At 35.8% G+C, this 62,026-nt stretch overlaps 1 protein-coding gene across 1 annotated transcript; it reads right to left on the reverse strand.

The window, feature by feature from the left end:
* Positions 1–4,110: 4,110 nt before the first annotated feature.
* PSMD14 (proteasome 26S subunit, non-ATPase 14) lies at positions 4,111–50,885 on the reverse strand. Its single transcript, XM_027636992.1, has 13 exons — positions 50,764–50,885; positions 47,569–47,619; positions 45,894–45,980; positions 42,976–43,027; positions 28,148–28,219; positions 27,693–27,812; positions 26,520–26,590; positions 25,406–25,556; positions 13,460–13,567; positions 10,250–10,324; positions 7,769–7,894; positions 6,708–6,770; positions 4,111–4,531 (listed from the first exon to the last, which is right to left on the reverse strand). Exons 4-13 carry the CDS (start codon positions 43,021–43,023, stop codon positions 4,433–4,435), a joined length of 933 nt encoding a protein of 310 aa, XP_027492793.1. The 5' UTR covers positions 43,024–43,027; positions 45,894–45,980; positions 47,569–47,619; positions 50,764–50,885; the 3' UTR covers positions 4,111–4,432.
* Positions 50,886–62,026: the final 11,141 nt, after the last annotated feature.

Raw genomic sequence — 62,026 nt, forward strand, 5'->3', positions numbered from 1 at the left:
TTTTTTTTTTTTTTTTTTTTTTTTTTTTTTTTTTTTTTCCCTTCCTCCCTTCCCAGGGAGAAGAGATTGGCCAATTGACACTATGCAGCAATCAGGAAAGACTCACTTTTGATCTTGCTGCTTGTGGAGAGGATGAAACGGCTTCTGCCATTGGTTAACCGCTGACAGTAATTTAATTAGATAGACATTAATTAGGATAATCACCTGGCTCCTGGTCGCGATGATCATGGCAAATTGAAGGAGATGATTTTATTGTGAGATAGAAGGAAGGGAAAGGGGGAAGGGAAGAGTGTGTTTGCTGTGAGAGCTCATTATTATGTGACCTTTCCAGCTTTTTTTTTTTTTTTTTGACTACGGCTGGAAAATAAATCTAAACCCTACGATTCCCCAAATATTGCGCGCGTGTCCTCTACCTTTGTGCGTCAGGATGGAGAGCGGGTCCTGGGGGCTTCGGGGACCAGTTACGAGGGGAGCGCCGGCCCTGGCAGCCGCTGCCCTCAGCTCACTCCCGCGGTTTGTCCCCAGCGGGGCGCAGCCTCTCTCCCCCACCTCTTCTGAGCGACCCCCGGCACAACGCCCCCACCCTTCCCACCCGTGCCTGCTTTGCGGGGGAAAATACACCCTCCATCCCCGCTGACAGCGGCCGCGTATCATCTCTTTTAACTTCTGAAATAATCATAAGCCCCGCAGCCGAAGTGCCCTAATGTATTTGCTGCGATGTTTACGGGTTCTTTAGTAAATAAATATTTTATCTGGGAGCCGTAATGCCGGAGATTATCAGCAAAACAGCGTGGAAGGCGTCCACCTCCCATCCTGCTCCGGATTTCTTTCCACCCGCTGCCTGCTTTCCCCTCCGTGCTCGGTCCCGCGGACAGCCCTCGATTTTTGGTAGCACCCTTGCCATGAGCCGCGGCCCCGGCCCGGCTCGGTCGGCAGCTTCGGGCGTAGCGGAGAAGCCCAAACCACGGGGGTGCTGCGGAAGGAGCCGCCGGCACCCTCTGCCCAGGGGTGTCTCGGCAGAGCCGCGGTCGTGGCCGAGCCCAGGGGAGAGCGGCGGCCGCGGCCCCGGTGACACCCGGGCGGGGGGGGCGAGGCCCGCGCCCCTTCGGGGGGCTGCGGAGACCCCCAGTTAGCGGAGGGACCGGCCCGCGGGTCCCGCGGTGTTCCTGGTAGAGCGTCGGGCTACTGAAAGCGGGACCATCCAAGGCGTGAAGATGCGCCTGAGTTCAGGGGACCCGCTCGCCACCCCTCCTTTGCCAAGCACCAGTCTCAATTTCCCTTCCTAGAGAAGCTTGAGAGTTTTTAAAAGCACAAGTTTTGGTTTTTCTTGTTTTGTTGATATTTTTTTGGGGGGGGGGTGGTTGGATTTTGGGTTTTATTTTTACCCAGGGAGGAGCTCTCCTCTCCTCTTCCATTTTTCTCAGTATTGTCCCCTTAGCGGTTTGGACTTCAGGTATTTTACAGACCACATCTCTTCCCAAGTGACATCAGCAGCCGTTTTCAAATTCAACTGATAACTAATGCGGTCTGAACTGTCACATAATAAGACCAAACAATCGCACAATTGCCTGAAGCCAGGCTGAAACTTTTGCAAACTCAAATCCAGAGAAGACTAGAACCAGGATGACTTGTCAGAATGCTCTCATCTCGTGGTCATTTACTTTTATTTGCTTAACTGTGAGCTACTTCAGTTATTTAGTGTTTCATAAATGCCAACATACACACTCTCTCTGCAAGGAAATGATTCTAATAAGATAAATTATGAAGCAAAAAGCAAGCAGTTCACTGTTCTAGTCACAGTCAGGTAGTACAGTGCATGCAACTTTCCATACACTACCTTCTCCTTTCAGTGCTAAGAAAATAGTTTTATTATTATCAGTTCTAACTAATGTTTCTGACACTTGCTTCACCATCGTGCTCACCCTTTCCTTTCCCTGCTTGAACCAACGGAAAGGTAATGGACTTATACAGGCAGGAGATGGATCAAAACGCAGATAAACCCTCGGAAATGCTGCCCTGAATTACAGAGCTACACCCATATAGATGCAGAGCTGCAATGAATTCAGTGGTATGCTGCCAATCACATGGAAGTGCTAATATATGCCAAAAATCTTCAGAGCACAACTCCTAAACTGGTATAATAGGGGGATATGCAATGGCAGGTGGTGTTACAGAATCGTCATAGAATGTAGAGAGGTTTGCTAATACAATATGCCCGTCCTTCGCGTTGACAGGTGACAAGGGGTCAAGCTGCTAATGAAGGTCTGCTCCATTGCGGCTGGAGGCTCAGAAGGAGGCTGCTTGAAAACCTCTTTCTTCCTCCAAGATGGTATATGGGCTGCTGCTTTTCAGGTTACCGCATAAACACACTCTTCCAAATCCTTTGTGTAGCTCTAAAGCACTGGACAAATATAAGGAAAGATGCCCCAAAAAACTACCTTTTTATTATTCATGAAACATCTTGGTAAATGGAAAATTGTGCCTCCAAGTCAAACTGAGGAGTGAACAGAAAGCAGGGTACCACAGCACAAGCTTATACTACAGATCTGCATCTCCAACAGACTCCCTTCAGCTACCCTCTGCAAGATGTACATTTGTCAAAATTAATTTAGAATATGCAAGACTCACTGGTTTGTCTCCCTGCTTACACCAGCCTCTCACGCATGTATACACTGCAGCACTGCGCTAGCTCCTCTTCTGCTCTGCAGTGCCATGTTACCCACGACCTGCCAAACTCTGTCTCCCTCGTGGTGTTACACGTGCGCGTGGGAGTAGAGAGCGGCAAGGATGCAGAGCCCCACTGGCAGACGAGCCCCAGGGCAGGTCCCCCAATCAGCTCCTGCCCCATCTCACCCTGGGGTGCCCATATCCCACAACAGCAAGGCCCAAATACAGCCTTCTTCAAGGACACGCAGGTTTTCAGTGTAAATCGCCAGAAAGTACTTCAATTTAACTACACTCAGGCAAATGTGGTTTGGTATGTCTCCATTTTCCCAGCCTGATATTCCACTGCCTACTGTGGGGGCAGAGGGAAGGCCATAAGGAGGGCAGCTGCAAAAATCTGCATGTTTCCCTCTGAAGTAAGTGCATGCTAAATATACTTTGAGAGAGAGTTATTCTAAAATAGTAAATTAAAAGGCCTAAATAAGAAATTCCAAACAAAAGAAAAATCTTTGAATGGTAAGGAGTAAGTAAATAGAAAAATAATGGGCATAAACCAGAAAATAAGACAATTTTATGGGTTATTCCTTTAGTATGCAAACAAGAAGTCAAATTTTTAAAAAATCATCTTCAACAAGAAATGTATCTAGTTTTAAAATATTTGCTTGCCACTATTATTGTCATTTATTTAAAAAAAAACAAACAACAGTAAACGGAAAAATGAAACTTCTGTCCAGACACAAAATCAAATCAGTCTAAGTACCATCCAATAGTTGAATTCCCACCCCCCCAACAAAAAATTCCAACCAGCCCCCTGCCCAAAACCTAGAGCCTCACCCTAAACCCAGTTATTTGGCTTTGCCTGCTTCAAACCAAGCAGCCAACCCACCTGCCTTCCTGTGTTTCCCTCTCCAGTCAGTGGAAATGGTTTTAAATGTCATATTCTAGTTGGGACTCTTTCCATATATTTATATATACGGACATCTCGTGTATGTTCTCTTTCACGGGAGTTCATGTAACCTAAAACAGCCTCTATCACTTTAATGTTTATTCTCAGAATACTGCTATTTATGACACCACTTGTGAGAGTTGTGTGATTCAGTTATCAGCAACTGAATTAATTTTTTTAAGGTCAGTTGTCTTCTGTAGATATTAGGGTTTGAATAATATTCAAAGGGAGCTGACGGGAATTTTCAGCATTTTGGGTTTTGTACATCCTCAGAATTAAGCACTACTACAATTTTTGTGGTTTATTTTCTTTTTTTTTTAAATCTCCATGAGAGTATCTGGTAATCAATGGGAGCCAAATTCCATTAGAGAATTTTTGCTGTCCTAGTAATTAATATCTCAGTAGTTTTACAGTGGGTAGAAACAAGTCTTTAATCATACTTTTTCTACTCTCTTATTTCCTCCTGTTCTTTTTCAAAAAAGATTGCCCAGAACTTAAAACAGGTTTGTAAATGTATTTTTATTAAGTTGCAACAATCAAAATATATATGTATTACTGATTTTCCCCCCAAATATTAAATGAAAATGTAATACATTTCTGCCCACGTGGTGTTCTTGAATACTTTGTAATCTGTGAGGACCCTGACATAAAGAAATTGAAGCAAATGCACAATTAGAGACTGAAAGGTGTTATAGTGATGTGCTTACATTGCAAAAGTCAGATGTCTCTGTTTAATCAAATAGAGCCTCAACAGTCTCTGTTTTGTGAGTATTAGAAACAATAAACAAATATACACAGAAAGCATCACAAACGGTAAATTGGTTATTTAAATACAACTGTATCCAACATAGCAGCTAAACACTGGACAATGTTTGAGGTCATCAGCACGTCCACATGCTCTTCTAAATGACGTTTGGGGTCCTGAAATACAAAGGATGCCATGAGAGGAATGACTGAAACACATCTCTGAAGAATTTCATGTATTTCAGGACTACTTAAGATGTCCATGAGTTAGTGAACACAGGCCAGTAATGCTCCTACATTTTCCATTCTAACAAGACCTACCAAATGACTGAATTTCCATGAAGAAGATTTTATTTGTCCATACTAACAGTTAAGTTGAGGATAGGTTTAGGAAGTAAATTTCTATCCAGCATCTGAAGAGTAACCATGACAGCTGTGAGTTTTAAGGACAACACACAATATGTGAAATTTACTATACATCTCACTAAGGCCAATATTTTAATCTTAGTTCTGGTACATTGCAATTTGTTTTCAGATCTTTGCACAAATGTGTGTTCTAATCCTGTAAAGCCTCAAGCATCATCTAACACAGTCTTTGAATAGTTGTGTTGACTGCAAGAAAATTAGCATATCTATACCCACAAAACATGTACAATGCTCTGTTCAAATGTTCTGAGAAACTGAATGTTAAGTCTGAGCAGTTTTCTGAAAATACACATCCCCACACACCATTACTCAATTGATGTGGGCATTTGTGGGCATCTGCATAGAACAATGAGATTATTCTGGTTGAAAATCATATTCATGCACTTCTTCAATTTCACAATTGATATTGAGTAATTAATCTCCAAATATTGCAAAAATATCAGGCACATTTAAAAAAATCTCTAAAATTCATTATAGTATTATTGTAGCATTCTTTTGTGTAAAGAAATCAAAATATGGAAGACAATCATGCATGGGAATTAGAAGTATTTTAAAAAAGAATTACTGTCAAAATGTAATGAACCCATCTAAGTTTACATAGAAGCATGCTAGGAAATCTGTGTGAGCTTTCCTTCTCAAGTAACTCATTTTCAAAGATCACACCAATATTCTTTCTGTTCCTAATAAATCAAGCACCTAATAACATTATAGTCCTATTGTGAGAGGCTCTTTGTTTACAAGGTTTTTTTATCTAAGTTCCATCAAAAACCCACTTGAAAATTACTTCACTAAACAATTTTTTAATTTAAAGAAAACTTCAAAATTTTAACAGGAAAAAATTTCTTTGCTTTTTGAAGAACTGTATCAAGACAGATTTTTTTTTTCATGTATGCGTAACAGCTAGTGAAGCTCAAGTTCTGTTTGAGATGACTTCATAACCCTTAAAATACAACCCTTCTTACATATTTTATATGTATATATTTATGTATGTGTAGGTGTGCATAAACTCCATTGTTCTGAATGCTACAGAAATACACGAGTGACTGAACAATAGTGCAGATGTGTTATGACATTGCTGCTAGAAGCTGACACATAAGAGCAATCCAGAATCCTTTAAATTCTTCTACTGCTACTAGCAATACAATAAATACTGGTTCTTTAAGGACACACTAGATATTTTAAAAGCTATTTCTTGTTTCCATTGTCCTTCTTAAATTTGAACACAAGCTCTTACAAATTTGCTTTGCTCCCCTCTTGGTCACAAAAGCATATTTCCTCAATCTTTATGTCGAAATAAAATACAGAAATAGTTTTCTGTTGAGTCTTTATCTATAAAGACATTATATCCTGACATTGCAAAGGGATGGAATGAATCGAGTGGGTGTTTTCAGTTTCAGCTATGGCCCTGAAGTGTTTTCCTCAAGCACCAACACAAAGGAACACAGCTTACTTGCCTGTGTGTGGATCGGAGCACAGCACTGACAGTGTGTTTGTGAACTGAGGACTGGGGTGAGCTGGCTCTTTAGCCACGATAATGTATAAATAACACTCCCACCTTTGTTTCCATGATTACTACTTTTTAAAAGCCTCCACAGTTTGGGCTTCCCTGACACAGACTTGGATGTCTTTATGCCTCTTAGAAGAAGTTAAAACAAAAGAAGAAGAAAAAAGAAAAACCAAATCTCAACACTGCTCCTCAGCATGTAATACAAACACGTGTAGAATGTGGCTTGCAGATATTCTGTCGGTTACCTATAGTCAAAAGCCCAGTTCCTTACTCAACCTTCAACAAAAATAAATTTATTACTTAAAGTGTTGAGAATATCATGCACGTAGAATTAAAATCACCTACGCACATGTAAAAAAATTAGTATTTAGAATGAACGAAGCATATCATTCCACCTCACTCTAATTCATCACACCTCACCTGCTTGCCAACATTTTTTATTGCCAGCTGTTCAGGTGTCATCTTATCTTCTTCCTCAACAGCCTGTGAAAGAAACACAGAAAAGGTCAGTGTTTCAGATTTCATTTACTTTCTCCCCAAGCCACAGATTCTCAAAATACAATTCTCTTTCTCAAAAAAAAAAAAAAAAAAAAAAAAATCAAACAGCAACACATTTCAGAAAGTCAAAAGGAAAAGTACTTCAGCTTTTCAGCAGACGTGGTTTTAATTACCAAGTGTTAGTGCAAAAGATCAAGGCAAATATTCATGAATGGTTTTATTGTCAGATATTCACAAAACTGTTACTGAGCAAAAATCTGAAATGAGTAGTATCAAAAGTTAAAGATAGTTGAACATAGTTAAACCAGTAAAGCAGAACCAAAAGTGAACGTAATAATGAATTTTGGTTTTAAGGACTTCTAAGAAGTTAAAAAACCCAGCACTCATCAAGACTGACTGACACGCTTACTGCTCCTAGAGTTCTCGTTGAGATCAAGTATTTCTAGGAAATATTTCTAAGTCTAAGTGCCAGTATTAAAACAGTAAAAGTAGCTGTGATTCCTCTTCCTTACAACACCAATAACAAATTTCTTATCTAACAAGAAAATTGAATTGGGCTCTGGAATGTGTTCTAAATATTTATTATTTATCTATCTACTGGACTGATACAGATAGATAACCTTCACTGTGCTATAGTGATCAAACAGTCCTTGACTGAAGAATTGAAAAATATGATTAACTGATTATTTTGATCTACAGGAATCTTATATTCTCTTCAGTAAGTAAAAATACAAAATTGATGTGATTACTCATATTTCAAAGCAAAATATGTACTTAAAACACTTTGACAGCTTAGGGTAAAAAGTCGGGTGGCAAAGCTAATATAGGCAGCTTCAGACAGAAATGATGTGCAGTTGATTACTAAGAACCACAGTCATTCTGAATAAAATTTGCGATGATCAACTCCTTATGAAATGAAGTAAATAGTTTTTTCACTTCATAAACACAGCTGCAGTTATACTATCATTATAAGATATGAATACCTTGTTGTAATTCTTAGCTAATTCTAACATCTCCTTCACTACTGTTTCATTGAGTTTGCAATGGTCACTGTAGTCCTGAAGTGTCAAACCTTCCATCCAACTCTTCTTATGCAAATTTAGCAACATCTGCAAAAGAAAACCACTTTAGAGCATTCATCAGAAAATACTTTCAGAATACAATGAAGATCTCTTTGACAGAAACCCAATTTATAATAAGAAGAATATAATTTAAAAAAAGATCTTACAATATCAATGTTTAAATAGAGGAAGTACAACCATGAACTATTCTGCTAGCGTAGATAATAGATTGTGCATGCATTTTTCAAGATCAAACTTCTTGAACTCTAAATATGAAAATGAGGCATGGAGACCTGGGCCACATTTACTTTGACAGGAATATGAAGGTTTGCTTTCTGGGATTTCGTATTTTTGCTGAAGGTTGAGAATGCACAACAGCATTGTAGAAGAGCTAACAGAAAGGTGAATACTTTAGCTGCCAAATAAGGAATAGTTAAAGCTTCTGCCCTCTGACAAAACTGAAAAATATTTTAATGTTTGGATTAAATTCATAATCAATAATTCATTCACTACTTATCTGATCTATATGCATGCAACTGACAGAGTTATGAAGTGAACTTTCTAAGCAAGCAAAGCATGACTTCTTGTGTCTTTGTCCTCCTACAAAATAAACAGCCCTAATAACATGATAAAGTGTTGTAGAGTTTTGACGGTGGTAAACGCAGGCACTATTAGAAATATTTGAAATGCCTTACTTGACACGGATGTCATTCTTGAAAGAGTGAAGGAATAGCTACAAAGGCAATTTCTGTATTTTCATGAATAAAGAAAGCATATTTTATGGATCTCCTGCATGCTTGAGGACTGTAGCGAGAACCCTTTCAGCAAGAAGTTTCAGTTTACCTTCCATTTGCAAACATTTACTAGACATCTTTGAGAACTGGGAAAACCTGTAACCACTATCAGCTGAATAAAAGTACCTGTTTCATCCTATTAGAGCTTTCAAAGAAACCTGGCTTTGAAACACATGAACTGAGTTGAAAGTTTGTGTCATAATTTGTATTAGCAAGATCTTAGCTACTGACAGAAGGAGTCGTAGGCAAACTGCATATGGACAGTTTAGCTAGGCTATCTTGATTTTAAAATTATGGTTTGGTGTGATGAGCTCCTAATCTAATACATGAAGCATGTACTCTTCTTACCACAGATGGAGACAACAGATCACCACCGCCACGAGGGGGGTTTGAGATATGTACGAAGCTGCCTTATGAAAGATGTGAGAGAGAGTTGTTGCCTCACAGATTAAAGTCTTCCTAACTCGGTCAAGATTATTCTCCCACTTGCAAAGGTAATAACTTACTTATGTAAAGTCAATGAAGAAAATACACACTTGGAACTTCAGAGAAGATTGGATTTGCCATATTGTTGCATTTGAATGGAAACAATAACCCCTGGAAGCTTCACAGATATTTCCTGAGAGAGCGGGTTTTGTTGAATCCATTATTCTTTTCAGTAACGGTGAGGTCTTGAAAGTCTGATACTGCCCTAAAAACAGTTGTGCATCTCACAAATTCTCTCTAACTCCCTGATTTGCACAGATATTCTTCCATTATTAATTTTTTTTTCTTATTATTACTTGTAACTCTCTAAAAGTCCAAATTAAGTGCAAAACCTATTCTGATCATCTTATCATAAACTTCAGCTACGAGATCAATTTATAATCCTAGCAAGGCTATAAGCATACACAGGTATAATTGAGGACAGAATCTGGCTTTTCAAGAATTAACTTCTGTAGATGATAAATAAACCTTTCTCTTTCTTTCTTTCCTCCCATCCCCAGCCCCTGGTTTCTTTTCCTGGTTCTGATGGCCAGGTTAGATTTCGCTTGAGGCAGTTTGATGCAAAAGGAACAGACAACATTTGTTGCAAGTCACTTAATAATATTTCTTCTGTAAATGCAGGACATGACTACTTCCTCATATTCAGCAAAGTCTTGGGGAGCTCCATTCATATCAACTTGAAGTACCTTCTGTCGAAGTGACTATAGCCAATAAAACCCCAACATCCCTTGGTTATACAATTCCATTTTGGAAAACATGAGCTCCTAGCTTCAGGAATTCTAGCCTGTGAAAAACTAAGGCAGCTAGTAGGTCTTTCAGCTTCATCACTGAAAACATGAAACTTTGCACAAACCAGTTAAGTGCAGAGAACAGTGTAAGGACTCTCCATAATACGTGGACAAAAGTGTTATCAAAGTATTTATATGGTTACTAGAATGTGGTTTTGGAAAGTTTCATCATCATGACTACATATCTAAGTGCTTTCTGGAAGAGAAGCCATCTACTCCAAGACAGTTAAAACAACTACTGAAAAGTAACAGCAGTAGAAATCAGAATATTGCCAAAAATCTTAAACAGTTTGAATAATGTTCTTTGTCCTCTGAATAAAACCCAAAACAATTACCTTCTGTTCTAGTTCATTCTTCCTGTAGTTGATGGTGATGGAGTAGTAATGTCTGTTTAGTCCATGAATTAGTGCCTGTAAAATTCAGGAGAAAAATTTAACCTCCACTGAAATGAAGAAATATTAGAAGGGAAAAGCTCATTGAAATACAACCACCTTCAAACATGACTCAAATAAAAGAAAAAACAAACAAACAAATACACAGAGATAACAAGTAGGTATCAAGTAAATATACCTGGACCTATTTCTCTTTTAGTGTTCATTTACTGACAGTTATGCTTTCTATTTCTAAACCACAGATTTTCTTCACACAGTAACAACTATAATAAGAAAAAATGGTAACTGCCTGCAAACATTTGACCGATACATATGCACAAACATATTTCTCTCAAATCCTTCCTCTCTCAATAAATTTGATTATCACTTCTATTAAAATACTGGACTCTGTTACAAACAAAAGACTATTAGCTATCTATTTATTTAAAACCACTGTCAACATTCCCAGTTCATTCTCAAAGGTACAACACAAAGAGAGAATACCTGAAGTAGTGAGTAAAGACCTCAGTTATCAGTTAGACTATGTGCATCAAATCAACCTTGGATATTACAGCCAATTTTTAACTTTAAATTAAAAAAAAGACCACTTTTTTATTATAACTATGCCCTTTGTGAATTTGTTAAACTTGTACATCACAGCCTGAGTTATTGAGATTAGGATAAGTGATAGCTGTATGCATCTATCTTCTATTTTGTTTATGTGCGTTATTTTTTTTTAATTTATGACCCAAGGGTGATTTGGATTAATATTTGGGGGGGTTAAAAATTCTATGATAATCCTCATCACAATTAATATTGTCTAATTGTCAAATAAAATTTTATAAATGAAGTATACATTTACAAATGAAATATGATAAATCATACATACAATATGTTGAATTAGTGGTAAGTATTTCTTATGTTTCAGGCATTCCACCTATTTATATTTAAATATGTTTTAGAGCTATACAAAATGAATGTGCATTTGCATCTTACGCAACTTAACATTTCAGCATTCCAATATTACCTGTATGAAAGCTGAAAATGTTCTCACATGCATTTTAAACACATTTCTTTTGCAAACACATATACAAAGACAGAAAACTACTTGAACAGTTATGTTTATGAGAACAGCAGTTAGAGATAACCATTACTTGTCCACTTATTCTAATTAAAATTGTAAAATACAGGTCTTACCATCAATCAAGTAATTTATAGTTGAAACTATTAGCAGTAAGTAGTTTCCACTACCATCTTCTTATCCCACTCAAAATGATTGCATGTGAAATTTTGGTGTTCTAAACTCGGGTGCATTAGAGATACTTAGGAAGTTTTCTCAAGCTCTTAAAATTAGACAAATATCTTTGCCTTCTCCCACTATCCTTTCCTTTCCTCTCCCTTTTCAAAACCCATTCTTGAAAAGAGTGGACAAATGTAAAAAATAAGCAACTGTAAAAAGAGCTGTTGATAAGGGAACACAAGAAAAACACACACAGACACACACAAAGGAAGGAACAAAGTCAAGGCATGTACTATTCTACTATTCTTATTGCTGAGATTTTAAGGAAATTCCTGCTTCTGGCCTAGCTGAAATAAATATTTAGTTTGCTTCTGTCCTCAACTGGGTCAGAATTCTATTCATGGTCCTAAAATAAAAGCAACACAACACTGTGAGAGCCCTTGCAGTTTTAAGAACAGAGTCATTTAAAACTATGATTTTTAGCTTAACAGTGACACTTGCAACAGCTCACTGCCACCGTGCAAAAAATGAACACAAACAAAAAATACCCACTTCAACAACAGAAACCCCAAACTCCCATGGCCAAAATATGCCATGCTGTAGTGACAGTGATCTTAAAATAATGAAGCTGAACAATATTACAGGGGTTTCCAAGGGAAAGGATTACACATGGTCTAGGAAAGCCCAGTTAGAAAAGCCCTGAAACATGCAAGCATGGGCTTGCCTACATCCAATCAAGAGTACTAGCTCCTTATTTCATATTCATGACTATTTGCAGTTTTAACCAATTAAAAAATAAAAAGAGCCTCCTGAAGCAGACACTTTAATTTAAAGACTTTTTTTTTGCTAGCATTTTTTATAAATAAAGGGTTTCAACACATTAATAACAAAAAACCTGCTCTTTTGAAAGACAGGGGTATGGCAGTCTAGTACCTCATAAAGGATGGCACTCTTACAGCAGAAGTTCAGCCTTTATTTCAGTTCTGCTGTAACTAGTGCATGGTCTTTTTCTTGGACTTTTATTCAGCAAATATTACTTCTATTGTTCAAGTAACAGAACAAAAAAGCAGGGATTGGGCTTCACGGTTCCAAGTACACATGCCTTTTAGAATACACAGTAAAGGAGGTAAGTTTTTAAAGGAAAAAACATTGAGGCAGAAGAATGACAGGGATACAAGCATTAACTACTCCAGAGAACACTTGTTTCAGGACAGGAGCTACTTCTCAAAATAAAGGCTTGCTTTAATGAAGACCAAAACTTTTGTCTTACTAGTCGAAGTCAAGTTTAGAAATCAAACTTTGAATATTTAAGTTTCACAAATGTGTATTCAACAGAAACATTACAGCAGAAGCCAATCGCGCACTCATTTTATCCACGGAATATTCTCCTCCACCATTTTTCCAACAAATTACTGCATTACATAAAAATCAGAAGTTAATTATTTAAGACACAATACCAGGTTTAGTCTAGATTACATAATAAGCAAGAATCTCTAAAAACATACAGTAAAAAGACAAGATGAAGAGGGAACTTCTTCCACAATTTACTTGAGAGTAACTTAAAGTTACTTATCTTAAAGCTGAGATGTTAATAAGCAGCAGTTTTTAAATTGCAGGACTGAAAACAGTAACTATCTTGCATCACATGTTATGTCATCAATTGTCATTTTTAAAAGTTTGCATTTCCATAAATCTGTACTTGAATCTTTGCTGTACACATTTAATACATTCATTCCCACTAAAGTAGCTAATTTAGGGCTGAATTTTAAACCCCTCACATATATATCTCCACTGATGAATCCCATCAATTATAAAAGCATGGAAAAATGCTATAGAGAACAATAAATAATTTGTAACCTACAGTTTTTAGGTACCTTTCCCCCAAATTAATTAATAAATCTTGAAATTTACAGGACTATCAGCATTGGGTTTACCTGGATAGATGGCTTGTTTAAGTGACCCAGATTTGAAGTTGTTTGTCTTGGTTCATGTCCTAAGACCATCATATTAGCATTGATCAATCTGAAGGCATCAATAACAACCTGTAAAAACAAGATGTCAAGTCAATTCTTTTTATAAAATGCAACTAATAGAGCCAAGCAACAGTGGACAAGGCACAATCAACTCTCATCTGTTTTTGGCCTTTATCCAGAAAATCATTTAATTATAATATTAATAAAAAAGAGCCTCCTGCTGGCTATGTGATCAGCACACTACACTACCTTGTATTGTAAGGTGACACCAATTATTACCTTTTCCATGGAACTGAAGTTTTATATACATTATATCATCATATAACATTGAATTTTGTGTACATTTACTCTAAGCTTCAAAGCTATGCATATGTTTGTCACCTAAATCTCATCCAATCAAAATGAATGACAGAGAGAGACTAAAACTGAAAGTGAGCACAAGCTAAGGGACCAAGTCTAAAGCCCAGTCCTGTCACATCAATTATACTACCACAATACTTGAAATGACAACAAAATTATAGCCAGCAAGGAACTTGCCCCATGTATTCCCTTCTAGTCAGATGCTTTTTGCTTCTTGTGACTACGAAAGGGTCTATAAACTGTCTGATGGATTAAAAAGTCCTTGTCAGTGTCATGCTCACGAGTGAAAAACAGAGTAAAAGAAAATCAAGGTCATTTATGATTTAAAGGTACACAGTAGGTAGCATTCAGTGCTATTTCATTACAAATAAAGTAAACCCATCACTGATTCTTACTCTGTCCTGTGCTGAATTTGTCTGCAAAAATTTTTCAAAACAGAATTTCCCGGTCCCATACAATAATCACCACACCCCTATCCAACACCTATATGAGGTGAAACAGACCTAAGGACGTACAAACAATACACACAAACCCACTCTTACTGGATCCTCACCATTACAGGTTATAACTGCAAGATAAGAATTCTTGTTTAGGTTCCAGACTTTTACTGTACCAGTGCACGTACAGCCTTGTACCTCCACAAAACAGTACCAGACAGACTTTGCAGGCATCTTGTCTGCATATGTTTGAAAAGCTACTCTAGTTCAATAAACTAAATAATTTAAATCTCCTTTTAACAGCTTTTCTATAATTTTATTCTCTTCAACTTTATACTATGAGTTGGGCAACAACAGATTCATTTATATGGCTGGTTTGGTATTTCGAGGAATTAGATTTGAACCAAATCTTTTATGTTGTGAAAACAAGAAATCAACCACTGTCACTAAAAGTCTTCAGAGAAAGTGATATCGAGTCTCCTACCTTGTTCCAGCATTTTCCTCTCCATTTACACAAATAATAATAACTACATATGCAGGTTTACAAGATAAATATTGAGGTCATTAATGTGGAAATAAAGTGAATCAGCAAGTATTTATAATAAAATAAATTATCAGGTGTAAACTGAAAGAGCCCACCAACTTATCACCTGTTGTATTTACTTCTGAGACCCAGCTGAGACAGTGGTGTTGAGTGACTGGGTGCCACTATGAGCTGTTGCCTGGACTCTCAGCTGCTGGCCAGATCCATCTGCATGTGTCATGTTTAAAAATTGCATGCAGAAAACCTTCCAAAAATGGTCTTATTAAAAATGTTGTGACCCAATTAAAGTGAGTTGACAGTGATATTTTTTTTCTGGACAAAACCCCTCACAATTCAGATTTAATATGCAGCAGAAGCATGCTATCTGACACCAATGCTAAAAAAAAAAGGAATTACATTTAAAAGAATTTATTCTCAAAAATATCTGAAACAGTTTCTACATATCTATACACTCTTTCTTGTAACGTACAAAATAACTCTGGGGTTTTTTTCCTTTTTTAGCACTATCAGATTTTTCTCTGTCTCAAAACACTTGTGGATAAGCTTTTGTATATATCTCTGTATTCCATTTTAACCAGATGCTCTAATTTATGAACACCTGGAAATGCCCAACCATAACAAACAGGCAGTATAAATTAAAAAGTCAAGCAAAGCAACAAAGAAATCCACACAGGTTCTCCCAAAACTAGTTACATAAGGGGAAAAAAACCCCAAGAAAGCAAAAATTTACCCTGAGGAGCAAGAATATGAACTTGGCAGTATACTAGAACGACAAGGAGCTGCTTTATAACTAATGGCCACACTTTTAGATCTCAGTTTAATGAAGAGCTTCACTAGACAATGTTGAGCTTATCCAAAAAGAATGGCATCATCCAGCACGGATTTCTTTTGGGACTTGAGTCATGTAAAACAGAAGGAGAATCCAAAATAAAAAAAAAATTATTTAATTTTGTTTCAATAAGAAAATTCAACATTTCAGTTAGTGTTCTCAAGATTAGTCAAATTTCACATTAAAATATGAGAATGAGTTGCTAAAATATTTCCGAGCGATACTGAATTTTCCTCTAGCATCTTAACCCTGACCTGAAGTAACTTCCGATATGTTTCACGTACTATCTGTTTGGAAAAATACTGCTCTCTCTATCCGTCCTCCTGAAGGAATGACATGAAAGTATTTCCAAAGTAGAACAAACAGAAATCTAACAGAATGTGGTATGAAAAATTAAAACCACAAATCGCAAATGTTATGATTTTAAAAGGGATAAAACCGCAATTCCTACAATCTCAGAGGGGTACAAAAAGTATGTGAGCAAATGATATTTTTCATCTCAGTTGCACTGTAATGACCAATGGGAACTAAATACTTTAACTACACTAAGATTAAAGGAATTTGCTGCTATCACTATAGCAACCATCTTAAAGAAACTAACATGCTCAGCAACCTGAAGGCTAAATTTAGACCTAATACGCAATAAAAACATAAATACAACAATAAATCCTACATATTTATTTCTATGAAATGCAATTGCTTTTTTCACAGTGAGCATAAATCAGTCCCGCCTTTAGAGGATTACATTAAAAAAAAATAGACTCATTAATGTCCAGTGTACTAATGAGCAATGGGTGAAGTAGGTGTTAATTATGCCACAGTAAGATTCAAGAAAAAAGCCCCAGTGAGCACTTGGAGGTGTGTACAAGCTGAAGTCTCATCTCTACATTTGTGTATTTCAAAGTACAGCATGATGCAATCAGGTGACAGAAACACGGTCACCCCATATTCTACAACGGAAACTTTGACACAGTATTTTGAACAAAGAAATTCTAAGGATTAATTAAAAGCAGTATAACCCCCAACTAAATTTCTTAGATTTTTGTTAGTAAGAAGTCATTATTTCCCAACCAAAAATTTTAAGCTTTCATTGTACTTGAATTACCTAATGCAGCATGTATCTTTTAGTAAAAACTCCAGTCTCCAAGCTTCATGCTAAATTCCCTTTCTGAAAAGACATTAAAAAGTTGAACAAAAGTCTATGCCAATGGGATGTTTTCCAGAAATATGAAGGTAGATTCTGGTTTTTTTAATGCGCTTCCATTGTGCAACTCTTTCACCACTCTGACCATTTAATTTTTCCTTGTGTAAGTGTCTTCAGACTTTTCAGAGGTCATTTCAACAGCAGACAGCTTATAACAAAACCATTAGCAGTTTGGCTAGCTTAAGGAAACCTCTTACTTTCCTTTTTTGTTTATTATCACTGCATGAATCTGCAGCATATGAGAGTTTATAATTTCTCAGGCTTGTTAAATTCATGTTAAAGGTCTGTTTTCTTGTTGAATAAATTTTGTTCATATAATGCTGCCTATTTCATATACTGAGTCTTTAATAGCACCTTTGGTCTATGCGCAACTCACAGATCAAAACAGAGGACTAAAATAGGGGTTGATGATGCTATTTACATGTGTGATTCCTGCTGTCTTCTTGTTAGTAGCTTTAATATAATAGAAGACCTTGTCTGTTTTGTAATTAACACATCTTTACTGGAGAGATATTTGGAAGTGATTGCTGTGAATATACTGGTTAGTAAAATAAACACAATCACACACCACTTTCTGTTATCAGACAAATTTGTGAATTGTACACATTATACTCCAGATCAACAAACTGTGATATAACAGCCAAGTAGAAGACACATTTATATAACCCTTTATTTTTCTGAAAATATGTATTCAATCTGACCTTGCAAATATAATTAGCTTGTGGGATGTGTGGATTTCAGTACCATGGATGCTTTACTAATTGCAGCTCTTGGAAATAGATACTAAATATTTGGAAGCTGCCAATACAAAATAAAAACTGCATCTTTTTGTACATCTGTCTTAGCTTCAAAATGCATAACAATCTAAAAAACAATAACTATACAGCATTTTTTTAGCATTTGCCTGGGATCAACAGTCCATATAATGTATTTTTAGAAACAAAATTTACAATTATCTTGAGTGTAAATTTCAGCACAGCTATAATTAATATGATTCAAAGTTACTCACAGTCTAAGACAAGCACTGGACTCCTCAACTGCTAACTAGATAAAAATCTGGCCTCTTATAGTCTGCACAGTTATTAAAAATAATGGCTTGATTAAAATTTAAGATGTTTAGTGCCAGACTTCTTTTAGCTTATTCTGAAAGTGTGAATGTGATATATATATATTACCACTTTTTCTAAAACAGTCTTCATAATTTCATGGGGTATTTAAAAGAAAAATAAGATAAATTCAAGAGTATTTTACACACTTGATTCTTAAATCCCTCCAATATCAAATCTCTGAATACTGAATGAAATAGTCCTGTTTTTCAAGACCCACTATATTTTAATGGTAAACTTCAGTTAGGAATAAGTCAGCCTTTATTGTTTAAATTTAAAAAAAATCTAACATCAATATTTTTCCAGTGAGGAATCTATGGCATATGGTGACTATCTTTAAAAATGCATTGTGTCCTTGAATTCAGATAGCGATGTATTGTTTATGCCATATGTTTATGAACAAACACACCAGCGCTTAAAGACAACTGCAAAGGATATAATGTGGTTATGCCAGGTGTGGAAGAAGAAGTAATGTCCCATCTAAAATCTCTTTTATCACCTGCAACTGACCTGTTATCAACTGCTTAGTTTGTTTCTGGATTCTTTAAAAATGAAATGGAACATGTGACCTGAGAAGTGCAGCTCGGGTTTATGACCATTTCGTTATTTATGCTGCCATGCACTGTTAGACAACTACAAGTGAAGAACATCTTCTGTCCCCTGCAAGCCCACAACATAAAAAATTCAAAGAAATCTTACTTTTTATGCCATTTCCAATGAAAAGCACTAAGAACTGAAACTGACTCATGCCAAATGCATATCACTGAATTGCTGTGATTGTGAGTTTGAAGTTTGCAACATGGAAATTATTTATAAAATGTCAATTTTAGCTCTGGAAAACATATTCCTGGGAGTATGTGCATTTTCCTTCTCTATCCTTAGAGAATTGTTTACTTGTGGTCAAATCTGCAGTACAACTTCAATATCCATACTGGAAGGGGAAGAGAACTCAGTATAATACATTTATCTTGACAAGTGAGGGCATGCATCCGTAACTCCCAAGTAGCAGAGCCACAAGTTTTAAAGCTATAAGCCTTAATGAAGATAAATGGACTATTCCACATCCACCACCGCAAAAGGAAATTAAACATTTAATACTTTTCAACAAAGTCTTCTTGGAACTTTCTGTTTTAAGGAAGGGCATGAACTGAAGTAACCTATGTAAATGCTTTAGTAGGTAAACATACATTAGTTAATTACATCATAGCAAGTCCAAAGGACATTGCATAAAAATTTTTAGAACACTAGCATTGATATTAACAATCCTGGCATTCTATTAAAAAATCAGAAAATAAAATATGCAAAATATGTTATTCTGAATATGTACAACTATTAAAAAATGCTGGTTTTCATACAAAACAGTAACAAAACAGTGGTACACTGGCAGTAACAAAACTTTAGTTTATACTGAGGTTTAGAAAAACCACACCCTGAACTCAAAACACCAAGTGTAGATGTACTGTAGTGTAGATGTAATTCATCTCTTACAAATGTAATTCTCCAGGAAAACAAACATCAATCTTTACTGAGTCAACAGTGATCAAACCCAGGACAAACATACAGTTTTCTTACTTTCCAAATCAGACCCCTATCAAAATTTGGTTCCTTTCTAGATCAAACTAAAATGTTTCTGTCCAGTCAATAGTAAGAAATAGCACAGTACTGTGACAGTATCTAAATGTACTATACACTGTGCAAAATGTTCAGTGTACTCTCAATATTTCAGTCAAAATTACATATTTATGTTATCTATTTTAGAATTTTTCACTTTACAATAGAAAAGTATTAGCAAATCCAGGTCTAATAATGAAAGTTGTTCCAAGTATAAAAGATTCTGACATAAAATTGTAGGTATCACGTTTTAAAATACATTTTCTTGTAAAATGATATCTGCATAATAATCCACAATAAACAGACGTCTCCAAAGCAGTAGTGACAATACAGACAATTTACTGTTTTGTTTGGTTGTTTTAATGAATAATTTCAATCTGTACCCTAAAGACTGTTGAATTCACTTGTGTCTAGTGAAGATTTATTACAGCAAAGATCAAGAAAAATGCAAGAAGTGGGAAGGGGAAGTTGGGTATATTTAAAGTTCTCACAAACTTAATTCTTAATGAGTTATTTTGAATTTCAGGCATTACACTAGTGTCTGCACACATCTCATTTTAAGGATTGCTTTTTTTTCTGCCTTCTTAAAAAACAAAGTCTCTTTCAATCCTGTGGTCAATTCAAAGAACAAAGGGAAAACGACAAGTTCAAAAGAAAAATAATAGCACTCTGATAAAAGAATTGAGGTCTGAAAACACACAGTCTTTCAGAAAACTAGTGTAAGACCTATGTTCAGCTGAAGAAAATCTTGAAGCTAGATGGTAATTCCAACAATCAGAAAAGTAATTGTTAAATCACTATTGGTTTTACTGTTTTAGACAAGTAGCAAGTAATTACCAAGTTATGAAACCATTCACATACATATTTGTCTTGATAAACTGGGAGAATTTGCAGCACTAAACTGTCTCAGAAAAGGAGTTCAGCCGCCTATCTCCAAGGAAGTCACCAATCTGAGACACTGTAAGGTACAGACAATTTAATTTAAACTGGAAAGTAAAAGTAGCAGAAGAGATTAAAACTACTTGCAAATCACTATTCTTATGATCAGGACTCAACAAAATGATCATCTATTACTTTGAAGAGTTAAAAACTGAAATCAGGTATTAACAAAACCGTAATGTTCATGTACATGACAACACACAGGTTGTCACATAGATTTACAAGTACCAATGGACAGAAAAAGGGAAGAGGTCGCCAAAACAAGTCATCCAGTTCTCCTCAGGTCTTCATTTGTTTGTAAGGATAAAACCAGCATTTATCTTTCTCTCTCTTCAGATAATAGCTATTTTAGGACAAATAATGCTTTTTTTTTTTTAACACAAGGTATAATTGTCACTTTTTGGGGTTTCTAAGAGCATGGTAATTTTTTTTCCACACTTTAAAAATTAGTAAAAGAACAAATTACAAAGTTCAGTACATTTGTTACCCCTTTTAGGATAAAATTCTAAAGATCTCATAAACTGAACAAAAGAAAGCAATTTTCAACTTCCAATGAAAAGAAACTGCATGCACAAAAGGGTTTCAGATTACAGAACCCCAGAGCAAGGTTCTTCAATGATGTATGTGGCAGGAGACAGCAGTAATAAACCGAAAAGGGGAGCTGCTGACTGTATGCACACAAGGGGAAAAAAACAACTGCAAGAATAATAAAGTATTGGAACAGGTATTGCTATGAGGTTGTTGAATCTCAAGACTCAAGTGGATAAAATCCTAAGGGAGCCGGTCTGAACTGAATGTTGACACTGTGCACAGCACAAGGTTGGACTAGATGATCTACAGAGATCATTCTCAACTGGAATTATTTTGATTTACTGGGCTACCCAAATGTATCCGTTTTTTCTCCTTTTACTTTGGGACTGAGATTAAGATAAGGATAAAGTACCGTAGCAAAACTCTTTCATCTAAGTGGCAGCATCTGGTCTAAGCACAAGATTAAGATGTATAGAATATTTGTTTTTATCTGTCAGAAGGCGACTGAAGTAGAATTTACAAAAAGTTATTGCAAAGACAAATATTCTCCTCAGTAAACAATTAAAAAAAGAATTTTGCCATAAACCAACAGACCTTCCTACAAATATTTCTGATAGTGTCTTGTTAGGAAAAATTATGCTTTAACAGAAATGAAAGCTTGCTGTATGAATAAGAGATTTTGCTACATATCCTACTAAACACCACAAGTGCCAACAAGCTTCTCAGATATACAAAATGGACTTCTGACAATTTTGGATATTTGACTGATCATTATGCCAGCAATTATTAATCAAGGGAAACCAATGAACTGCCTCAAAAAATCATTTTAAATGGTGACTTTCTTATAATAAAGACCCAAAGTTTAAAACAGTTCAAAACAGAAAACGTTTTTTTAAAAAATTAATAAGACAAATGCAACACAGTAAGTTAATGTTTTTGAAGATACAATGTTACAGTAGGTTTAGTTTAGTTATATTTTCCTTAAGAGGTGAAGAACAGCTGCTAAGTTAAGGTCCAAAAAAACACATTTATTTTTAACATTTGGCAAAGGTATATGGTTCTCCATACAGACATTTCAAAATGTATGTTGGAAATAAATATGAAATGTCAATATTTAGCATTATTCCAGATCTTTAATGAAATTATTACTTCTGTAGAATACTCTAAATATGTATTACAACTTCCATTGCACAGACTGGAAAGCTGGAGGGGATAGAAGAAAGGTTTACTAGTAAGTATAAGATGAAGCAACAACTAGCCAGGTTGCCCCACTGGCCATATTCCAGCATGTTTACTTTGATTTCGTTCATAGAAATCAATTTTTAAAAAAAAGTCAAAGCCTTTTCTCTCTGGGTTCTGATAACATTGACCTTCAGTTAAAACCACTGATCTGTTGTGAATTTATTTCACAGACAACTAGAACATTATTAGCCTAAATATTGCAATATATGGTACACAGTCATGAAAAAACATACTTTGTGTGCAAGAGTATGTTGAATAGTAAGATCAGTATTTAAAAGTACTTGTCCTTCACATGTCTCACTATATTAATGTAGAAATATCTGAGTCCTAAATTGGTCATTAAAGCAGTTTGCATTTAACCTACAGATCTCTATAAGAGATTTTATTTTTATACAAGGATTTTCTGTGACTTTTTATTTTTGCTCATTGGCTTTAAGACATAAAAGGACTTTTTTTTTTTAACTGATGAGAATTACAGGCATTCTTATCTTGAAACTGCAATCATACATCCCTGTCCTATGAGGTATCTGGAACACATGGATGCAGATGAGGCAGTTAACAAAGAACTTAACAAGTTTTCATTTTTTACCAGTAACAGGGCAAACTGCTTTTTAATGTTTTAGCTTGTCAAGGTGAACCTGAAGTTCCTCATCCGAATTCACTGCAACTTCCTGACACATGACAATAACCCAGTTATTCTTCACTAGTGCAACCATGACAGCTTCAGTGACCATAAGCCACACCAATTTACATGGGCATGGACCTGCCCCGAGGCAGGTTTAAAATTAGCTAATGTGTTATTTTGGATTTTGCTTTCAAATACATCTAATCTCAGACAAAAAAAACATATTAAAATTCTCTATGCCACACGTTCACTCTAATTTTTTGCCAGATAGATATGCTAGTATAAGGTATAATGAATAATGAACCTGGACTCATGCAGCTAAAGCCACCAGTATGGTGGCTACTATATCAGCAAAATTACCTCTGCAAGTGGTTCTTCTTTTGCTGGCACTAACAAACATAGATAATAATTCCCTGGAATAGGCTTAGCTCGAGCTGTCTAACATACAAAGAGGCACTGGATGCCATAATAACTTAGACATGCACATGAAACACTCAAACCCGGCCTAAGAAAACCCCTTTAACTTTAATGTAGCTGTTCTTCTCTCGGTTCATCTAAAATCCGAACATAGTTTAATGCAAGTGATCTTGCCAATCAGGATCATAAAAGTCATACATATTCCACAGTCTCCCAAATTAAGAAGTTATTTAAAAGTGGTAATCATAATTCGGGGGATTCTTTCTATTTCTAAGCTTTAAAGGATGCACTTGCCAGGAACATGACAGATGTTAATTTTTTGTAATGCAAAACCTGAGAATGTAATTTAATCTGACTGTAGCAACTAAAAAACGTGCATGAAAAACAAACATTAAAAGACTTCCAGTAATCTCAAATACTGGCAGCAATGCCCTAACAGCAGCTGTAACTGAGAAAAGTTTAGATGGACAAAAATTTATTCACATTCAAAATAAATATGCTAAAGATTACTTTCTTGAAGTGATCAAAGATCTCAAAGATAGACATCTAAGTCAAGCAACAGTGGTAACAAAATTATTTAAAAAAGAAGCACTTAGTGAGCAAGTATGTGACTTACTAGGAGGTTTTTCTTCTTAATGGATTTAATAGCTAATGAGGTCTAAATTAATCATTAGTAATAGTGCTGACTATTATATTTTGACAAAATAAAAAGAATCTTATTTCAATATTTCTATTGCAGTGGGAAAATAAGGAAAAAGCAAAGGGAAAAAGTTGTAGGAAAAATAAGTCAGGAATAATTAAACATTCTACTGCATCTTTTTTTTTCCCCAGAGTACCTGTATTTTCTTCTACTCTTTATGCAATTTAAAAAGGAACAAAATTGATTCAGATGTCTAACAGCTTCCAAACAAAAAGAAGCTATTAACTTTTCAATTGCCTGTTACATAAACATATTTGCTATAAAAATCAGAATTAAAAAAAACCCAACTGAAAATGCAACTGTAGCTTCAGAACATTGTATTACGAAATTAAGGGAACCCACAGTGTTTAGTAGCTTTAATAGGATCTGCCTCACACGAAATATGATACTACGGCTTTATAGAAGATGAACACTTTTAAAATATTTATAAATTTACATGAAAATCATCCATATATACCATGATGCATTTCAATAATTATTCTGCAATACAATAGGAGTGCATGCTCAAACAAAACACCTCAGCAGTATTTTAAAGCAGTAAACCACCTAGCCAATTTCTGTACGTTCTGTAGTTTTTCTAATCCACTCTCCCTGTGGTTGAGCAAAATCGAATTGCCTCTCACATTTGCAGACAGCTCTGTGAAGGTGATAATAGAGCTGCTCCCTGCTGTCATGAGGCAGGAAATAGGAAAATGGCATATGGGGCTAGAAAGAAATAAAAAGAGAACTAAACAAGAACAAAAGAGATTTCAACAAAGGACAACTATAACCCAATATGCTTTGCAAGTTAATCTCTTTTCATAATAATTTAACATACTTAATAATTTATCTGCACACTCAAATGCTTGATATCAGCTACTCTGTGAAGTTTTATTGCCCAAAACATTTGGAATAGAAATTATACTAAAAACCATCATATGCAACGCCTGTAAATAAATGCCTTCTTAGTACTCATGTTAAAGGGCTGAACCTATTCCAATCTGTTAGTAACTGATCTTAGATTTTGTAGCTAAAATGTAACATATAAAACAATGTATACTTGGATTATTAGTTGCAAACCTGTTGAGTGACACCTGAATAGCAAAATATTAAGAGAGGATTACGATTGGTTATGTGTACTAACAATATCAAAGACTTCCAGCCTGTACTGGAAGATGAGGATGTAAGATGAGGAATAAACTGATGTAAGATGAGGAATAAACTAGAAATGATCTTTTTATTTACAATGAGGTGGGATTTTTAAATTTTAATTTTTTTAATACAGTATAGGCCTCCAAAAATGAAGAACTTACACATATTTACAGTGCTTCTATATTAAATCTTACTGAAGTGCCTTAAAAATAAAAAGCAAGCCTACTATACCTTTCCTTTTACACTCTGAATGGGATCCACCACCACAGCAACAGCTCTTTCTGATAAGGCCTCAAAGCTCTGCTGGGTATTGATATCTACACCAGACAACCAACAGCCAAAGCCAGGATGACTATGATACCAACCAACTACCATCTCAGGTCTGAAACAAAGAGGACATTGAGATTCTTAAAAATATAAACATGTATCACAAGAAGAAATAGGAACATATCATGGCATAAATTACAATGAGCTGTGAACAAAACACCATTGGTAATATTTAAATTACTCACCATAATATGGTGAAAACATGGACATGAATAAATGCAACAAAAGAGGGCTATCATTAAGGGATACATATTAGCAGTGGTAGATCATGCTTTCAGTTTTTCACCCTGTTACCACACCTTCCCTGAACCAGTTTTTACCCTTTCAGCACTTGAGTAAATATCTACTCTTTAACTCCTTGGCATCGAAGGTTGAATTTTCACGGCAGAAAGTCCATTTCAGACATGGACAACGGGAACCAACGGTGGGAAAGGATTAAATATCAATTAAACCAGCAGTAGAACTAGGAACTCAGTCAAAAAGCAATTTGCACTGTTCTGTTCAGCTGCTGAGCCTTTTGCTAACATTAATTTTGAAGTTTTTCCCACAGTAAAAGAATTTGAGCAAGCAGACGACAACTGTTGAGAGGTAGGAGTAAAATAAAAATTTGTTTAAATACTAGGATCTTTTACAAAATTATTTTCTCTTTCTTTTCATTAAAATTGCTCATGAAAAAGCTACATCTTCCTAATTTTTTAAAATCTTATTTAAAGGGTTAAATAAAAAAATCAATCTTTTAAGCAGGTACTGTGTTTAGTGCACCTACACTAAACTGAGCAGCATTCTAATCTTTCTGTGCGATAATCAAAGCTGTAGGTTTAACAGGAGTCACAGTCTCCTGACAATTGAAATGCAAGAAGGGAACTGAATTACATGCTACTCACCTAATTTCTGGGCCAATTATTTTTAAACATTATTAATAGCCCCTAGACTACTAGTTTTGCAGAAAGCCAGCTGTTTCTTCTAAAAACCATGCAGGGAGTATTTGTTACCAACAGCCCTCTTTACACTGACTTACCTTCCTGTCTGTTTCAGCATATCCAACATTTTTGCTTGAAATACAGGATCCACTGCTTCCACACTGACACCCTGATTCAAAAGACAGACAAAAATCATAGCAGTTGTACATAAAGCAATATTATCTTTTGACTTGGTACTTTCCACACAAAAAAAATATTTATAAGTATCTTTTTAAAAAGGCAACCTGAATATTCCAGTACTACATGACAGAACTCCCTTAAATGCAAAATACAATTTTTAGAAATGTATTTCAATGTGATTTTTAAAATACTGAAAGAAGATTTTGAATTGCTATGTAAGTAATCTCTACAATGAGTAAACATGATTAAATAGGCACAGGAATTTATCTTTTCCTCCTCTGTTTGTTCTGCAAACAGTGGTCTGTTGTTTCTCACAAGTTCAGCTCTACAGGTTTTATTCAAGATTAATATTACATATTGGTTTTATGCAGATTTTTATATTATGCACAGGTATAGAATTAACTCCGGACAAAAGAATTTGAAAATTTAATTGATGTGCAGCTCTGAGTTACAAAGGGATGTCACTGCTTCTTTTAAGAACATTTCATTCTAGTTACACAAAATAAAGCATCATAAACCCCAGTTATGCCCCTTGACTCACCTCTTTAATCTCTTTATAAAATGGATATTCTTACTCAAAATTAAAATACATAATTTTTTCACATCACAAAAATATCATTTAAGAGACATGCCACTAAGATCTGTCAAAGAGAGCAAGTTTGAAGCATATCTAGTTTGAAGTGTATCTATAGCACCATCACAATTAAGCACATGATATGCTTCTAATCAAACATTTTAAATTTTGAATCCTTCCCCCCGGCTCACAGTATATGAATTCTGAAAGTTATCAATTTATAAATCTTATAAGTCATGTAATACCAATATATTTATACTACATAAGAACATAACGTCTGCATATATTGATATACCCACTTAAGTACTAGACTTTGCTAAAAAATAGTTTCTACTAATTTTTTTTCGTTTACCGCAACCTTTAAATCCATTTGACTTGTTTGAACTGTAACTCACAGATTATACCTTCAGATTGCATCAGAGGTAAAGCACAAGAAGCTTTCCAAAAATAAATTTACCATAAGGAAAAAACCAAACAAGCAAACAAAACTGTCATGGTCTAGATGCAAAGAACTCACCGTTCCAGACTGGGGCATCGCAAAAACATCAATCACTCTCACAGTATAATCATCAACAAATTCTCCAAGCATCAGACCCATGACTTCCATAGGGACACCAGCACGACCATGCTTCAACATCTGGAATTCAAGACCAAATGACACTATATGTTTAACAGGAGATTCAAGTTTGATATGAGGTAGTTCTTTCAGCCTTTGTTGATCTATATAGTTAATCCGCAACTTGGAGTACATTTGGAAACTGTAATGAACTATAAAATAGTAAAAGCAAAGCCAATAAAGCAGAACTAATTAAAGTAAGTTTCTGAGTGTTCCAATCAGTATTAATTTATTTTTAAAATTAGTCTGACCAGCATCTAGGGAACACGAGTCCATAAACTTTGGACAGCTGCCAGGTGCTCTATCTCCAGCACTATACTCAGACACAGTATGCACGGTATGCACAGAACACTTACTTTCAGCAGTGCAAGGGAAGAGATATAAACCTGTTCTGCTGTATCAACTGCAGGAGCATCTGTTGGTGGCCCCTATGAAAAGAATAAATAATTATTTTCTCCACCATTGTTATTCTGCAGTTTCAAAACATTTTCTTTTGTCTTCCATATTACAAAACTTACAGAAAAATGCACGTATAATTGTGACTTTGTGGGTTAGATGCAGTTGTTACGAACAAAAAAAAAAAGCACACCCAAACCCCAAACACTTCTTCACAGCACCTTTCTTCACTAACATATTTTGTAAAAGGCCACCATCCCATCTCCCCCACCCCAAAGTACTTCTAAAGAGCAATCTTATCACAATCAGTCAAATATAAAACTGGCAAGTATTGCACTGGGTACAAACCTGTTACAAGCCATTCAGGCTGAGTCAGATAAGTTTCCATTAGTCAGCCTTGCTGCAATGCAAACCTTCGTCAGCTGTAAAATATGGCCACTTCTCCAATTAACTATGTGTTTCTTACAGTGGTGTGAATGTAAATGCTGCTGGGCTAGCATGATTAACTGGCAGCAACACAAACAGCAATTTCCCTTTGCTTCATCAGCTTTCAGCTAAAGAGGACTTGCAGATAAAGGCTATGGGAGTACTTTGCAGATACACCGGTACAGTGAGAGAAAAAATGGACCTCTGATCCCTAGGTGGAAAAGCTGTGAACAAAATACTTTGCTCTTTGCCTTATGAGTAGTTATTCAAAAATTAGCACAACTGTCCCAGGTGTGAATGATTGGTTGAAACAGGTTCTGTGTACTGCTGAAAATGAAAAACACAGGAGGCAGCAGTTTAAATGTCCCTTTCTCAAGGAGTAAAAGAAATGCTGCTGCTCTTATATACAGAATTCCATATCAGCATACCTCATGACAGTCAATTAAGAGCACATTCTTTAATTTATTATGAAATTGTGTACAACAAATTTCTGCTGAAAAGACACAGGTTACTTCTGGATGAAGTGATGTAAACTTAGAAAGGCAACAAAACAACACTAAGGAGTATGGTAAATAAAAAATACTCCACATTAAGCTAAAAGAGGAAAACTGGTGCTTTTACACAAACATTTTACAGATTTAGAACTTTGATTCCAGAGTTATAAGCAAAATTGGGGAAAAAAAGGAAAAGTTTCAAATAAATTCTAGATTTTTCCCTGTAAGAGGAAATTCAGTACAATGTGCATCCACATGACATCAAATAGAAGAAAGCAATCAACACATGCCATTACTTCCTGAAGATAAACCCAGGTACTTAAGTAATCAAAACATTACATTTGTACAGTAATTGTCTTTTCTGCATACTTTCACTTTTTCATACACAGAAAAATGATATCTAGTCTTCAGAATACAGGCAATAAGAAAATTCAGTTTGGGAGGTTTTCTCCCCCCCTAACGTCAACGAATACCTTCTCTATTAATTCCAGATCCAACTTTTATATTTTGAATCCAGTCTTTGTATTTTGAAACTTACATACATGCATGGATCTGTGTCAACCGTAACTGCTTCATAATAGCTTCAAACCTTTATTTCCAACTTGGATATTGCTGATCATCACCTCTTGATATGTGCTCTTCCTCACTTCTTACTACTCATTGGTAATTCCTCTGTCACTTTGGCCTTTTCAGCAATCTTCCAGCAGTTTTAACTTTTCACCTTCTTTAGGATTCTCACCAAAGGTCTATTTTGCATCAACCCCACCCCTTCATCAAAGGCCTGGCATAGCCCTAGGCCAACAGTGAGATGCTCCAGTGGAGAAGTGCTCCTCTAGCACTTATGCTGAAAAACTCTATGAGCAGTTCCTCAGAACATTTCACAGAACCGCATGCACAGAGCATCTGAATCACTTATACCGAACTTTCTACAATTAAATTGTTTGACCGGCAAAGCTTCAAATGCCCAATCATTTTCTGATGCTGTTCCTATGAATGTCAGATTACTTTTTTAACCATCTCTCTCCTGCTTTAAGTCTATTCTAATGATTCACTTTGAAACGTTCACTTAGAATTTGGAAAGCACGAAGACTCAAGTTTCCACAATCACTGCTAAGAATAAAGCCCAGATAAACTGAGTTTTAATTTTAAAAGTAACTTTCCAGTTTGTTAACAACTCCTTTTTTCATACATAAAGCTCTCCAAATTTTCTACCAGTTCTAGACCAGAGATGGTCTGAAGTGAGAGTAAAAATACAAACTCAGTAACCTTCTGCTTTAGGAAGAACAATAATACCCATGCTGTGATCACCACACACATTCTACATTTGTTCCAGATTTTGTTTAACATTTCACTGTAAGCAACTATCCCATTACACCATTCAGTATTTTTTAAAATAGAGAATAGTATAATAGAAAAAATCCCCAAACTACCATAAGTAATTTTATGATTCCTGGAAGGCTAATGTTGCTGTTTCATTGAGACTAGTTTCTCAAAAATCAGGTTTTTGAAGTTTACTCTACAGACTATGGTTCTTGAATAGGTTCTCCATGGAATCTCTAGCGTGTGTTAAGATCACACTGACACCCATCTTACAGCTGAGGCATTAATCAAGTCTCTGTCCCCTGTACAGATGGTCGTGTCACAACCTGTAAGAGCTTATTCTTCATAACTTTTCTGATTTTAAAATCGGTCAGGAGATTCACCACTTATGGGGAGGAAACAAAGACAAACATTAATGCATTTCTGTAACATGGCAAATAAATCACCTTTAGTTTAAGTGAAGGTAGGAACTAAAGCAGGGTATAACCCTATTGTATTAATTCCTAATATTTCCTTATGATTTCTATATTCCTTGGAGCTTCCAAATGCTCATTTTCTTGGTGATGGTCCAGAAGAGGGACTTCATCAATTTCTGTATTCAAAATTTATGTTAGAAGTCCTCTTGCCAGTTGCCAGCACTGGTAGTCAACTATTTATTTTCAGCATAGGAAATGTTGCTAATTCATAAAAGAATGCTTAATTGGTGTAAATCAACTTGCTTAGCTTTTGCTAGGTTGTTTTGGTTTTTTTTTAAGCCACAGTATTCACTGAGAATGATTTTGCACACTAAATGTGTTTAAATATATATATATAAACGACCACGTTAGGAGGTACCAATTGCAAACTTCACTGCTCCACTTTAAGCATGTGCCATGAGACAGTAAAAAAATTAAAGATCAGCTTTCACTCTTATCATGCAGTTCAACCACTTTACCTGAACTTATAAAAATTAGCTAATGGTGGTATACAATGCAGGTTTATTAATTCTCAGTCATCTTATAAAAATACAGCACACACTCAGTATGTCCTTGGTCACTGATGTTTCTTTTGTGTGACCTCACTATCTCCTTTCCGTCTGCTCTGTTCTCCTTATAGATTTTAATTACTAGCTAAATTATGGGAAAAGGAAACTCATCATTACACCACACCAGTTATGTGTATTAATTTTCATGTTAATATTCCTTCCTTTGTTTTGAATACAGATTAGAATGAACTGCTCAAAAGAATACTGAAATTCAGGAATTTTGAGGAAGAAATGATCCATACGTCAAGTTTCACATTATTTTTCTACCAAAGATAAACTGCCACATAAAATACTATAATTACACATTTGTACATCTACAGAAAATGATAAAGGCAAAGTTCATCAAATTCTTAACATAAATTAGAGATTCAATAAATAAAACCAACAGAATAGATCTTGGGTCTTCCAGGTAGTTTACTTTACTTTAGATGATATCATTTGAAAAAACAGATATTTGGAAACTGGAACCAATTTACTTCCATCTCGGCTCACCTTCCTTTCCACAAATGGCTGATAATCTAACATAGCCCTGGAGTGACAGCCCAAGCTTCTGCATGTTAGGTACACAGTATGTGGGAGCTAGCTATGAGTTATATGCTTTGAGACTTCTTTGGCCTGTTTCTGCTAGTCTTTCACAGAAGTTTATGCATTTCTTTCATCAAGAAAAGAGGAAGAAAGACTTTATTAGCTAATCTCTACATGGAGGCAAGTATTTTACACTGACCCTCCACAGCATGTGCTACTACCACTGTTCATAAACTTCACTGCCTGCCAACTTTAACAAAGAAGCACCATCCTTATGAAGCAGAGTACCAAATTAAATTAACTGGTGTCAGGAACCCAAACAAGAAAGCATTTGTATCTACAATGCAAAAGATCTGCTGGTATTTTTGGTTACATTATGGTATTCAAAGGACAGACAGTTACCCCACTAGCACAGTTTTGGAAGACTGTCCATCTCACTGCAAAACAGCAAATGCAGGTTTATTGGATTATTTCTCAGAGAACTGGAGAAAAATCAGATTTGGAAACTGCAAGGAATATTGAACATTCTTTTTCCCAAGCATGCCTGTATAAGTTGGATACAGTAATTATTAAAATTAAAAAACTGCTCTTAGAAAATACTGTTATGTGCTACTTACTGAAAATGGATGTTTATTCTGAATCAACTATACATGCTGTCAGCCAGTGAAATAAGCTGCCTGATGGTCAGCCATCTCATAAAACCCAACCAAACTCTGGGTTTGTTTTTGTTTAGAATGGCAGAATCCCAAGTTCAATAATAATTGATAAAATTAAGTTAGCACTATTCAAATACATTTTTACTTTTTTTTTCAGTACAACTTGTAATGGAAAAAGAATCACATGCAAGTTATGAACAGAAAATTAAACTGTAATATAAATTATGCATGATACCATTTTTGCTTCAAACAGTTAAAGAAATGATCCAATATAAAAAGCAGCCCTTTACTTGGGCAGCCCTTGTTGACTAAGTGTTAAAGGCATTTGCCATTCTAACAGGATAAAAACTAACGCCTTGAAGTGTTATCTACTCAGGTCTTTTAGCAAATTTGCTAACACTTTTAGGTATATTACTTCACCTTTCTCTTAGTGTGAACCGATATCAATTATTTAGCCAATTTTATTATTAAATGTGAACTAAAGTGTCACTTTAGAGCACTGCTCTTTATTTGTACTATTTTACATTTATTCAAATAGGTATAGAAGGTGGACTTCATTAATCACACAAGCAACTGAGAAATAGTCCACAAATGGATACACTTTCCATTGTTTAAATGGATCTTAAACACTGCTCTGGTGTCATGCTAACAGCACAAAAGATGATTTTGAAATACATCACTGTTGTTTTTCAAAGAAACTCATTTTGCAGAGGCAACTGTAATAAAAACCCAAAGGCAGCGAATTAAAGTACCACAGAGCACATCTTAGCTTTAATGCACCAAAAAACATATTACTGTGTAAAATATAAGAACTGCCACAATCTTTACTACTTTTTTTCCAATTTATTTTTGCAATCGGAACAATTTAAACATGAACATAGGACACACAAGCAAGCTACGACTGCTATAGTGTTTTCTTTCTTTCCCAGTAAGGTAAGAAAGAACCTTTTAATACTTTAATTTTGTGAGTATTAAACAACTAGTGTGAAAAACAAGCTGCATGTAAACTATTTCTACTGCCTCTGCTTCAATGACTAGCTGAGGCAACCTGTTATAGGAGGTGTTAATTGGCAATAGGAGTACAAGTCAGAATCATGTTCCCCATCGTCCTAACCCAGCAAGGCTAGGTCATTAAAGTGGAAATGAATTCTTTCATGCCGACTTAACCCTTTCAATACGTATTTTCAGCTGTTATATCCAAATACAATTGAGAAAGATTAACTAAAAAAAAACCAAGAAAAAAACCCCTTGCATTACTTTTGAATTTAAATAAGCATTCATCCCACACTTTTTCTTCATTTCCCTTCTCTACCTCCTCCAGAACAAGTGTTTCAGGTAAAGATGACATTTTATTATGTAGGTAAGGAGGATAAAGGCAACTGAGGTATAAATGCAATGACAATCATTGTAAAATAGTAATTTATCTCATTAAAGGATGCATGGAAGGATCAGAACACAAAGAAAGCTTAAAACTACAATTTTATGGAGGTAAACTCAACTGTGTGTGTATAGTTCGGTATGAGGGAAAAAAACCCATTCCAGAATACTACCTGTAGAGGGACACAAGCATGAGCATGAGTGCAGAGGTATTAGTGATAATAAGACCTTAGAAGTTCACCAGAGTACCACTGCTCTTCTCTACTTGCCCTTTGTCACTAAGTGGTACAACCTGGTTATATACTGATATAAATAATAAAAGATATCTTAGATCAGCACAGTGCTTTTTACACATTGCTAAGCCTAAAAATCTAAACAGAATTTGGATTGTGGAATCATTTTTTCCTATACTGAGACAACACACTTACAGAAATTACCAACTCATGTTCCATCAGTAGAAGCAGCAAAGGGAGTAAACCATACTCCTGGATCTCAATGGTTCTAGCAACTTTGCCAAGACAAGCACCAGAAGCCACGTATTGCATTTTCTGCAGTACAGGAAGTTAACATGATCAGTCATGACAGAGAAAATTACTGAGGTCATAAAAAAATTAAAAAATCAGAGAGTTCATAAAAAAAGAAAAAATACATTACGTTGCACTGTGAATCACACACTAATTAGTAGTAATTTGAAAATTTATTGCTATTTTCAAGCTAGTACACACGCAATTTTGAAGTTATATCCACATCAACAGGATTAGACTTTGAAACTAGCATTATGCCTAAACAGTTTGTATGTTTAGGTCCATTTTTATACCAATTATAATCAAGCATACATAACAGACCACAAAATACCATAAGCCTCAGCAAACAGCCTAGATTTCTCAAAGGATCACATTGTCTTCTTACACCATATGTCAGATGAAATAAAAATTGTAGTAACATGTTTAGTCTCATAGACTCCAAAATGGAGTAGGGATACTAGGGAAGTACTGTGGCATCAACTGCTACTTTAAATTGAAAACCTCTGAAAAAAACCCCACCTTAACAGGCGTGATAAAAACTCTATCAGTATGTTTTACAAATTTCTGTCTCCTAAAAAAAGTTTATCCAGGTTCACATTTACAGCAGAACTCCATAAACAGCAATATAGATGGACTTGAAATATGTAACATTTCCAATCTCCCTGTATCTTCAAAAACCAAAATTACAGAACACAGAACTTTGTATAGCTTTGAGCATTTGGTTTAACGGGTTGGGATCATAAGTTTGCCAACACCTCTTTGGTGCAGAGCCAAGACGTTACTGCTTAGCTTTTCTGCTTGTTTGCGGTTCTACTTCTGTGGGGTTTTGAGGTTTTCTTTTGTGTGTGTGTGTGGTGGTTTTTGGTTTGTTTTTTGGTTGTGGGGTTTTTTGTTGTTGTTGTTGTTGGAGCTTTTTGTGGTGCTTTTGTTCGTTTTTATTATTTGATTGCTTTTAATTAAGCAGAACTTCAAACATAAATAGTTTGCAGTTTACTAGGACACTAGGAGAACCTGGTCAGAATTTCAGTTAACAGAAGGAAGTCATGAAAGTTTAGCTTATGTTTCTATCCTATCCATCTATTAGTAGTCTCTACTGCACTACTAACGGTTTAATGGAAGAGGTATAGTAATTCACCAGTGTGAGCATATGCAAGATTTCCCACGTGCTCATAGAATGTAACGTGTTTCGCTCATCTAATTGCCCAAAATTGTCAAAATTTTAAAAGGTCTTCTACAAAAAAGCCAGTACTTCTGTTTTCCAGCACTACCTTTGGAAAATATTGTCAAAGACAGAGGCTTAAAACTTACTAAGAAAAAAAATATTTACCAGATTTGGTATCAAATGATGCTAATTGAAGTTATTTTGAGGTCCATTAAGTTTAATTTTACTACAATGTACTTTACAGACATTTTATTTAGTCTAATTTTTATTAGAAAAAAAAATTTATTATCCAATATTAACATGTATTCACAATATAAAACTATTTACATATATCACCTTGATGCAATTTGCAGTAGTCAGACTTTCTGCAATTTTCCCAACACAACTGGTGCAAGAAATGGCCACTTAAGTGTAATCTTTCCTGGTTCAGTGTTTCCTCTGTCTTTACCCCATATAAGCTACACATTCATTGAGACACATATCACAGCAAGGGAAAGTATGCTGCATCACTGCAGTTAATACTCCTTATTATCAAGCACAAGCACAATTTGGACTAGATGACCTTTAAAGGTCCCTTCCAACCCAAACCATTCTGTGACTGTACGACAACGTTATAATTAGCAAAAAGCCATAAGATCAGGGACACAAAAAATCCTCAGTAACACTGTACATCCTTTTGAAAAGAACTACTATTTTTCACAACCTCAATCTACTGGAAATAAAAAGAAAATCCAGAGCTCAGTTTCACTCCAGAACAAAACCAGGAGTAACCTGTTATCTATTCCTATCAGCATTACAGAAAGTAGTGGGATTTAGAACCAAGAGCCTCAATGCACATGACGAGTCAGCATTTGTAGATTTTTGTCTGCCTCCAGAAGTGCCTAACACAGATTTTTAATTACCTTATTCTAGACACAGTTCTGTCAAGAAGGCAAGTACCCATCAGCAGGTGTTACCTGAGATCACCCTAAAGTACACTTTGAGCAGAAAAGCAGTTTACTCAATATGTAGAAAAATGCACTGGGTTCTACATGCCTACAGGTTCTCTGTTGTGAAGACCTGGTCCCGTGGATATGAGCAGGTGAGCTGGAGATTCAGAAGCAATATATAAGAAGGTTGGTTGCAGCACTTGAAAAACAACCAACCAACCCTGCCCAAAACCACACCACTATTAACTCAAGAACACTTCAAACTTCCAGGGAAAGCCTAAAGATGACTCTTCTACATGGCAGGAAGGAAACAGAAGCCCTTGTTCAAAGGTACTGGATAGTAGTATTGCAACTTAGCATGGGATTTCAGAAAGAAGATACAACTTCTAAGGGAAAGAAATTAAATCAATCACTGTAACGCAGCTTACAGAAAGGAATATTACAAATGAATAGGTGTAATGCAAAAGGCACAAGGATGTCTCTTCTTGTTTAGTCTTTTTTAACTCATGTTCTTTCTCATTATGGCTACACTCATTTCCTTGTCCAAGCTCCTTTGCCTCTTCTGGGGAAAGTCAGTTGAACTACACTGGCAATTAAATCGAGCAGAGAGAGAGAAGCTAATTGCCTAATTATTAGAAATATGGAAGTTGAAGATCTTAGGGCAAGAGGAGGCAGCTAAAAATGGTATCTAGAGTAAAACAGTAGATCAGAGGAAACTGATAATGCTCAGATGCAACCCACTAGCTTTTTTAGTTTTATGTTTGTTTGTGATTAAAATGTGAGGGGTGAATGTAGTGCGGCCATCTTACTGGAAGACAGCCTTTATAACATAAAATACACACAGACTTTAAGTACAATGATATGACTGCTCCTAAACCAATTCTATCATATTTCTATCTCCCTCTCCCATGAGCCCTTTAGGATATAGATCACGTTACAATGAATCAACTCTGCTCAAAGGTAGGCAGAATATACTCTGCCTTTAGCAGTCCCCAACAACTTTCAAATAAGCCTAACTAGACCCATGGAGTTATTGCCTCCAGTGTAAGCAGACCCTGTAAACAGGCCACACCTGTACCCTAAATTTCCTATGAAGCTTTCACTGCACAGCCCTTCACTAAAACACTAATCAATGCAGTAAAATACTCATCCAGACTATGAAAGAAAAAACAGCATATTTACTATATCTAAGGTGGTTATTATTATCTCCTTAAAACAAAATCATGTATTTTGGATATATAAACTGATGCTAAGACTTTCTACAGAAGATAAGGTAGGCAATCGATTAAGTCTTCTTAACTTCTTATGGAAGTTGATGTTGGATGTTTTTAATGGATGAAAAATGTTAGTCACTGAGAACATTTTTTTGTTCTTTAAATGGGTTGATAGCTTCCAGGGAAAAAAAGTAGAACTGGAATAAACTGCCCAAATTGTACGCCATCTCACCTACTGGGAGTTACATTGGAATTCCAGAAATAGTAACATCCTTCATACTTGAGAACTTCGCTAGAAAATGTCTCAGAAGCAATGGCACAGAAATGATGCACAATTTTAAGAGCTCTAATTCAGATTTATTACCCTGGCAGAGTAGTGTCAAAAGGTGTATCTGAAGCGTCAAATACATGTGAGAAGCAGACAATAGTGCATCACTACAATTCAAACCACACAAAGCAAAGAGACACAGAAAGGAGAAAGTAGTAGAGGTGCAAGAGATATGGAGATACAAGAGCACTCTACAGCTTTTCAAGGAAAAAAGCACTTCATTAAAGACAACACATTTGCATCCTTCAAATTAACATGCAACCTGTTTCAAGAATCAATAAACCAAAACAATCTTCAGTAAGATGTATGCTTTTTTTCCTGGTTGAGTTTTTGGTGTGGGTTTTTTTTGGAGAGGAGGGATGGAGGTGTCTGGGTTTGTTTTGGATTTGAGTTTTTTTTATTGTTGGTGGGTTTTTTGTTTACATACGGAAGATGTAAGACGCAAGAACAAGTCATGTACTTCAAGAGACACATCAGCTTAATGAAGTAATCCAAGGAAACTTGCATGTAATTCTTAATTGGGAATGATTTACACTGAGCCTGACCCTTCTCTGTCTGCCAGAGCACCAACTCCTATGCACAAGTCCTGCAGAAGACTGCACTGTGTTCTTCTTTAATAACCATCCTGCCTAGATCAGCAGATGAAACAGAACATTAGATTAGCAGCAGGTCTCCCAAGTTCCTATGGTGCCACAGATTTACTAAATAGGATAAGCATGTTCTAAAAAACTCATGATCATACAAGGGGAAAAAGGTTCCACAGCATCAAACAGTGCAATGCTTGAAACCTCATAATCAAAGTGACAGTTTTCAAGTGCCATTTACAATGCCCTAATCTGGAAACATCCCAGCTAACCCATCTGATCAACTATTTCACAGATGGAAGCACTTGATGGCTAATTGGCAAGTCCATGATTCAAATAAAATAGCTATCTGCACTTCTATTTTCTATATTCCAAGTCAAGGTGTAAACAATCCTTATAAGATACAGGTCAGTTCTCTGTCTCCCCCTCCCTTCCCATTTGGACTTCTTCCCTTCCCCTCTGTCATCAAATATGTTAATTCAAAAATACAGAATGAGTTTTATTTTTCATTTATTGTACTAGAACAGTTGTCTGCATGAACAGAGCAGTGTAAATAAATATTTTCAAAAATCCATCAAGTAATGAAAAATTACTTCAACAGCATTTTTAAGAAGTGTCATTGTTTCACTGCTTCCTATCACATCTGGATTCAACATGTGCTAGCACAGACAAGAACTTGTATTGCTTGGACTGTTGTTCTGAAAGTGTTGGGGAGAGAAAGCTCGGCTAAAAATGCACTTAATTTGCTCACACCCTTTAACAATACTCAGTAGGATTGCCTAATAGAGGCATATGTGGAACTGATTTCACTAGCAAACAATAGTTCAGCATACAAAATGAAGAGGAGTGTTGCTCCAAATTCCTGCCTGCTACATAAGTAGAATGCTTTTACGTACCCCACAAAGCCTGTTAATTTGTCTGCAGCAAATGTACAGTGCAAAGTAAAGTACTAAATCACTAGTGAAATTCTGTGGTAGGCAGTATTCCAGGGGGATGAACAGGGAGAGATGGAAATGAATCAGGAAAAGAAGATAACCAGAAAAACCCTCAACATGATAAGGGGAAGGAGAAGAAAGAGAGACGACCATACAAGCAAAGAAAAACAAGGTATTGCCAAAATCTTAATTTCCATTAACTATAGGGAGGAAAGTTAAAGTAATAAGCATTTTCTTTAGGACATCACAACACTTTCAATCTTTTACAGTTCCCCTACATCTTATTGAAAAAGCTTCCATGATTGGTTCATCTTATGCATTTACCACAAGAGCAGAAATTCAAGACAATAAGAGGTTATTTCTCAGGTGTACAACACCAGTCATGTAAGACAAACAATTTCTGCATAAGAAAGTGTTCCAAAGAAGGTCATATTTTTGGCATCAAGTTCAAAACTAAATACAGGTACCTTCCCATAAAAAGAACACATCGTTAATGACCAAGTGCACTCTAAGAAAATACTATGAATGGCTTATGTAATGCCAAAAGCTATAAGGTTCTCTTCCCCCTTCCTCTCTTGTCCACCTGCTGCCCCACAAAGAGAGTCCATCTATGACTAAAAGACAAGAAATGGCTCAAGATTTCTAAGCCACAAGTCACTGGAGGGAAAGCTTATTGTTGAAATATCACTTGAAGATTACTTCCTTAAAGATTTAGTTTATTAACCATATGATGACAGGCTTAGGGCAAATGCAATTTAGAACTGACCACCTCTGGACAAGTGAAGGCCAATCAGCCACTCAGTAGCATCCGCAGGAGCAAGTAGTAAGAAAAGAGAAACACAAGTGCAGTGAAAGTACTTCTGAAGTAGAATACAGTACACCAAAAAACTTGAACAGAATATTGCAACAACATTAATTCAAAGAGCATTTGGGACAATATATTTGAGTTTGGAGATGAATAAAAAACCCAAAAAACCCTAAACAATATAATAATCAGAAGAGGCACTTTTACCAAGAGGAAAGAGACAAGAAAGTATTGCTGAAGAAGCTAAAGCAAGTCAATGAGAAAGAATGCCTTGACAGAGACCAAGAAAGAACTGTGCTGACCAAGCATCTGCTGTTACTTTAACATCAGTTACAGAGAAATCAAAGCATACCTTATGTGATGCAGTCCTCTTGCTAAGCAGACCCCTAGCTACAAGCAAAAAATAATGCCCAAATTATGTGATAAAACTACTTTGAAAATGCCTCTTTTTCTACCAGACTATACACACAGATGATTCTTATGCCAGCAAGAATGACTCACTCAGATGTTTTTACTATGTTCAACCTTTAAAGCAAGAGCTCAGAACAACTGTGACACAGTAATAAGAAAAACAAAAAGCTTTGTACAGTCGTTTAAAACACTTCAGTGAAAACAAATAGTAATAAATGTTTACTTTCTAGCACTACAAAGTTTATTCAAGAAGTATCCCCCTTCTCTCTTCTAATTCAAAGACACCTGATTCTCTCTGGACTATCTCTCAATCTCAATTACTAATCAATTGATACTCAGAACAGAAGTGACCTTTGAAGGTCCATTGAAACACAGTACTTTAAGGACATAAAAATATTTTTTTTAAAAAGCTTTCCTACTGATTCAATAAACCAAAAGACTATAAAAGTAGTCAAGACATCCAGTGTAAGTAGCAACTTGTATAAAGAGCAATTCAGTTTTCTGCCTTTTTTTTTAATCCAACACATACTCATCAACTCATTTAAGAGACAATTCCATATTTAAACAAACACAGAGCAGCTTTGCAGGCCAAAGCTACCAGAGGAGTTCAAAGCTTCTTCTGGATGTTATATTCTATTGCCTGCCACAATTTTCTAGCAAACTTTAAGTTAAAGATGAAAAATTCAGAAAACAGCAGAGAGTTAACTGTAAATTTGAAAAACAGCTTTGATATGCGTCAAGTTCAGAGAGGACTAAGAAGTGAAAGCTTGAGAGATTAGACTGCACAGATGTTAAAAAAATGAAGAGTCATGAAGCAGGCTGGCAGCTCAGAGGAACAAGAGAAATAACTGTTTAAGAAAATTAAACTAAAAATAACTGAGGGTGGCTTGAAGATTCACTAAGAGAGCGTGAATAGAATTTTAGCTATAAAAAGGAAAAAAAATTATGCACCAAAAATTACAGTTTATTTGGCAAAACACCTAGAGTTTGTAAATCAGCTTAGAATATTTCACCAAATGCTTCAGTATTAAACCCTCTTTGTAGTTATACTGGACACAAAGGCTCTACACACAAAGAAACTATGGGTTTAGCAATTTCAGTCATCCCAGAAGCAACCTGGCACACACATCCTGAAGTCCAAGACACACAGAACTGATTTCTCCAGAAGAACAAGAGTCTGAATTCTTGATTTACAACAGCCCTGGAGGCAGATGAGGAAGGCAGAGAAAGGCCAGCCACTGCAGCCAGCCAAGACCTCAAAGAAAATAACACTGGAGCCCGTTCCTTAGGGAAATAACTCTTCCTACAAACCTCAAACAAAGAAGTTCCTAATTATTTTTTTCCCCTGTATCCACAGTGATCAGCACAATGGAATAAGATCAGCTTGGTTTTATTTTTGAAGACTGCTGGCCATGCCACTTGACCAAGGTAAAAAGCACTAGGACTTGCTGTAGTGGCAGGAGAAGCCATATAATGTGAACAGGTCTCTCACTGAAACAGGACAGCTGGCAGGGAAGCTTTTGTTCTGTGAGTAATGTTACAGCAGTGAGGACAACAGTCAACACGAGAAGACACAATAAAATACACATACAGGTGGCTACAAGTACCTACAAGTGATAAATTCAGCTCAAATTACCTCTTGAAACTTACATATACTTCAGTATCTTATAATGCCCCATCACAAAGTGATCCAAGGACTGAAATATATCATTTATGAAGGAGCAGTGGATACGTTCTGCCATTTAGAACACTCTTCATGTTCTGAAATTCCGTATTATTGCAAATTGATTTTTAAAAAAATTTTATGTGTTTCCAATGCTTTTCAATTCAAACTTTAAAATGTTCAGACACCAAATGAAAGGTTTTTAAATGTTATGTAAACTCAGTGCCAAAACAAGAATTCATACTGACAAAAAAAATATGTCAGGCTATAACAATGATTTGCATATACATAAACAATTCCTAGAGTCAAAGATCATTACTATGAACTAGGGGTTTTTCTGGATGCTGCTTTTAAATATAAGAAATATTCCAGAATTGATTAATATTAAAGATTGACAAGCTATATACTCACCTGTCCGAGCCCAGGCATACCTCCTCCCAGCCGCAGAAGTCTATCCATATTTCTAGAAAAACAGAAACAAAGGAAAAATGTTCCCAAGCTCTGAAATGTTTACTAAATTGCTATCTATATAATTCACCTTCAGTCACTGAGTATGTCAAAAATATTGGTGGTAATTACAACACAACATCAGACTTCCTGTTAATTAACACCACATATTAATTCAAGAAGCTGTCTTCCATGCTAATTAACAGACTTTGTTTTATTGCTTTGGTTTTGGGTTATCCCCAGTTCTGAGGACAAGCACTCTTGTCAAACTTCTGAAAACTTTCCCATCATTCAATTAATTGGGGGATTTTTGTTGGTTATGATCAGCACCTACAGCCAAAAAGTTCCTAAAACTTTATTCCTAAAATTTCCTAAAACAAATTTACTTCAATTTGTTCAAAAATCATGAATAAAAATGTTAAAGTAAGATTTTAGCATCCTCATTAGTAAGTTCTGTGCTAATTAACTTACAGCTTGTCAGTTATCATCAAAACTACATGTGAAAGACACTAAGCAGATTATGGATCTCTGAATTAGCATCAAAAGCTTTTTTTAATGAACTCATTATACTAAAAGAAATACTGTAAAGTAAACATTTAATGTGTATATAGTTAGAAGACTAGTGACAGTACAGTCACTTAATACATTTCCAGTGTTGCATGTGCCATTGCTTTAGCACAAGATTATTCCAATCAATGCAACTTGTTACTTAAAAAAAGAAAACGCAGTTTTTGTGTCTTGCAAGTTTCAAAGGAGTGATCTCCAGGAATAAGAGCTGTTAAGGTCCCCCAGCTAAAAATATTACAGTGATGTTTCTTTCTCAGCAGTTTTTTCCACTTTCTATTGTTGAAACGACAACAACTATTTCATTGTGGATACCTAAGTACAGGTTCTCTCCCAGCTTTCTTGTCTTTTTCAACTTCCTAGCTTTATACAACAAAACTCAGAGACGAAAAAAAACACAAACCCCAAATATTACTTTTTAAACAGTTGTCTTCAGCAAATCAAGCCATTCCCAAGGCATATAGAAATTAGAAAATGTTACTGGTTTATTTTATTCATGAAATAGAAGATACAAAGTAAAGTATCAGAAACCATGATCTTAATTGGACAAGATTTAATACAACACAACAAAGCCCGTTTAGGTGATAAGAGGAAGTATGATTTCTGAAATACATTCATCCTCCAAATGGATGTTACATTACAAATAAGAGGATTATATACATGATTTCAGACTACATTAGCAATACTAATTCAACAGCCCTCTTTTAAAAAGTAGTTATGCAAAAGAACTTGAAAAATAAATTTGCTTTATGTATTAAAAATAAAAGACTTCATGTTAAAGGTGAATATAATCTCATTATTTCTTCTGAAATTTGCTAATATTTTTACTGGCTAAAGACTAATAGACTTTATGTCAGTATAAGTTTAAAACAAATAATCTAAGCTTCTAAGCACACAAAGAAGCAGCATTTTAATTCCTACTTTAATAATTTCATAACAATATCAAAGATACATGGATCAATAATACTTGGTCTATTTGCTAATTCCACTTTCCCAGTCCAACGCATTACCAAGCTATTAGTTTAATTTGATTCACTCCCTTAATTTTGTAGGTACATGTGAACCCAACAACTGCAGCCTCAACTAACAGTAAGTGCTTTCTTAAAGCTCCATTGGCACTGTATGGATTAAAAAGGAGTTTATTAAAGGGTCAATGGTTATCCTTCTCTTTTTCACAGTCATTGAAACCAAGTTTCTTTATTAGAGGCAAAAGCTCACACAGTGTATATACTTTTCTATCCTGAACTACAATAAATTCCAAATCAAGTTGTAGGATTTCCTGGGAAAGGTTAAATTGCTGTTTAAAGCTATTATGTAAGCATATGTTAAATGGCTTCAATGAAACAGTCACAATGTTACCATAAATTAACGCCAACTACATTTCATTTTACCCCGTGTGGTAGATACTCCTCCATTGAAACACACAATGATTCATCTTCTGTGACACTAATGAGGGCTGAAGAGTAACTGAGAAGTAAATTTAAACTACTAAAATTATTATTTTAATCCATCATGGTTGTACACTTATTTTAAGAAACTCTTGGTCTCTACAACTGATAACCATAAAACTGGGCGTTCCTACAACTACACAACTTCCAAAAACTGATGAGGGGTATTACCTATGTACATTCAAGAAATAATATTGAATAACAAATCTTTTAATGCAAGTGAAAAGCAATAGTTAGTACTAACTAGTTAATATTTCATTTACACAGTTTATTCCAGTTTCTAACTCAACACAATAGTACATCATTTATAGAAGCATATTTTGCCATATTAAAGTTGGATTAGACTAATGTGTTAAACAAGCTGATTATTTATCAGCAAAACCTTACCAAAAAATCTCATTGCTTTATACAATTGGAGAGATGCAACATATCCCACCTAACTATCACTGACTAATCACTGAACTGAGATATTCAGATTTTTAAGACAGCGGCACAAACAGAAAGTCTCCAAAAAACAGTTCTAGATGCACTGCAAATTGTTTCACTAACTCCATGAATTGACTCTGGTTAGAGTTGTGGCAACCACCCCTGTACTTGCCTATTTGTAATTGAATATGTTTTAGTAGGTTATAGCATATCTGGACCTAAACATATTTGTTTACTCTGTATAAATATCTGAACAATTTAGGTTAGTGAACCAAATCAAAACTATTTTTAATTTTTGTCAATCCACTGTCTCTAAATATTATTTCAGCCATAAATTCCATTTACGAAACAATGTTTTCGTAAACCTTAAAACAGTTTAAGCAAAATTTTTAGACCTTAATTAAGATAACTTTAGCCTTTACAAAGTAAATATACATTTCTAACCTGGTGCTTAGCAGGAGCGATCACAGATCAAATGTGGCAGCAGCTCCCACTTTTTGACTGTAAAGATGACACCAGCAAGTCTCTTTCCTACACAAGCAAATAGAAAGAAGGGGAGAAAACCAGTAAAATTCAGAAACAGTAGCCCACGTAAAAAGAAATGTTACACAGATGACCCCCAAAAGGACAAAGCATCATTGAAGAATAGCCCAAAGAGTGTTTGCTGGGTTTTCTTTTTCCTTTTACCATATAATCCCTTGAAGTGGTATATGCCACATCTTGCTCAAGTATCCGTAACACTGAAGGAAAGTTCCAAGACTCTCAAAATGACATGTAAGAGTATTATAATAATCCATTTATGCAATTTAAAGCTAATCAATTGTTTAAAATGTTGTTAGAAAGTGAAACCATGGTCCTTTTTCACTATTTAGAAGACCTTGTCTAGCTAAGATGACCTAAGTACCAAGGTTAAGAGCAGTCTGCAGGTACAGACAGTTTTGTTTATTTCTGCAGGAGCAGTTTGTGTGATTGGAAAAGTCACAGAGTCCTTTAGGTTTGCCTGAATTCAGGTTGAGAAAGGCTGCTTCACACTCAATTTAGGAATTAAAATTCATGTTATCCTCCTCTCAGAGAACACTGCCCACTAATTGCATCCACTCAATCATTTGTAAAGCAGTGTTTTAAAACAGATCTGTGAAATGATCTGTGGCCATGATTTGATAGACATTTTTTTCAATGTCAATGTTAACATAAGGAGCAGTGGGGAAGCTGCTGCTGCTTACCAACTTGATGCTGCTTTCTCAGTACTGCCAGGACAGCCATTTGTGCAGCCTTGCAGTAAACTGATAGGCTAAAAAACGTTGGTTTTAACCCCGTTCACTTCTCTGAGACGATTCACACTGCATCCCAGAAACAGTTGTCTTGGTGTAACAGAAAAAGAGGTCTTCGAAGAGCTGATTGCTTCTAACACTAATCCAGACTCCAGAAGACATTTATGTCAAATCATTCTTTAAGCTAAAGCTGCCCAAAAAATATGTGGGTTTGGGGGTTGGTTTTGAGGTTTTTGTTTGGGTGGGGTTTTCTGTTTTGCTTTGTTTATTAGTAATTGAGGTAATTTAACAGAGACCCTTCTGAACCTTATCTCAAAGTTGTACAAGAGCAAAGAAAGATGTGTTCGCCTTCCTGGAAAGTTAGAGGAGAAAGAACAAATCAGAGTTTCTCAGTGCTGACAGGTTGGGGTGGAATTCCACTAACAATTCAAATGAAAAGTTACTATATACTTCTGACAGCTTTGCAGAAGGAGAGATCACATGAGCCAGGACTACAAGAGCCAGCAGAACAGGCTACAACAAAACTGGATCCAGTTCTTCAATTGGGCTTCAGTTATAACTCAATTCACTTTTAACAGGCTGACCACCCAGACGACTTGCTTTCCCTTCCCCATTTACTACAAGGGTATTAAAGAAACAGATCTCTGTGAGCTTGGTCTGTTCCCCCGAGAAGCACACAGCATGGTCACCTATATCTGAGAATTTTTCCTCTCTCTCCTACAAAGTGCAAAAAGCTAGTTTGGATTATGCAACTTACCTATTGTTTTTTCCCCTACATTTGCACACACATACACACACATATAAATAAAAGACAGAAAAGTAAACAAACAGTTTACAGTAAATCTCACCTCCTTTCCTTCCAAAGTCAGCAAAGGTATTTTGATAATGTTTCCTTCAATCTGCAAGGAAGAGTTAACAGTCTCTGTTTAAAGTAAGGCTTTAAGGAAGTGAGTAAATGTATCAAATAGTTCCATATCAGGAAAATGCAAAAGGACAGTTATAATTATAACAAACTTGCATTTTGGTGCAACCAGGATTTGGATGACACACACTCATCACTGAGATTATTATGTTAACTAGTGGCTTTAAAAAATGAGTTAAGTAGCTTCTCTGCTTATGAATGTCTATGATTGAAACACCTTCACTAAAAAATCTTGGTCATAGGATAGTATTTAAAAAATCCATGCTTCCATTGTTGTTTTAACTGTCCTAGCCTCAAAAGGGAAAAGTCTGTGGGTATTAATAATGCAGTGAAGGTATACACAGAGCATCTCAAAACTGACCTGAAAAAGAAATTTTAAAACCCATGCCAAATATTTGCTCATAATACTACTGCTAGGTAACGGTAATAATTGGAAAGAGCTGCCCATTTGGAGAACTCTGGTTCATCAGTCAGTTGTTCGTTGGTACTTTCAAGTTACTTAAATGGTGACTCTTAATAATGAAAACACTTTTCCTTAGGTAACATAGGGATGAAGTTATATAAAAGGATTATGCACAAATGTATATACACATGTAGGTATAAACCAACAGCTACTGTGTTTATACTTGGCATGTTTCAGCATGTATTTTGAAATCAACTTGAAACACGATCTTAAATTACTGTATCTCTTTGCATGAGCTACATGAGTTTCACACTACAGTGCACTATTTTTATCTAGCATTAACACTCCATGATGCGATCCCTCAATGAAAGACAGTTCTCCTGGGTTGGCAACTTTTGAGTTAGTAAAAAAACAACTATCAAAATCAGCTTCAACATACACAGAAAAGAAAACACTGGCTACTAAACTGCTGTATTAGTGGAGAGAGTATCAGGCTTGTCTCAGGTGACAGCAATTTACTTCACAATTTGTACACTGAGGGACTCGATGCAAATCATTTCATCTTTGAAAACTCGGTTTCTCCACCCGAGACTACATAATAATCTTTGTACAAGCACTTCCAGGTCTCCTGTTGAGAAGTTATACATAGCAGATGATCAACAATTTTATTAACAGCAACTAAAAAAGTGGTTTAAGGTTTTTGCTGCAACTGTAACCATTTCAGATTCACTTGGGATGATAAACAGCTACAAGGGCAAATCAGTTGAGAAATTACATATTGCAGAAAAACATCATTTCACCAAGAAAAGAACAGGTAAAGTCATCAAACCAGAACAGATACTTCACACATGAAAAGGCAGAGAGGGGGCGGGGCTAGTCTATCTTCCTATACATTCTGTATGAAAAGAGAAAAAACAATATTGATGTTACCACCAACTGTCAGTCACCTGTTCATTAAAGCTAAAGATTAATTTTATGAATGAGTGTAGTCTCAGTACATGAATGTGCTCAGTTCTATAAATCCAGATCCTATTTCAAGATCGCACAGACCTGAATCTCAATAGACACGAACTGGACTAGAAGGTCTGCAGGTTCTGGACTCTGTTTTCTGACTTCTAGAAGTACAGCAAATGTAATTCTACTGTGTTCCTTGCTGAGCTGGAGTTACTGAAGTAACACAGACTGAAACAAACTACTCTAAAGCTACTAAAGCATATTCACACCAAACTTACAGGTAGGCAAAGATTCATTAACAAGTTGCATCACCACAGAAACCCACAAAATTAATCTTAATTTTATGCTACATATAAAGTAACAGACTTCTCTGAGATCTGCAGAAAGGCAAGTAAACACACAACTATTGTGGAACCATCCCATCACCAACTCCAACAAATACTCATCATACCAGTTCTCTATTATTCAAGGTATTCTCAATACCTGTCCTTTCCTAAATCATTCTCTTCTATCATCCTAGATGTTACAAGACAGTTGTAGATTCTATTAGTATATATCCCATAATGCTTGTCAGGAGTGAATCACTTCCAAGAAAGCTTACAAACTAATTTATATGTTGGTGCTTTTTAATGCTAATTTTAAAGCGTTCCCTAGTTTATAATTTTCTAAACCATAGATATCAAATGAATATCACTGACATGGTATGTTTTAACAGGTGATTTTCAATTAAGCTACAGGCTAAACCCAGTTGCTCGAAGTCACACAAAGTGATTCAGAAGCAATTCGTATGCAAGCCAGTTTCTGAATTTCTTCACAAACACAGATATTTTTCCCTGTTTCATTAAGGTCACAGAGGCAGATAGTACACCTCAGACTCACAGGTTGAAAGCTTTAAGATGAATACAAACCTGTCAGATTTTTCAGCTTGCCTAGTACTATTTCAGTTATATACAGCTTTCAAATACATTTACATAAAAATTCTCTCTAAAAAGTAAATCTCAAGCCCTGTGGTTTTCTGTTTTTCCACAGCACACCTAAAACAAGCGCAACTGCAAGAGACGACACCAGCATATACGCAGATTTGCCCAACTGTTTACATGTATCCAACTATATTACATAAAGTTGTTCCAAATCCGATACTTAAGTCAGCTGCATCCTAGAAACAGCGTTGTTAAATTTTGTTTATCGCTCCTTTTCTACTTCTGCTTCTTTCTCCTTCGCGTATCCCGGCCAGTGCTTTGCCCTAACTTCCCCTCCCTCTCCGGCTCCAGCTGCAACACTGCCGGGGATCGCGGCACTTCTTCGCTCGGGGAGCAGCGGCGCTGCCGCCCGTGCTGTGTGTGTGTCGGGGCCCAGAGCGCACAGCAACCCCGCTCTCGGCGCTGCCGAACCACGACAGGCCGGGGCGGAGGCGGCCCGGCCGCGGGGCCCGTGCGGCGCCGAGGCCCGGCCGAGATCAGCAGCGGGGCTCCCCTGAGCCGCTCCTCGGTCCCTTCCGCCGCCTTCCCCCGCCCGTTCGCAGCCGCCCTGGGGCCGCCGCTGCCCCGAAGCGCCCGGACCTCCCCGGGGCGCAGCCCCCACCAACACGAGCGGGCCCCGCCGCCCCCCCCCCGAGCCGGTGCCGCTCGCCAGACCCGCCCCGTCTCGCTCCCTCAGCACAGCCCGCGTCCCCACCCGGCGCCCGGGCCGCCCCCCCTCCCCAGGCCGCGGGCTCCCCGAACACCGCAGAGCGGGGGCGGCCGCCCCGGCGGGCCAGGCCCTCACCTGGGCCGGAGCCGCCCGGGCCGCGGTGAATCAGCCGGATCTCATTCAAACCGAGCCCTTCCCGGTTCACAGGGCACCCGGCGGCGGCTTCCGGCCCCGCGGCCCGCGGGGAGGAGCTTCCGAGAGCGGAGACTTCGGAGAGGCGCAGGCTGAGCCGAAGCGTCCAAAACTGCTGTGCTTAGAATGCTGTGGGGTCACTTCGTCCACAGCTCAGGGTCACGCTGCAGCCGAATGTCACTAGTGCTCAAACAACGAGACAATAGGGTGGCAGAAGAACCAACGAATGTGTCATCGAGTCAATAAAAGGATGGGAACAGTTCATGTACTCTCTCAAAAACTGTTACAGAAAATAGGAGGATTTAGGGAAGAGCAATGAGAGTGGCCATATGCATAAAACTAGCAGAAGCAGAAATGGGAAAGAGTGAGAGGTTTTGCCAAACTAAGACAATTGGGAGATAGTCAGACAAAAGCATGCTAATGAATGATGCAAATTTCTCTGATGCAAACAGAGAAGCAAAATGGAATTTCTGTTATCCTCATGTTAAGAGAGGAACAAAAAGTCTTTTGTAAATTAAAAGAGGAAAATACAAGGCCAAGGAAATACTTTTCCAGACAGTATGTGGGCAAGTCGTGAATCTCAATGCCTCTTATGAACTTAAGGCTAAAACAATTTTTTAAAAAAGTTGATTGATATCTAGTTACTGAAATATTGCAAATATTTTAGGAAGTATTGGAACAACTTAACCTATAAAAGCAATTTATTAGGGCTCTATAATGGAGTTTCTGCCATGAATGACCATGCAGAGCCTTGTGGTTTGTTTGACAGCTCCTTTAAGAACTGAGAATGTAATATTAGATGATGATCAGCATTTTCTGCTCACAGACTTAACTACATGGAAGCAAGTGAAAAGACACTATGTTATAAATTATTTACAGAAATAACATCAGATACAGATATGGTCACCACTCCCATGACACTTTAGCAGACGTGGAAGTTTTAGGGTTTTATATCAGGAAGTATAAAATTAATCAAAAGAAAGGGAATTACCATGATACATGCTATTCTGTTTTTTAAGTGGGGCAACCTTTTTGAAAAGCAATATTCTTATAATGGTCTCTTCCATCCCTTTTCAGCTTTACTATGCTGAGGGAATGACAAGAGTTAAAGTTTCCAAAAGATTCTTAAAAAGCTAAAGGGTTAAAATGTAGTTTACGTTTTGGGTCAGTAATTTCTTTTTCATGTTACTAATGCAAAACCTATTAGTGGAGTTTATTGCTGCACCCACAGCTAAATTACTCAGAAACAAAGAGTAAAAAAAAAAATCTATGTGTGTCTGTGTGTATGTCTATCTATGTATGTCTACCTCAAACAGAAGAAAACTTGCATCCTGCTTCAAACAGGCTGTTACGTTCTTTCCTGTTTTAACCTGACAAAACTTAGCTCCTGTCTTCAGGCTGTATTTTGAGACTTGTGCATGTCTTAATGTTCTCAGAACTCATTATAATAATTATGTGGTCAAAGATTTTTGTTTTGGATTAAATTATTGAGGTAAAGAATTAATTTAGTGAACTGAAATGCTTTATATATTTTGCTGGTTTGTACCATGATTTTAAGACCAATCCTGTTATTCCTCCATGTTCACTGGAATTCTAACTCCTTAATGAGAAATACTCATTATATTTCAGTTCTCACTCTGCGGTCATGTGTCTTTAAGGAACTCTGCACTTCTGAAAAAAGAAACACAAATATTTATGAAAAGTGAGCATTCCTCTGGGTTAATATGTATAAGAAAGAAAACCAGCATAGTTACATCTTTGTATTATGCCTATACCCACTGACTTAAATGAGCAATGTCATTTCAACCCATTTGAAAATTTAGCCCTTCTCCTTTGAAATACAAAGTGTAACAGACTTTCATTGTTATTCCTAATTACGTTTCAAATCATAGTATTGACTTTTTTAATATATACATTTATTGAAATTTTATAAATAAGTATAGTTACAGAAGAAGGAAAAAAAGGAGAAAATAGGAGAAATATTTACATTATAAAGTATAGTGAATTAATTGGATATATAAAGTCAGTATCATGCTTGGTACTTATGACAGATGGTATTTTATATTTTTATATAAAAAAGATATATTCTTAATTGTATATGTCAAAGGAAAGAGACCATATGTTGTTAAACACTTCCAAATTGTCATTTAATCTGAAGGGCACTCACTCGCTCACATGCTACTGAATCCCTTATTGTTTTAGTCTAACCAGCATTAATCAATAGAAGATTTTATTTATTGTTTTGCAGTAATGTAGTGCTAAATGAAAATGTTCAAGGTCTGTTCCCTTTTTTATTACTAGGATGGCTGTCCTAAGTGATAAAAACTTCCTTTGGCTGGACACTTACATTCTTTCTGTTTTCCCCATGCTAACCTATCCTTGCTTGTAGTGAAGTGATCAACAGGGATCAGACTTGATAAGAGATCACACCATTTTTTCCTAACTCCTGGTATATAATTTCCCCTCTAAGTCTGTTTGTGATTGGATTAAAGCAGCAATATTGCTGAAGCTCCATAATTAAATAATTTAATTTTACAAAGCTGAGTGACAAAATTTAAGAGTTGTGTGTAGAATGAGAAGAATCGCTGGAGAGGTTGGCCACAATTTTCTTGCAAATCATATATGTCAACAAATATAGTCGTAGTTTGTGCTAGGACAGGATGAAATCTCCAGGACTGAGATATAATATATATTAAAAAAAAAAAAAAAAGAAGGAAAAAAACTGCAAACCCCCAACAAACCCAACAGAAGATACAGTTTTAGAAAGCCTGGTATTAGGATGCACTGTGGATTGGATAAAATATTAGAGTTGTAGATAGTTTTATTTCTGTGTTTAAACATGTAGAACAGAGTATAGGGAATGAATATGCATCAGGGAATACAAGATCTGATGTCATTCTTGTGAGAGGATAATAGTCAGAAGCACACTTTTTTGTTTGTTGTTTTTTTTTTTGCTTAGAACTATGTTTGGCTTAGAACTATTACTGAAAAAGTAATGGAGGATTAGTAGTTTCTTGAACTGCAGCCTTTCACCGCAGAAATGGACTGGAGCTCTGTCTTGGCAAACCTGTATATAGGGAAGTGGTTTCTTCTGTTATACTTGGCAAGCACTCACACAGTTAGAAGTGCTGATGGTAACCTCTGTGACATCCCCAACAGCTTGTACAATGCTTGATCAACTCCTTGCTGCATATAGAGTAGTAACAGGTCTTGTCACAAACAATGAATAAAATTTTACAGGATTAGTTAAAGATAGTATATAAGAGTGAGATTACTTTTTTTAGTCTTCTCAACAGTTCTACAAATCAGCTGCAGAAGGCTGTTAGAGGCTCGAAAGAGGCTTCATTAATCATGAAACATATGATTATTGAAAACCTGCAAACAAAACTATTTGCATCTCTTCCAGAGCACAGACCTGCCCATTAAAGTATGACAAGTAAAAACTCATCTTAATTTGAGTGAGAAGAATGGTAACAATATATTTGGATATAATCTATCCCATTTTAGAAGGGAGAGGATATTAAGGAAGCAGACATTCCCTACAATGAGCCATAAACACAGCCCCACCCCACCTCCAGTTGGTGCCAAAAGATCTTGTTTATATTGGAAGTTTCAGTATTCACCAGCCAATACAAGTTTCACATACAGTCCTAAAGGAAACCGGACTTTTGTCTTTTTATTTCTATTTAAAGTAATGTCTGAGTTGTGAGAACTATCTACAAACCATCTGGAAAATATAAGGCCAAGAAAAAAAATCAGTCTCGCTGGAAATGCTTGTGTTGGGGGTGTCTATGGAAAATTTTTATGAGGAAACAGAAGTGGGTTTGTGTCCCTGGCAATTGCAAAGGTGCTACTCTGTGAGAGACAGTTTATTTAAATAACTGTGTAGAAGACTGTAAATTGAAGACTGTAAATTAAGAGGAAGGTGGTATGCAAAGTGGACGTACTGTGGGTTTTTTCTGGATTACTGTGGGATGGAACACCTAATTACTACACCTAATTTATTTTTTTCTTTATTCGGTGAGAGATTTTCTCCTTATTTGTGACACAATAAAAATAATTTTAGACTTCCTTTAGTACTTAAGATATTTCTGATATTGGACTGAAACATTGCTTTTAAAAGCACTGTGTAACCAGTATAATGCTTTTCACCAATTTCGGGTAGCGAGGGGGAAGAAATAAAGACAATTTACTCCTGTGGCTTTGTCTGTGTTAGGAAGTAGTACAGACTAGTAGGAACAAATGTGTAGGGCTAAACAGGAAACCATTCCATATTTATTTCAGCATTTTTTACTTTGGATAGCTGTAATTGAGTCTCATAGATCAGATACCCATTTGCAACCAAAATGTATTAAGCATGTTTCTGGTTTACCATTTTTCATATGAGAGAATCCACTTCCAGCACTCACAAATGTCAAATCAAAACACCAAAATGCTTTGATGGTTTCCCTTTAAGGCACACTCTGGATCCTAACTTAAACAATCATGTAGATGCGTGATATGTATCATCTTTTTTTTTTTTTTGTGACAGGAATTAACCAACAGTAACAAGATGGCAGAAAGCTGGAGAAGAGTGAAATAAAACTGAAGAAGGTGAAGTTGTCCATACTGCTACACATGGCATGCCCAAAGCACTGGGTATATACAATATGTTCTATGGAGGGCCTGAGGGACCTGTAAACTGCTAGATAAAAACCCATTCAGTGAATATTTTGATCCTCACAAGAGTGTCACTTGGGAAAGACACATTTTTTGCAAGAAACCAGCTGCCAGATGAGACCATTGACCATTGTTAAGATCTTTAAAATAAAGCCAAGTAATGTGAATTGGAGCAGTTAACAGATGGATGAATTACTTGTGATATAAGTGATAACCAAGTCAAAGCAAGGTGAGAAAAGGACTTGACATTGCAAAGAACAGCGGATATTTGCAGGGCTAGTAAAGACTGCTTCCCAAATAAAAGTGTTAGCTAGTGGTGAAAGAACTGGAGTGTATCTAATTAAAAATGCATACCAAAGCATAAAGAGAGAATACTAGGGTAAACAAATGGCAGAGACCAGACTTGTTTTCAATAGATGTAAAATCAATCACAACATGGTGAAAAGGTCCTACACAAGAGGATCGGTGTCCTGTATACAATGAAAGCAGCCATTTTGCAGAAAATAGATTGCTTTCAATTCAACTTGTAAAGATATGCCTAAGAAAAGCTATCCATGACTATATGCTGCTGGAGGACATAATGATGATGACAGCAGCGACTACAGTGATTTATTTAAAGGATGGTAGGGATGATACCATTCTATAAAATCAGATTTTCTGCTCAGCCTGAACATTTTCCTTTGAAATTACCTCACAAACAGGGATGCAATTTTTAGATTCTGGAAATTCTCTGATGACACAGAAGTAGTGAAAAATTCCTAAATAGCTTCATTCTACGGAGCTCTATATAGATGAAATAAATCTGTAGAGATTATATTACTCTAATAATCACAGAGATATAGCAGTGAATAAAGTATTTGCACTCTTGGTGCCTCTAGAAAACAACTTTCTGTTCATCATTTGTGATTTGCCCTGTTACTCAGAACGTGAAAGAACCTGTACTTTCTAATTAAATAGAAGCTGGACCTGAATACAAAATAATGTATCCAACTCATACATTAAATTTGTGACTTCCACATAGTCTTCAGACTTATGCAAGTTATTGATCAGATCATGTTGACTCATCTCTTTAGGATGGTCTCAGTTCTTGAGGCCCATCAAGATACACTCCATGGCAATTTTTCCTTTCATTACCCTGACCCTTTCTTCCATGTCATCTTTTGTAGAAGTCTCTGCTATACTTATAAACATTAAAGTATGATGTCCTTGTTGTGTTTGGAAATTTTCTGAGGTAATACAAATTATAAATAGCTAGCGAAGATGAACCTGGACATTTCTCCTCTTTGGTTGATTTAGAAAAATAGCTATTTTGTCGATTAAACATGTAAATCATGCTTCAGTCAACTCAATTTGTAACATGAGACACTGGTAGAAGGAAAAGGAAACTAAAATATAGCATAATAGTTTCTTGACTGTACACAGTCTTTACAGTTTTGATCATGCCTTGTTCTGTGTTGATCACAGAAAATATACTAGAAGTACATAGAAAAGGTTAGTTTCATTCTTGTAGTACCTGAATTGTCAGAAATATAATTTTTCAGGATGTTATTACCCTTAATAGGCAAGCTTCTTACAAACATTGAGAGAAATGTAATTTGGGTAGGCAGGGTACTTGCAATTGGCAATAAACTATTCAGGTAAAGCAAGATCCTTATTTTAGCTATATTGGCTATGTGCCATAAATAAATACAGTAGCAATTTATCTCACTAGCTATCTTGATTCAGTTGATTAAAGGCTATAAACTGACTTTAATTATATGTTGTAACAGTTGGTGTTTGGAGACCTAAATATTTGGGTCCATGTGGCAGCAGTTTGAGTCTCCATTGTAGAATGGATCTGAAGAAGCTCTTAGTAGTGCCCAGATTTCTAATTTCAACTTTTTTTTTTTTAAATTCATATGCCTCCAGATTTTTTTTCTTCATTTACAGAGCTGTGATTCTTTTAGCTTGACTGTTAAACACTTTTTTCTTTTCCTATCTTATTACATGTACAGAGTTCAGTACAAGCACCAAGTGAAACTAAGCCTTTTCTCTGCAAAGGTAGGATGTAGAAATTGGGATACATTTCAGGTATTTTTTGCTAAGATAATGAAACACTAAGATGTTTTATCCTTGCAGAGAAGGTAGATAGAAATGTTACACTTACACATGCTATTGTTTTATAAAATGATTTGCGCTTTTTTTTTTTTTTGGAGTTCCTGGGAACTAATGAGGCAACCCTCAGTAGCAGGTACTTAAGGCATCATTGACCTGTTCTTTGAATAGTTTATGATGACTTTCAATTAAATTAATTTTAATTAAATTTAAACTTTATTGTTTTATTTCATATTTAGTTACTCTGATAAGAAGAGTAAATATTACTCCCTTGTCTATTCTTGTTGTTTAACTGTTATTCTCCACAGCATCATGTAATAATCATATTTTGTTTTGCTGATAAAAATGAGTCTAAATCCAGGTAAGAAGAATATTCCAGGCAAAAATAAATACCAAAGCTTGTTGTAATTAACTAAAAAATAGAAACCAGATAATGGAAAATGGATATTCATTAGATTTTATAAATTGTTGTGTTGCTGGTATTTAACTTCCTGGGTGGTTAAAATGTGATACAATACACGTTCTTTAATTCTAGTTTGGAGCCTTTTGAAGAAAATGGATTTGAATTATTATAGTAGAGAAACATCTTAAATTGTCTTGAGACCACAGATTTTTCTAGCTACCTGATTAAACCAATGTAACTGTTTTAATACCCTAGATAACTTAATGCATGGATCTAAATGACCAGTTATTGAAGTCCAAGAAAATACTTCAGAGTCTGCTACCTACTTTTGATGATATTCGAACTTGATACTAGCTCAAACCTTAAAGTTTACTTTGGCTCTTGTTTTATTTCCAACTATTTGTGGCAGTATATGGCAGTAGTTTTCAATCTCTTTTGAGCTGTGAAGTCATAAAAAAATTCAGTGGACTAGGAATTGCATTAGAAACATAGTTTAAGGACAAAGAATCAGTCCACAGGTCACAAAGTTAACATCAATGCTTTAAAAATGCTTTGGAGTAATTGAGTAGTTTTCATATATGTTTAATATATCTGAAATATAATATGATGATTCATATGACATACAGGGAATAGGAAATTTTGGGTGGAATAAATGCAATTGTTGATCTCAAGAGTCTTTTTCTTACACCAATTATACTCCCTAGAAACTACCTCACCAGAGGCACCAGAGCCTTATAATAGTATTTTTGTGTATTTTAATAGCTTGAAGTTTTTGACTAGTGTTTATATACTTAAACAGTATTCCCCTTCTCAGTATTTGTCCAACAAGCTAATACATTTTTTTCCTCCTTTCAGCTTAGTTTTACACTTAGTATTGAGAACATTTCCCTTCTTCACAAAACTTAGATATGAAAGTTAATTAAAATACATATTTCCAATTTACCTGAAAAATATGTTTAAGCAAGAGCGATAATATCCTTTAGCTAACAATTGCCTTTTATATTCAACATCCTTCACTTGTTATTTTCAGGAACTGTGGATAGCCTCTAAAAAATCAATCCTTTGTTGCATATTTCTTTATGAGCACAGATGCTTACAACGTCTATTGAGTGACTGTAAATAACATCATTTTTAATTAGAAATGTGCTGATTTAAAACTGCCTGCTCATCTTAGCTCCATCTTTTAGGTAACTGGAGCTGCTAATTACTTTCAAAAACCCAGGTCAAATGGTCAGTATCTGAATTCATTAACCACTCAGTAAAATATCTCTCTCCCTCTAAAAAAGAGGAAAACTTTACAAATATTTTTAAAGGTCAAATTTTGTGCTGCACTCTACCCATTGACTTTGTTCTTGGCAATGGAGCTGAGATTCTGTAGTGGTAATAATACATAAAAAGTTAATATTCTTTAAATGAGTGATTGGTAAATTAGCTCTGTTCTTTTGTGTTGGAAGACAGCAAAATGTATTCATAACTGTGTACATAAGCCGTAACCTTAAGGATCTCCATCCCTCTGAAACACATTCAAAACCAGTTCATTCAGATTTTCTCCATACAGTCTTTTATGTTTTTATTTTTGAAGTTATGTAAGAGAAAAATAAATATCAGTAATAATCATCTCATGTAGACTACCAATTAATGTGTTCAAGTAAGGTAAAAATTGGATATAAAGCCCAAGACTTTTAAACCACATCTTCTTTTTTTATGCGTGGGACACAACTTTTAAGGAAATTTTTTCTGGTTTTAATTTTTGAGAAAACAATTTGATTTTTATCTTGCTGACATTACAGAAGTTGTCCATTTTAGATCTGTATTTTTATGTGATTGATATTGTTATACACAGAAATACTTTAGTAACAATTTTGTAAATGCAAACCACTCTATCTTGAAGCATAAGAATAGGCTGCTCAGTGTGTGAAAAGCAATCATGCTTCTAATTCTTTGACAATACTTTTGATATTGCAGTTAGTTTTCAAACAGCCATTTAAGTTGGCGAGCTATTTACATTATTCACATGGTGTAGGACTTTTAATTTTGTGATACTTCTTTCAGCTCTTTTTCATTTCTTGAGCATTGTTAAACTTTCTTCACTGCTTACCATTAAAGTTCTAGCTACTTTTGATACTTCTGTTGTACTTTAAACTTGATTTCAGATATACTAGGCTGATATGGATTATATTCATATAAACAATATAAACAATAAAGTTTATATATATTACTCTGCTTGTGTGATGCTATAATTACGTGCTGTTGTAATGTAATTGTTTTGTTCCTTATTGCTTCTAGCATTATGCTTTACTATATAAATAGAAAAAATTCTTAATATCAAGTCTTTCTTATGACAGTAAAAGCAGCAATCCCTTATATTTTTTTATATTTTTAAGGAGGAAGAATACACTCTACCTAGATTTGAACATACAGATATATTGCTTCTTGAGGTCTTTGTCATTTTAGTAGTTGAAGAAACAGGGGGCTTTTTTTTTTCAGAAGCTAGGAGTGCTAAATATGCTCTTTCATAAAGCTTACTAAAGAGCAATGGTTTTATTTTATTTTACATTGACTGATGCCAATAGGAGGGGAAGATGTGTATTATTATGTAGTATTGCACACAAACTTATTTCATGTTTGCTTGGAGTATATATTTCTTTAGAAAAAAATGATTCAGATAGGTCTTCAAACACAAGGAAACACTGTGAATAATGATGTCTTTCCCTTCTGAGTTACGAACATGTTCAATGTGACTCAAGCCATGGTTGTGTAAACCGTTCTACGATGCCCAAGGAACAAGAATCATAGAATCATTTAAGTTGGAGAAGACCCCTAAGATCAAGTCCAGCTGTTAACCTAACACCTTCACCACTGAACCATGTCCTCAAGTGCTACCTCAACACACTTTTTGAACAGTGATTCCACCACTACCTCAGGCATCCTATTTCAATGCTTGACCACACTTTCAGTGAAGACATTTTTCCTAATATTTTCCTAATATTGAGTCCAAACCTCCCCTGGCATATCATGAGACTAGTGTTTGGTCTTATTGGTCTGTATAGACAACCCAGACTGGCATGATCAGCTCATTTGGCAGTCCTCTTATTTTAGACCAGAACTGCCACTGCTTTTCAGCACAGCACATAGTAAAGGTCTTGGCCACAAATGGGCATCAGAATTCTACGATACTTTGTGTTAATAGCCAAATGCTAAATTCTGCTTTAGTTAATTCTTCATCTAGTTGATTATATTGGGGATGTTATAATTCATATGAACTAACAGCAAGGTCTTTTTTGATACATTTTCCTTTTTGTGCATCAGACTATTGCAGATAATGGCTATTGAACAGGTGTACATCAGAATAAGCAAAATCATCCATCTATACTGCAGTATGTAAAAAACCCAAAGCAATGGACTTTATTTTTGGTTCAGATGAAAAAAGGTTAGATTGCAAATTCATTAGTATTTATTACCATTTATATTAAATATCTATGCTAGCTGCATGTGTTTGTTCTGCAAACGTTGGTGGAAAATAAGGCCATGCATATTCCTACAACAAAGCTGTTCATTGTATAATTTAGTTTTTAGCTGAGTCTGAACTTACTGCAGGTGAAAATAAGATGATCCAGATCTGTCAGCACTGATATACATGTAGGTGGTTCCATTATTATAATTTGTGAAATGCTCACAAGCTGTCTTTGTGAGGGTGCTTATATAGAGTAATGTATTAAAAAGAAGCAAGATGTTCTACCTTATGATGGCATTGCAGTTGTGCAGTTTGTGTAAAGTAATCAAATGTTTCTAAAAAAGACATGAAAAGTATTTGAAGAGGAAATTTGATTAGTATTGTTGTATGGGTTTGTGTGTATGGTAATACTACGTACTTTAAGAAGAAGTTTCCTGCTTTTTTTGTGACAGATACTTTTCAATCAAATGAACTGATAAGTATTTATAATCTAGATGCTCTTTTCATGAATTGTGAGTTACTATAACAATAACACCACTATTCTTATAGGGAACACTGGTACTAGTTGCAGAACTGCTCCTGTCTTTAATAAAGAG

Source organism: Corapipo altera, unplaced genomic scaffold (genome assembly GCF_003945725.1).
Source record: "Corapipo altera isolate COAL_440 unplaced genomic scaffold, ASM394572v1 45, whole genome shotgun sequence".
Taxonomy (NCBI): domain Eukaryota; kingdom Metazoa; phylum Chordata; class Aves; order Passeriformes; family Pipridae; genus Corapipo; species Corapipo altera.

Coding starts and splice junctions, on each gene's coding strand:
- PSMD14 (XM_027636992.1), bottom strand. CDS start 43,023: ATGGATAGACTTCTGCGGCTGGGAGGAGGTATGCCTGGGCTCGGACAG. Junction 13,568..25,405: donor TTCAGAGTGTAAAAGGAAAG/GTATAGTAGGCT, acceptor TTGTTTTTACAG/GTTGTTATTGATGCCTTCAG. Junction 4,532..6,707: donor TAAAAAATGTTGGCAAGCAG/GTGAGGTGTGAT, acceptor TTTGTATTTCAG/GACCCCAAACGTCATTTAGA.